The sequence below is a fragment of the Trichosurus vulpecula genome, chromosome 3 (genome assembly GCF_011100635.1).
Source record: "Trichosurus vulpecula isolate mTriVul1 chromosome 3, mTriVul1.pri, whole genome shotgun sequence".
NCBI lineage: Eukaryota > Metazoa > Chordata > Mammalia > Diprotodontia > Phalangeridae > Trichosurus > Trichosurus vulpecula.
Window position 1 is genome coordinate 408982969 of NC_050575.1, and position 60948 is coordinate 409043916.

Sequence of the window (60948 nt, forward strand, 5' to 3'; positions counted from 1 at the left end):
TAAAAAAGAGGCACCCCAGTTCAAAGTACAAAGGAGTTGATTAATTGTAGCACAATGAGTAATTGAGGTAAGTGTCCTCCTGAACAAAGGAGGTGAAAAAGTTCACCCTTCTCCACCTGGGGAAAGGAAAGAGGGGGAAGGGCAGCAGCTACAGCAAGGGCCCCACTGACAACAGCCCTGGACCCTGGGAACTGCTGAAGAAGCCTGGTGTGTTGGTAAGCAAAATGGGCCCTTAGCACTTAGTTCAACAAGTGCCCTTGAAGAGTTTGGCTTTTGTTTGCTTTGAGTAATTCAGTGTATTTCATTGAGTCTTACTAAGTGCTAAGCCCCAGGTTCTAACCCCTATTAGGTGTTAACCTAACCTATGTGGATATGAACCTCCCAGGGTCCTAAGGGGAGGGGCTAACTCAAGAACCAATCATAGCAGCCTAAGTTCTGGTCATTCAGATGATGTTTGATGACATCTGAAGCCCTATAAGAGAGGACAGAGCCATTTGCGCAGGGCTCTCACTTGTGATGGTGCTGATGCAGAGACTCTGAGTAGCTGTAGCTAAGGAGCCCTCCAGCTTGTAAACCTGGATGCTGAGACTTTGTTGAACTCTGGTAACTATGTATTGGGATTTGAATCAGACAAGGTTCTGTTGATGTTTGTACTTTGTTTGTATTTTGCTCTGAAGTTCAGGGTGCTGGCTTTTTTCCCTGAACTAACTGAATGATATTTGTGTGCTGAATTAAAGTAAGCTTGTCAACCCCTTCATGCAGCTTTCCTTAGTTAAACAAATCAGAAGAACCTGTGCTGTTGGCAGCTTTCTGGGTGCTGGCTGTGAGTGGATCTTATACCCCCATAGAAGCTGCTAGCCGGATTGTAGAAACAGATTTGAATCAGACAAGGTCTGTCTGTTGATGTTTGTAATTTGTTTGTAATTTGCTCTGAAGTTCAGTGTGCTGGCTTTTCCCCCTGAACTAAGTGAATGATATTTGTATGCTGAATTAAAGTAAGCTTGTCAACCCCTTCAGGTAGCTTTCCTTAGTTAAGCAGATCAAAAGAACCTGTGCTTTGGCAGTGTGTTGGCAGCTTTCTGGGTGCTGGTTGTGGGTGGATCTTACACTCCCACAGAAGCTGCCAGCTGGATTGTTGAAACACCTGGAAGCATCATCCACATTCAACAAATACTGCTCACTGCCTCCCCTCTCCCAACAGCTGTGGGGAGGGAGGAAAATGGGATGGGTCAAGGCAGTGTAAAGTAAGAATCCAGCCAGCCTCCACATTTGGTAAGCCCACTCTTTTAAAGTTATACTTTTAATGTTAATAATGAGATGCTGATTCTCTGTGTAATTTGGAAAAGCATTCAGTAAAACTGAAGTCACCTGATTAGTAATGGGTTTGCTTCAAATTGGTAAACTTTTGTTTCAATTATGTTAAGGAACTTTACATAACTTGGATGCTATTAGAGTATGAAATGAGAGACACTAGAAAGGACAGTGGAAAAATTCTACCCCTGCTCACCCTGTCTTACAATGTTTAACTGCCATTTAGAAAACTGGCTATTTTCACCTTATAGTTTCACCTATAGTTAAGATGTTGTAGCTACAACAATTCGACTTATGAAAATTGTAACATTGTTAACTGAGATATTTGGGTTATTTTTAATACTAAAACCTAAAACTGGTAATTGATTTCTGTGTATATGTGTGTATGGAAAGGAGGGGATGAAGCCTTATCTGGATTGGTTCTGCCAATTAAGAGCAGTCCTCAGGGCTAGTCAATAACGCACAGCCCACAGCAGTTCTAAGGGTAGATGGGGTGGAGAGGAAACCCTTCTGAGGGTTTCTTGTCAATGCCCCTGATTTTATAAACTGCTGAAAGTGGTTATATGGATTACGGAGATCCAATGAACTTGGCTTGCTGAGAATTTGTATTGTCCATGCTAGGCTGTGGTCTACTCAGAGCCTGGTGCAATAGACACTTCCTGTCAGTCTTCCAGGTTGTCTTGGGTGGAAATCTGCTTCACTCTGTCATTTTGTGCCTTCTGATGCTGTAGAATTTGTTTAATTTTTTACAAGTATTTCAAGGGGTTTAGAGGGACAGTTCTATCAGATCCCTGCTTCTATTCCAACATCTTGGCTCCAAACCCACCTTTCTTTGTTTTCCCCCTTTCTGACATCATTTTAAAATTCCCCAGTACTTGGACCCTGCACATTGAATCTGCTGGTCAGATTTGTGTCTTCCAGAGTATGGGCCATTCACCGATGATTGATAGCAAACAGTGGGCACCAGCCCATGTCCCCCCATTTTCCCCTGGATGCAGCCTGTGCTCAGTTCCAGTCAACCTCCTCTCTGGGACTCCCTCGAGGCAGGGACAGCTGTATGTATGGCCCTTGCCAGCAGGAAGTAGTTTCAGAAGCTGAAACTTTGCCCCTTACCCCAAAAGATATTGGGTCCCATTTATTTGAGGGTGGAGTAATGTGGTGCTGCTGGACCCCTAAAAGACCATGTCTTTGAAAGCAACCCATCCCTGAATTTTCACATACATTTCAGCAGCCCAGATCACTGGCATCTTGTGTAGCCCTTCTTTAGGATTGTGACGTAAACTGACACTTTCCAATCCAGCGGCCACTTTTGAGGTTTCCAAATTGGCTTTTGTATTGAGTGCACTTAGTTTTTTTCTTTTGCGGAAAAAAATTCACATTTTATTTTTTCCAATTTCATGCAAGAACAATATTAAACCATTTTGAAAAAAAATTTGAGTTCCAAATTCTTTCCTTCCCTTTTCCCTTTAATCTGGGATTGTGATGTGAAACTGTGTATGTGCAATACAAGATGTCAGTGAGCTGAGAGCTCTCTAAGGTGCTGCTGTTCCCTTGCTGAGGAGTGGCCTTCACCACACTGTTTTCCAGATTCAACCACTGTCACTTTTCCTGTGGCCTCCTAAGTTGTCTTGGGTTGGAAAAGTGTTTCATCCTGACTTTTTGGTGGTTTTTCCTCTCCAGAATTGGATGCAAAGCATCATTTAAAGTTGTTTGGAGCATCTGGGAGAGTTCAGGTGAGTTTCTGCTCTTACTTGGGCTATCATGGCTCCACCTCCCTTCTTAAATCCATAAATGTAGTCTTTACTTAATGACACTATAAATTTCTGCAGACTGGAAAAAAATTGTTGCCTTCTTATATGTCTTTTGTCTGCCTACCGAACTTGACCAGAGTTAGGAAAAGAGGAAGAGACCGTCTTTTTGATGGCTTTGCAAGTTGTACAAAAAAGTGTTCATTTTCACCCTATTTGCTTTGTCTGATCTGGCTACAGTATATTTAGATTTACCAAGACAAAAACCATCTCCTGTAGAGGAGTCCCAGGAGGTCCCTTTGACTGTCCAGAGCCATGGATTGTGTGTGACCATCAACCCAGGAGCCTCTTATGTGGTTGGTTGCTCCTTTTCATTCCCCTCTCAGGCTAGGTGGAGCAGGAGTAAGCATGGGAGACAGAAATGGCAGGGCCTCTTACAACATATGAGCAGCTGTTTTTTCACATGGTGGTTCTGCCCTGCATGAAGTCTATCAGGGGAATACCTTTCTCATCACCATGAATTATTGGGTCACAAAAATAAATGAATGTGAAGTTTCTTGATTGCCATATGCAGTAACCTGAACATAGGCTAATACACACATACAGGTGGCCTACAGGAGAACAAAAAATTTCCCCAAATTATCCCAGTTTTTATAGCCTTGATCAAACAGCTCCAATTTCTTCACTTCACCAATCATTTTCCCCCAGTGAACACAATATTGATGCAATTTCATTTCCTAATTCTGAAGACATTCTGTATTTGAGGAGATCCAGATGTCTTCCTTCACAGTTTATGAGCCTATTTCCTGCTTTTTTGGTTTTGCAACCTGGTGGGATAGCATTGTGTGGGATGGATTTTATGAATCCAAGAATTAAAAACAGAGGCATCTCAAGGTGAAAGTAGAAAGGAAAATTTATTACGATCCCGCAGGAAAGGGCCACCCGGATATCAAAAGGACTGGGGGTCCTCTCAGTGTCAGAGCGCACTGGACGCAGAAAATTGGGGTGTTTATATAGGTCCCTAACCGCAATTCCCCCTCCCAACCTCCTTCCTCTCAGCTTGCAGCCGTAAGCTTTGAGGGTACAATCTGGACGCAATAAATCTATCCTAGGGACAATGGCAAGGAACAAACAAAATGGTTATTTTTGACAAGCAGGTGATGAACGTAAACTTCCCACCATTCTTATGTCATTCTACTATCAACCTCAAGGTAGTAAATCTGTCTTAATGACAATGACAATGACGATTGAACAAACAGTTCGGTTATCGGTAACAGGCAGGAATTAGTTGTTAGTTACCTCATTTTCACATCTGTGGCTACGACGGATGTCCCCAGTACCCTTACACCTTGTCTCCCATCATTCATAACTAACTGGTCTTGCACGTCTACATTGCACCTGGCTTTCCGGCTTTTCATCCATTTTTTTGCTGAGCTGAGGGTCCCTTATCCTGGGGTCAATGCACAGGGGGTAACCGTCCTGTGTCCTATCCTTACTTTCAGAGGATTTTATGGTTGCTGACTTATTCATCTCAACCCTTCTTTCTTTCAGGCCTCTCGCCATTAGGTAAATACACAGGATGTGAGCATCCTGTGTCCTGTTCTTAACCTCAGGGCCCTATGGTCACTAGCTAAGCTTGTGGAGGGGAAAACATCTAAGTAGAGAAATGGCTTTACAGAAAGGAAAATATCTAAGTAGAGAAATGGGACTCACTATCCTACTTATTTCTATTTATCTAATTTGTTCCTTTTTATGAGAGGTCTTCACTCGTCCCACACAGCATGATTTATTTCTCCTTATTTCACCATTCTGTTATAATCAAGACACAAAATTCAACCTTCACCAGTGACTTCCATATGCCAGAGAAAGGAACATCTCTGTGGAGCACATTCATAAATTTTCTTCCTAGCATGTATTGAGAAAGGAACTTATAATTTTCATATTAATCAATATGATACATGTAATGAATATACTAATAATTTAATTTTTTGAAGAAGTGGCTGTCTGGCTTTGGAGTCAGAGCTCACAATGCAGCTTGAACTGATTAATCAAAAGTCTGACAAGGGTCACAATCCCTGGACCTTAAGTGAAGCGAACCTGTACCCCTTAGAGAAATCTGGTTATCTCCTTTGGGGAGGTGGTCATGAGAACCAAATGAGTGACTCCAGAACTGCTGTGTTGTGGGACTTGTGGCTTTCTCATGGGAAATCACTAAAAGAATGTTTGCAATCCACCTTCCCCTCTCTTTCCCCAGTTGTAACTTAAATATAAAACCTATGCTTTTAGTTCAGCTAAGGGAACATTCCTGACACTGATTAATTAAACAACTTGATTACTGGCACTCCTGTCTCGAGGCCTGCATTGTGTGACTCCAAGCATTCTCAGGTTAGAGACTGGATCAGTAAAATTCCTGTTAACAGAAGCCTCTGAAGGGAGGATAACACATGATTTCTGGCTGAAGGTCTCCTTCACACTGAGTCCATGAATGACTTGTATGCAGAATTTTCTGATCTCTATACTCCATTTACATACCTCTTCTCAATCATGTCATATTTTCCATGAATGCTCTACTGTGAAGAGGGCTGACTTTTGCCTGAAGGCTTTAACACAGGGATTGTATTTTCTCCAGTGTGGATTCTCTGATGTTCAGCAAGCCTTGAGCTGACTGTGAAGGCCTTTTCACACTGATTACATTCGAAAGGTAGACCATCAATGTGGTACCCATAGCAGCTGGTATGAATATGCAGGCACATTTCCCAGTTTGAATCACAAAATATGTCAGACTGTCTTCTTCAAAGATGAAAGCAAAATATTTATTCAGATACCAGAAAGCCAAATCCACCATAGTAACAAAGACATTTTTACATATTACCAATGCAGTGAGCACCCCCATCCCTAAACCTTCCCTTCAATAGGCCTCCCCACAAACAAACTCCCTTAGGCAAAACTCTCTTCCCTTTCACTCCTACTAGCTGCTTTCTCTGTCTGTTGTCTCTCCCAACTCTACCTCACCCACTCTGCCTATTCCACATGTTCAGCAAGCTCCTCTACCATAGGCTTGTGGAAAATATTATACTATTTTGTATCATTTCTAATTTCAACCAGACTCAGAGCCTGAATTAATGAGTAACTGGATGGAGATCCAGGACCTGGGCTTCTTGTTCTCTCTAAAAGTTTGCTCAGGTAATAAATACCCTTACCTCTGTCAACAAGGCCAGATTAGACTGACCTAAGGACATTACCCCAACCCCAAGAGAGATTACCTTGCTTAATATTCTACAGGTATATACTATGTTATGGAATGTAATGAGACACAGAGACGCTGGGCTGTAGTTTCAACTGACTTTTGTCAACATCCTTTACAACTCTATTCAATTAAGGGAAATCCTCTTCTTGTATCATGGTTAAACATACATGGGGGTCATAAAAAATGAGGTAATACAGGCTTGCTAGATCTGCTAAAATAACATATATAAGTTTTCTCATTCCTTTGTTCAGACAGCCAGAGCTTGTGCTCTGACTCCTTGTATGTACAAGTAAGCTAGCTTCGCTATGCTTTAAGGGAAAATAATAAACAACATGGATTTTTCTATCACCTAGCTTTGTTGTTTCCTTCAACCAAATTTTCAGGTTTAACAGGCTCCATTTGAGTCAGACTCAAAGCAGGTCAAATAGGCCAATTAATGGATGGGAAAGATCTTCCTGTTCCATTAACAGTACAAAAGGTTTCTCCCCATTGTGGATTCTCTGATGTACTCTAAGATAGGCCCTCACTGTGTGATGAGGTGCTGGAGACTCCTGCTAAGGAGACTCCTGCCCCACAGCCCCTGAGAAAACCTCAGTTTGCATAAGAAAGAATGGACTCAGACCTTTTGGCATTTAGCAAACGTCCCTGGGGCTCCTCCAAGGAATGTCAATAGATAAGATAAGGATAACCTGTCAGAATCTTTGATCTGTCAGGACCTTTGTTCCTGTTTCCCCTCCCCCACCACCACCCTGTGACCTGGCCCCAGATAAACTTCAAGAGAATTAACCACTGCACCCTGTTTTTCCTGTATAAATACAACTTTTTCAGCTCTACTCAGGGCCGTTCTGATTTGGGTTGAACCCTGGAATGGACGCCGGCTAATAAATTCTCCATTTAAAACTTATACTCTGTGCCGTGTCTAGCTTGCTTCTTGGTATGACAACTGTAAAAGTCTTTCCATACTGATTACATTCAAAAGGCTTCTCTCCAGTGTGGATCCTCTGATGTTTAACTAGAATGCAGCTAACTCTAAAAGTGTTTCCACACTGATTACATTCATAAGGTTTTTCTCCTGTGTGGATTCTCTGATGATTAAGAAGATTAGAGCTGCCAATGAAAGTCTTTCCACATTGGTTACATTTTCTTCTTGACCTGATAATTCTGGAATTTGGCTACAGTATTCCACAGTGTTTTCAATTTGGAATGTCTTTCTGGAGGTGACAGGTATATTCTTTCAATTTTACTCTCTGGTTCTAGGACCTTGAGGCAGTTTTCCTTGATGATTTCTTGAAAGATACTTTCCATGCTCTTTTTTCATTGTGGCTTTCTAGTAGATCAATAATTCTTAAATTACAGTATTTCCCCATGTATAAGATGCACCCTTTTTTGAAAAATTTGGGGTCTAAAAACTGGGTGCATCTTACACAGTGGTTGTAGTTTTTTTACTTGCATTTCTGTTTTTTCGCGATTGTTTTTGTGCTCATTGTAGATTTTTTTACTTGCATTTCCCACTTTTTTGTGTTTGTTTTTGTGCTTATCGTTGTAGATTTTTTTACTTGAATTTTTGCGTTGTCTTTGTGCTCACTGTTTTGCATTTGTTACCAGTACATTAGGTTATGTTTTGCCATGTTCTACCCAGAAACGGCTAAGAAAAGATTTTCGTACAATGCTGAAATTAAATGGAAATCATGCTGCTGAATGTAAGTTTGGTCCTCCTCCAACTGAGAAAACAATCTGACACTGGCTACAGGAAGAAGAAATCCTACTGAAAACACTACTGCAGAAGGCCATGAGAGGCAAGTCAGCAAAATGGCCTGATTTAGAGAGCAAATTGAAGATATGGATTGAAGAGCAAAGGGCAATTGGAATTCCTGTGTCCACAAAGATGGTTCAGCATGAGGCAAGAAGAATTGTTGATGAAAAAGAAGTAACTCATTTCAAAGGAGGACACAATTGGTGCTTCAGTTTCATGAAACAGAGTGGACTAAACATGCTTACATGCACCAGACGTGCCAGAAAGATGTCTGAAAGCTATGAGCTGATGAGTAAAACTTGAGTTCAATAACTTTATGTAATACATCTTTTTTTTTTCAAATTTTGGGCTCCAAATTAAAGGGTGTCTTATACATGAGGAAATATGGTATCTCTCCTGAATCTATTTTCTTTTTTTTTTTCTTTTCTCTTTTTTTTCCCCTTGCATCTCATTATGACTCCAGTACTTAGCAAAGGGCCTGGCATGCAGAGGCACTTAAAAAGTGTGTGCTGACTCGAAGGTCTATATTGGAAGGTCCATATTGGAAAGCCTAGCTTCTTTTCCACTTTTGTTAAGTGCTGTTGAAGGCTCACAGCCGGTCCTGTGGGAAAAGAGGGCTACCTCCATTCCCAATCAAGGCCAAACAGGCTGGGTCAGGTCTCCACACTCTCAGCAACACCCAAGCATGAGACCGTGTGCAGGGGATCCATGAGGGCATACACACCACTAAACCTTTTACATAATTGGCAATAAGCCTCCTTGCAGGTACCAAGCTAGCATTGGCTAAAACTCCTATAAAAGCCTTGCTGCCTCCCTGAATAAACTAGACTTCTCCACCTCTGTCTCCCTGTCTCTTCATCGTTCCTGATTGGGGTCCCTGCTGGCCAGAGACCCCTCCCCAAGGAGCTGAGCACACATTTTTTTTAATTTTTATTTAATATTTTTAGTTTTCAGCATTAATTTTCACAAGAGTTTGAATTACATATTTTCTCCCCATTTCTACCCTCCCCCCACTCCAAGATGGCATATATTCTGGTTGTTCCATTCCCAGTCAGTCCTCCCTTCTGTCACCCAACTCCCCCCATCACCTTTTCCCTTTCTTGTAGCGCAAGATAGATGTTTATACCCCATTGCCTGTATATTTTATTTCCTAGTTGCATACAAAAACTTTTTTTAACATCTTCTTTTAAAACTTTGAGTTCCAAATTCTCTCCCCTTTTTCCTCCCCATGCACCCTCCCTAAGAAGGCAAGCAAGTCAACCTAGGCCACATGTGTATCATTATGCAAAACCCTTCCACAATACTCATGTTGTGAAAGACTAACTATATTTTGCTCCTTCCTATCCTATCCTCCTTTATCCAATTTTCTTCCTTGACCCTGTCCCTTTTCAAAAGTGTTTGCTTTTGATTACCTCCTCCCCCCTATCTGCCCTCCCTTATATCATCCCCCCCCTTTTTTATTTCCTTCCTCCTTCTTTCCTGTGGGGTAAGATATCCAACTAGGTGTGCATGTTATTCCCTCCTCAGATCAAATCTGATGAGAGCAAGATTCACTCATTTCCCCTCACCTGTGCCCTCTTCCCTTCCAACAGAACTGGTATTTCTTGCCACTTTTATGCAAGATAATTTATGTCATTCTATCTATCCTTTTCTCCCTCAATATATTCCTCTCTTATCCCTTAATTTTATTATTTTTTAAGATATCATCCCTTCATAGTCAACTCACCCTGTGCCCTCTGTCTCTCTATATATGTATATTCCCTTCGGCTACCCTAATATTGAGGTCTCATGAATTATACACATCATCTTTCCATGTAGGAATGTAAACCCAACAGCTCAACTTTAGTAAGTCCCTTGTGATTTCTCTTTCTTGTTCACCTTTTCATTCTTCTCTTGATTCTTGTGTTTGAAAGTCAAATTTTCTATTCAGCTCTGGTCTTTTCACTGAGAATTCCAAGCAATAATTTCTTATAAGATGGTAGATTTATGCCTAGAAGGGAGCTGAAAGGCCATGGAGTAGAAATCCCTCACTTTACAGATGGGAAAACTGAGACTCCATGGTTCAGGGACTGGCCCAGGAAGCCACTGCTGATAAAAAGTCTGAAAAAAGAATTCCAAGACAGGCCTTCCTGCACCAAATCTATCACTTGCTTCACCACAACACAGAGCAGCCTCTCATAATCACAGCTCTCATATACCTGCTTTCACCTCTCTCACCTGGATAGTGGCTCCTTAGGCCTTCTTGCTCCAGCATCCATGGTTCTTCCCTTTGCTCAAAGTAAGAGATCACATCTTCTCTGGGAACTGGAAGCTCTGGGCATGGAGAATCAGTTTAGGGATAAGGGTGGAGAAAAAATTGTAATTTGTTATAAAACCTGTTATGAGAAACAGCCAAATCATCTGCCCTGCATCCTGTTATGTTCCATCCTGGCAGAAACTCCTAAATCCAAGACTGAGTAAAAGGCTAACTGTGACAGTTTTTGCATTGAACTTGAATTAGCATAATGACCAACCAAGACTGCAAAGGGCCAATGATGATGAAACATGCTACCTACCAGCCAGAGATGAAGGATTCCGGTGCAGAATGAGAATATTTTGCAGGACACAGCACTGCGGATTTTTTTTCTGATCGACAATACATTGTGTGTAATGGATTTACTTTATTTTTGTGTGTGTGTTATCAATGTATGGGAGGGAGCAGGTGGGAGGATGAGGTGGATTGTGGCTGATAGACCTAGGAGTATTCATGTGTGTGTGTGTGTGTGTGTGTGCATATGTGTGTTATACACACATTGGAAATCTGATCAATGCAATGATCCATCGATTCCTGAGGACTCATGATGACATATTGACTACCTCTTGATAGAGAGGTGATACTCAGAGTGCAGACTGATACAATTTTCTTTAGCTATAACCATCAAGAAATTTTGTTTAGCTTGACTACCTACATTCTTGTAATAGGGGCTAGTTTTTCTTGCTTTCTCCATGGGGAAGCGGCATAGCAGAAAGTGAAAGGAGAGAAGGCAAATTTCTGATGTAAAAAAATTTTTGAATTTAAAAAATGAAGTAAAAAACATTTCGGCCCATTTATTCTTAACTACATAAGTAAAAAAAGATGGGGATAATGATGCCTACCTCCCAGGGCTGGTTGTGAGGGTCTGGTTGAGATATTGGTAAGGTGTTTAATGTGGTGCCTGACACTTAATATATAATAAATGCTGGTGTTCTTCTTTCAGCCAGTCTTGAAATTAGACTGACCACTTACCTGATGCCTCTCAAAGGTAGCATCCTCCCCATTTGGGAAAGTGTCATTATCTCCTAGAGTTCTGTCCATCCTCTGTCACATAGTTAGGCCCAGTTGGATTATTTGTTTTCCCCAAAAGGTAAGAAACTGTCCCAAGGATGTGACTTACATAGTGGGCAAAGGCTCCACATGCCTCCCTTCAAGCAGTATTCTAAGGGTCCCTGGAAAAATTAGTGTGGCTGCCTGGCAACCTAAAGGCATAAAAGTCTATTCCTGTGAAATCAGGGTCCTTCAGCTATGATAGATTTCCCCAAATGGCACACTGCTACACCTTGCTCTGCTGACCAGATGGGCTCCCACATGGAGTTGAGGGAAGCCTTGTGTACTCAACCTAAAGTACTCTCACATGCTTATTGAATGTCCTTTTTATTCTATACCTAAATGAAGCTCCTTTTATTGTTGAATGACCTAGGAGCATCTGATTTTTCCTTAACATTTAAACTGAGTATTGGCTTAAGTCAGTTCCACTCATTATTCCCTTTCCAGGTCAATCTAGGACCTGCTCCAGTCTATGGGAAGCTCAGATTTTCCAAGAAGCTGTCTGAGGTATCTTGACATACTAACTTGACTCCCTTTATCAATCCTTCCTTTTCTCCTTGATGTTCTCATGGTCTCTGCCAGTGCCTGGCACACTGCACAGAGCAGACCAAATTATCTCACCAGGAAGCCAATCTGTTCAGTAATATGGTATGTGGTGAAGCTAGTCCTGGTGCCCAGGACCAACAGAGGCAAGGGTAAAAATGGCAGGAGCCTGTTTTAAACAGTAGAGAAACAATCCATCATTCAATCACTGTGCCAGAGTAGGTCTTAGAAACACAGGAGCAGCAGGATGGCCCCAGAGCAGTCTGTACAAGAAATCTTGGGCTTGTATATCTAGGGCCTTTCTAAATGCTTATTGACTGGACCTGAGAAATGGTAAAGGGAAAGCCTTCAGAGGGACCTGGGAAGCCTTGTGTGAGCTGAAGCAGGAGGACATGAGCAGCACCAGGAGCACAATTTCTGCTCTGACAACTGCACAGCAAAGGACAAGAGCTGGGGGAGCCTTCAGGGCTGTGTTCCAGGTCTGCCCAGACAAGACTCAGGGTGAAGAGTTTTTCTTGGCCTTCACTCACTACAAGGGAGAGCTTGGCCACCAGAAAGAGAGAGGAGGGGGAGGAGCTGTATGTAGGGGGAGAGGGTGCTGGTATTGTTATGCCCTACCCCACCTTTCAGTTTCTCCATCTTGCCCCAGCTCACCCCACCGTTTGTACTCCCATCTCCACAGACCTCACTCTTTGTGTCCCCATCTCCACGGAAATCTAATTGTATTCTTTCCCTTTAAATACTCTTTCTCTCCCTTTGCTCAGGGCTGTTCGATTTGAGTAATTGCTCCGAACAGTGGCCTGCTTCAATAAATCCACATCTAAATTTATATCCGGGTCTCGCTAGCTTTTTTTCGGCACAACGGTAGGAATTTAAAGAGTAAAGACATGATCCCTGGGTAATAGAGACTAAGGAACGAAGGGGTATAAGAACAAGGCGATAGTCACAATGTAGATGATAATTGTCAAAATGCCTACGAGGTTCTGTATCACATAATATACAAGACTCTCCACACAGAAGGTAGAAGAAGTAAGCCATTTGTTCAGACACCAAACAACCAGATCCCGAAACCAACACACCACCACAGCAGCAAAGAATTCAATTCACAATACTACAGCAGAGAACTGCTCCATCTCAAAACCATCCATCTCCCTGCTGGGGCCTTCCCAAAAATTCACTCAGCCACCACAACACATCTGCTCTTTCCCTCAACTCCAACTGTCCTAACTGCTCTCTCAGCATTTCCTGTGACACAACTTCCTTTTCCTTTCAGGAAGCTCCTCCCACCACATGGGACTTAGGCTTCCTGTGAAGTAAGCAGGTCACATGGCCTATTAATATGTGGGAAAGACCTTCAAATCTAAATTGCTATTACAAGGAGTCACCCTTGTCAGTCAGCTGTAATGAAGGGGAGGTTAAAACCAAATGGGGAGTGGTAGGTGAAGTGGCAGATAGAGAACAAGTCATGAATTCAGCAAGACCTGAGTTCAAATCCAGCCTCAGACACTTGAGATTTACCAGCTGTGTGACCCTGGGTAAGTGGCTTAACTCTGATGACCTCACAAAGAGGACCTGAGAGTACAGCACGGAGTGGGGAGTGGGGGGAATGGGGAAGGGCAGTGCTGAAGACACAAAGCCGCCAATGAATCAGCCTAAAGTGAAGAAGATAGGAGCAGGGCGGTGTTGTTACTACTCTATTCAATTTCATGCCTATTTTTGTAAAGAAATGATCCATAAGGCAGGTGCCACCAGCTTCATGGACCATTCTCTATGTCTATGGAAATGACTGGATTGCTGATGTTGGTCAAGCCTGTGGATGGACTGCACTTACTTGGGCTGGGGCACCACTGCTTCCAGGGGCCATTCCCTCTGAATCTGGGCTCCCTATGTAGGTAGCAAAGGAACCAAATTCCTCCATATTATCCCTGGAAATATCTACCTCACAGATGGAGAAGACACAGCCAAAGCTCTTCCTCACAGGTGTCCCAACTAATCAAGGAATGTCCTAATTTTAAGCCTTTCTGATAACCAGGAGATAGCCTGGAGCCACCTGGGAGGTCCTTCCCTTCTTTACCTCTGCACAGAAAAGTCCATCTGCCCCACCTGTAACCTTATTCCCAAGCTGGCTACCTTGGTGCTCATACCCTGGGTGATTGCTATTTGTTCAATCTTATAATAAAACTTCTAATTTCCCTCTTGCTTTCGTGTCTGAATTTGACCCAGTACCTGCTTGGGCCAGGCCTTAGTCCTCTGGAGACTGAGCTGGGGTGGGCGCATACCAGACTGGGAAAGCTCTTTCCCCTCTCCTCCTGGGCACCAGGCTGCCCAACTGGGATTTACGGAGGGGGAAGTCCCACAGGAGTATCAAGACCTAGTCTGTTCCCTCAGGAAAAGAATCCAACCTATAAAGGGTGAGAAGCAGCAGGGAAGGTCAAAGTTGGAAATGAGGAGGGTCTGAACAGGAAGACTGCTTCCTTCCCTCTCTTACTTCTCTTCTGTCTACTCCCATTCCCATGTCCTACAGAGCCCCAAGAGCAAAAGGGCACCTTGAGATCCCAGATGGGATGAGACCAGTCAGAGCCTCAATGACCCTAGTTGGAGCTCTATAGGGTGGGCTCTGGAATGGAGCTTCCAGGGAATGATCAGGGAGGTCTGAGACTGTGAGAGAAAGTCCAGGCTGGAATTCAGCCACCTGCATGCGACCTGAGGGCTCTGAGAGGTGGGGGCAAGTTAGCAGGAGATCTGGGGAAGGGGAGGAGTGTAGGGTGTAGGAGGCAAGATATTCTAATAGCTCATGGGAGGGATGTCAGGGTCCCTAGAGTGACAGGTGGGTTCCAGGTGGCCAGAGTCTGGGAAAGCTAGAAGACTGTGTTCTGAGGTGTAACTGGGAGCTAGGGAGGACTCGTTGGACCCCTGATAAAGCTTAGGCTCAGAGTCCCTAAAGGGAAAGTGGAGACAGGGGACCACATGCCTGGAATATGAGAGGGAAACAGCCCAACAGCTGTGGGTACAGATGGTTGGTTGGTTGCTGTCCTTTGTTCTGGAAGAGGACCAAAATGACATCACTATGCTTGAAACAAGATTCAATGTGTCAAACTGTAGCTGATCAGGCCAATATAAGCTTGGAATGCTCTACTGCAAGTCTGGCACAAATAGTCTGTGTGAACATTTGGGATGGATTCTATAAATCTGTACATCCTGTGTTTCCTTTGAGCTGTTTCAATTCTGATTTGTTCATAGAGCACAGCACCTTCTCTGATGTGGACCGCCATGCTCAGTGGTCCTGTCCAGTGTCTCCCATGTCACACAATCAATTCCAAAGGTCTTGAGAGACACTTTGAGAGTATCCTTGTATTGCTTCTTCTGACCACCATGTGAACACTTGCCCTGTGTGAGTTCTCCATAAAATAGTCTTTTTGGCAAGTTTATGTTTTGCATTTGAACAACGTGGCCAGCCCACAGGAGTTGCGCTCTCCGGAGCATAGTTTGAATGCTTGGCAGTTTAGTTTGAGTAAGGACCTCAGTGTCTGGTACCTTAACCTGCCAGGTGATCTTCCAAATCTTCCTAAGAGAATTCAAATGGAAGTAATTCAGTTTCCTGGCATGGCGCTAGTAAAGTGCCCAGGTTTCACAGGCATACAAAAATGAGGTCAGCACCACATCTCTGTAGACCTTCAGTTTGGTAGTCAGTCTAATACCTCCTCTCCCATACATTGCTTTGTAGCCTCCCAAACACTGAGCTAGCTCTGACAATGCATGTGTCAACCTCACTATCAATATGTACATCCCTGAAAAGTACAGTACTAAGGTAAGTGAACTTATCCACAACTTTCAAAACTTCTCCATTTGCTGTAACTGATGGTTCCATGTAAAATGGTGATGGTGGCTGATGGAGCACCTGTGTTTTTTTGGTGTTAATTGTTAAGCCAAAAATAGCACAAGCAGCAGAGAATTGATCCATCCTTTGTTGCATCTCAGCTCCAGAGGCTGCAATGAGTGCACAATCCTCTGCAAAAGAAAAATCATGTACCAACACTCCCTCCACTTTGGTCTTGGCTTGTAGCCATTTCAAGTTGAGGAATTTACCATCAGTGTGGTATCTGACCTTGATGCCTTCATCCTCATTGAAAGCATTTGACTGGCACCTCTGGTGTGATGGCTGCCAGGCCCTTTTCAGGACTGCTTTCCACCTGTTACACCCAACTCTCACCTGTGGCTCCAAGAAGGTGTGGCATGTGTAGCAGCCACACCCCAGTAAACCCTTTCAGCAGAGGGCTGAACCAGGTTGAGGGTAATCAAGGAGTCTCAAACTCATTGGTGAGTGGGGGCGGGGTGTCTACCCCAAGCATGTGAAGACTTCCCCTGGTGCAACTGGAAGATGAGAACAATTTGTGCCAAAGGCCAGCAGGTGCTGTGGAGTGCTTAGAGCTTGGTTAGACATCAAAGATGCCAAGGTCATCCATTGCATCTTGAGCCATCACCAGTTGTCTTGATTCTGTCCTGCCGCCGGACTGTGATGACTCTGGAGGAGAGAGTGAGGCAGACCACTTCATGCAACTCTGCCTCACTTAAATCCAATTTACACACAAACCAAAAGATGTCACCTACACCATTTTACCATTATATCTATCTCAAAGTCCTGTGGTGAGGGGCAAGTGATGAAGCATCAGGTGTGGATACACTGGGAACTGTAGTCACAACCCTGAACACAGGCAGCTCTGGCCATAGGGTCGTTTCTCGCTGGAAGCAGCAGTGTGATTTGGCAGCCCCTTAGGTGTATGAGCAGTCTTAAAGATTGCACTGTTCACTTCCTGGTGTGAGGAATGGGCTAGAAAAGGTGCCCTAAAAATTGTCTGCTTGCCCAACTCTGGCCTGATTACCTTGGCGGGTGGGGAAGCCAACTCTGAAATTGGAACACAAAGAAATGCAAGTCTAGAAAAGAGCTTTTGTTCCTGCATCAAGGTTGGGTTCTCAGGGCAGGCAGAACTCCTGGATCCTTACAGGGTCCTGGATGTGAAGGCAAGTCCCGGGGGCAGGAAGACAGAACACTTGGGTCCTAATAGGAAGACTGAATGCAGCACTTCTGGGTCCCTATGGGAAAAGTCTGAAGTTTGGGAATGTATGACCCAATGGGAAATCTGGGGACAGGAACCCTGGACATTGGGAAATGATTGGGAGTCTGGAAAAGAGTTGGGGCAGGCAGCTCATCCAGTGGCCAGGGCAGATATGCAGGTGTGCTCCTGGCAGACCTTCAGAACACTCACCTGAGTTCAGAGAAGAGGATGAGACCCAATGGCACCTGCAGCCAAATTCCAGAGTTTCCAGGTCAAAGAGAAGTACTGCAACAGCCAGAAAGAATTCAAGTATTGTGGAACTACAATCAGGTTAACAAAATATCTAGCAGCTTCTACATTAAGGGATTAGCAGACTTGGAATAAGTCCTGAGCCAAAAGCAAGTTGGTTTCCTTAGCCCATTTTCTTTTTTGATCATGGCTTTCAGGTAGTCCAGTAATTTTAAAATTCTCTCTCTGGATCTATTTTCCAGGTGTTTTTTTTCCAATGAGATATTTCACATTGTCTTCTATTTTTTTTCATTCTTTTGGTTTTGTTTTGTAATTTCTTAATTTCTCATAGAGTCATTAGCTTCCATTTGCTCCAATCCAATTTTTAAGGAATTATTTTCTTCAGTGAGCTTTTGGACCTCCTTTTCCACTTGGCCACTTCTGCTTTTTAAGGTATTCTTCGCCTCATTGGCCTTTTGGACCTCTTTTGCCATTTGGATTAGTCTATTTTTAAGGTGTTATTTTCCTCAGTACTTTTTTGGGTCTCCTTCAGCAAGCTATTGACTTGTTTTTCATGATTTTCTTTTTTCTTATTTTTATTTTTTTCTTATTTTTTTTTCATGATTTTCTTGCATCACTCTCATTTCTCTTCCCAATTTTTCCTCTCCTCTTACTTGATTTTCAAAATCCTTTTTGAGCTCTTCCATGATCTATGACTAATTCATCTTTTTCTTGAAAGCTTTGGATGTAGGAGCTTTGACTTTATTGTCTTCTTCAGGCTGTATGTTTTGATCTTCTTTGTCACCAAAGTAAGATTCTATATATAGTCTTTGCCAGCAAAGAGAGCCTTGCTAATCCCTCTGTGATCTGCCACTCAAACCCTCCACCATCTGTTGGCCAAGAGCTCTAATGCTCTGCTGCTGCCATTGCCACCTCCACTGCCCCCAGTCTGGGGCTGGACCACTCTTCTCTCAACCAGGTCTGACAAACTTTATAAGTCATCTTTGGCATTTATGGGTTGGGAAGTCCAAAAACTGCCACAGCTGCCAATGATTCAGTCCCCTGAGGTCTTTTCCAGCCCCATCTGTGCAGACAGGGCCTACAATGGACTTCACTCCTCTTCTAGGCTGGTGCAATACACCTTTCCTGTCAATCTTCCAGGTTGTCTTGGGCTGGAAATTTTTTTCACTCTGACATTTTGTGGGCTGTGCCACTAGAAATTTTTTTTTGTCATTTTTGCAGGTATTTTAGGGGTTTGGGGGAGAGCTCAAGCAAGTCCTTACTTTTACTCCACCATCTTTGCTCTGCCCCTAATTCTCTCCATTCTAATGACATCCTCCTGATCACTCCCTATTTGTCCCATATAAAGTGTGTTTGGCCAAAATAACCCCATTAAAAAGTCAAGACTTGGGAAGAAAAGTCTTGATCCCCAGGACTAAACATCTCCTGCCCCAGGATGTTCAGAGCCAATCAGTAAGTAAATAGATGTTTTTAGCCCATTGGATAGGCTTTAGGTGGGGCCAACAAAGGGAGGTCTGATTAGAGACAGGCCCACACCCTTTCACTAATTAAATGTGAGGCCCCAGGTTAGTTACCAAAGTAGTTTGCTAGTTTGAGAGAGGTGTGAAGCTCTCAGAGCCCTAAAGGGTGTTGCTAAGACCAGAGCCAATGGTATGTGACTGAGTTTTAGTCAATCAGATGATGTCTAAAGAAAGAACAGAGCCTGGAAACAGCAGCAACTAATGACTAGGAGCAGACAATGAGGACTGAAAGGAGAACTGGACACAACAGAGCAGCAGCAGGATTCAGAAGCTGAGGGCCAGCTTCCAGAGTGTGCAGAGCAGAGAGTGCTGAACACAAGAGGGAGTTTCAGAACTTGGAGTCAGCAGAGCTGCAGGAGTGCTGAGCACAGACTTAGGATTCATGAGTGATCTTCCCATAGGAGGGCCCTAGCATTGAGGGGAAGCAGGTATGCTTTGGCTTGCTGCTATAATATTTTGTTATAATGTCTTTGTTACTATAGTGAGGTGGGCTTATAAGTTTCGGAATCTTATTGCCACAGTATCAAATTGGGGGTATTGGTCCTTGAGTCTAATCCTTTGGAGTCTAAATAAATGTTATACTTCCTCTGCCTTCTACCTAGAGAATTCATTATACTTTGCGATGCCAAACCATTCAGGCATGCCCATGGTCCTCTTCAGAGGTCATGAATTTTGCCTTACTCATATAACTCCTTAGGCACTATATAGCATTTTTGCAACCTCATTGCTAATTAGAATAATCTCTTCATCTATCTCCCAAAGACGGTTAAGTATCTACTACGTGCAAAATCCTTTACTAGAGAGCCTTATAGGTATCATTTTGCTGTTCTTAAAATATCTAACATTTATATAGTGTTTTATCAATTTCATTTTTAGCATAAAAATAAACTCTGGGAGGTAGGTGCTATCATCTCCATTTGAAGGTTTATTCCTATTTTATTTTTTAAAGCTGTTTATTCTAGAAATATAGCAAAGACCAAAGTATACAAGCATCCCCAAAAGAGTCTGGCACACTGGACAAGTACATTTTAGAGTACAGGGCAATGAGGTCCCAAGATTAGACCTCACGTGGCAAATGGGTCATTCAAAGCTGCTGGATGAATGGAAATTCTCTTCTCTTTTCCTGGAGTCTCCAGGAAGTTCCCCTAGGATGTAGCTGGGCTTCAGGGGTTAGTTTTGTGTGGTTCTGAAATTGCCTTTTCTCGATGTGCCTAGTTATTGGCTCCCAATTCGAAAGTCAAAACCAAATGATCTCCCCTAAAGCCTTGAAAGAGATGGGGGTGGGGGGTGGGGAAGGGCACTGTTCCATGGATAACAAATAGGTTTTTTCCATTAGAAAAACATCTCTTTTCTTTTCCTCTCAACCCCCACCCTCAATGAAAATGAAATGACAGACCAAACCCCTGCTTTCAATATGTATAAACATTTATAGCTCAATTTCACACTGGTCACGTCCAAAAGTTTCATTCTGTACTGAGTCCTTTACTTATATTAGAAAGGGAAGCAGGTGGCATGTTTGATTAGTCCTCTGGAATAGTGACAGATCATTACATACATCATAAATCCAAGTCTTTCTAGGTAATCTTTGCAAGATTGTTTCCATATAAACATTTATCCTAGTTCTATTCCCTTTCCTATGCATCAGTTCATACACATCTTCCCAGAGTACTCTAAAACCACCCTTTTATCACTTCTTACAGCCCAACAGTACTCCATCACATTTCCATATCATCACTGACTGTAATGTTTAACTTATAGCCAGTCTCTTTGCCCTCCTGGAGGAGTATCTGGGCTGAGTTTCTGTTCTCCTGGATCCTCCTGTTGTTTCGGCCATATTGAATGCTGCCTTACTCCAGGATCTCAATGACAGTTCAGGCTAGGGATATGCAAGCTTTCAGTGTTCCTTAAGTGGTCTGATATGTGGCAAAGTTGATGGAGGCTTCCCTTGCCCACAATGGGATCCTAGTACTGCAGGCTCCTGATCTGGTTTTCACCCTTGTTGGCAATAGCAAATCTAGTGAACTTGGCCAGTACCTGCCAATTGGCAAACTCTGCAGGTCCCATGTTAGACCTTTATTCCTGCCCTGGCAATTATTCTGCATACTTCAAACTGGGTTAGTAGCTGGGACTGAGCTCCTGCTCCTATCCTGGGATCTGAGCCACACCAACAATGGATTCTGAACCTGCTTCTCTATAGGTATTCGACCTAGAAAATTGCTCCTGACCCTCAAAGGCTGCCAGGAGACACCCAGGTGCTCACCTATCCAATCTAGGATTTGGTACTGGGCCACCAAGATATCAGTGGGAATCTGGTCAAAGCCACAAGCTAGGTTCCACCCTCTGCTTCTCACACTCTTTTTCTCCCACATCCCATCTGTTGTCCAGGCCTGCTGATTACACCTTTGCAATATCTCTCAAAGAGGATAAATTTCCCCCCAACCTAATACTGCCCCCACCATGTTCAAAATCCTAATCACTTCACAGCTGACCTTACAGTCAGCTGTAATGAATGGGAACTTAAAACCTAATGGGGTGGGGTGGGGGAAAGGTAGGTAGAGCAGTAGATAGAGCAATGACCCTGGATTCAGGAATACATGAGTTCAAATCCAGCCTCAGACAGTAGAGTTACTAGCTGTGTGACCCTGGGGCAAGTCACTTAACCCTGATGGTCTTTACAAATACAAATAGAAAAATGGAGAGAGTAGCATTGGGGTGGGGGGAAGAGTGTTCAAGAAGCCAGTGCCAATGAATCAGCTTAAAACACAGAAGGTGGGAGCAGGGCAATGTTGTTACTACTATATTCAACTTCATGACTATTTTTGTAAAGAAACAATCCATGAGGCAGCTGTTACCAGCTTCATAGACCATCCTCTATGTCTATGGAAATGACCTGGATTACTGATGCTGGTCAAGTCTGTGGATGTACTGCATTCACCTGGGCTGGGACATGGCTGCTATTACAGCCAGCAAAGTGGGATTTTTTGCTGCTTTTTTTCTTTTGCAGTTCTCCTTAGCATTAAGCCAATCAAGTGCTTTTGATTGAGTCTTGCCTTTGATTGAATTAACAGTATTTCATTGGAAACAGTATATATTGCTTGCAGGAGAGGTGTAGGTAGAAAGACAAGCAGAGCCGAGAGAAGGGAGCATTAGCGGGCTAGGGGAACTTGCTTGTGGGCAGGCCTAACAGACTGTTTATGATGTTGGCACCCCATCTGTTGATCTGTGTTGATTTCCCAGACAGAAACCCTGTCTGTTGATCTGTGTTGCCACTTACACTGATCTTTGAGCCTAACAATATAAAATCTGACACTGCTTCATTTCTTCTCCTTTCTGCCAGGAGGTAATGGAACAAGTTGCCATGATCTTAGTTTGTTTGCTTGTTTTTTTTTTTAATGTTAAACTTCAAGCTAGCTTTAATCCTCTCCACTTTTGCACTCATAAAGAAGCTCCTTAAAACTTCTTCATTTTTAGCCATCAGAGTGCAATCATCTGCATACCTGACATCAAACCAATCAGGGTCAACTAAATGGCCCAGCATCACACAGCTAGGAAGTGTCTGAGGTCAGATTTGCATTCTCTCCAGTGTGGATTCTCTGATGTTTAACAAGACTGGAGCTGATTCTGAAAGCATTTCCACAGTTATTACATTCATATAATCACAATGTTTTTCTATAGTGTGGATTCTCTCATGTATCTAAAAGCCTTGCCACATTGATTACATTCATACATGGATTCTCTTATGTCTAGCAATACTAGAGCTGTCTCTAAAAGATTTGCCACATTGATTACATTCATAAGGCTTCTCTCCAGTGTGGGTTTTCTGATGTTCAGTAAGATGGCCCCTCTTTGTAAATGCCTTTCCACATTGATTACATTCATAAGGTTTCTCTCCAGTGTGGATTCTCTGATGATCAGCAAGAGCAGAACTGTATCTAAAAGCCTTTCCACATTGATTACATTCATAAGGTTTCTCTCCAGTGTGGATTCTCTGATGTTCTGTAAGAATGCCCCTCTGCATAAAAGCCTTTCCACACTGATTACATTCATAAGGTTTCTTTCCAGTGTGGATTCTCTGATGTCTAGCAAGAGTGGAGTTGTCTATAAAAGCCTTTCCACATTGATTACATTCATAAGGTTTCTCTCCAGTGTGTCTTTTCTGATGTTTAGCAAGACTGCCCCTCTGCATAAAAGCTTTTCCACACTGATTGCATTTAAAAGGTTTCTCTCCAGTGTGGATTCTCTGATGTTCAGCAAGAGTGGAGCTGTCTCTAAAAGCCTTTCCACACTGATTACATTCATAGCGTTTCGCTCCAGGGTGACTTTTCTGATGTCTAGCAAGAGTGGAACTGTCTCTAAAAGCCTTTCCACACAGATTACATTCAAACGGTTTTTCTCCAGTGTGGATTCTCTGATGTACTCCAAGACTAGTCCTGTGGGTAAATGCTTTCCCACACTGATTACATTCATAAGGTTTCTCACCAGTGTGGACTCTTTTATGTAAAGCAAGATTAGCCCTCAGTAGGAAAGCCTTTCCACACTCATTACATTCATAAGGTTTCTCACCAGTGTGAATTCTCTGATGTCCAGTAAGATTGCCCTTGCGTGTAAAAGCCTTTCCACACTGATTACATTTATAAGGTTTTTCTCCAGTGTGGATTCTCTGATGTTTAGCAAGAGCAGAGCTGTATCTAAAAACCTTTGCACATTGATTACATTCATAAGATTTTTGTCTAGTGTGGACTCTCTGATGTTTAGCAAGAGCAGAACTGTATCTAAAAACCTTTGCACACTGATTACATTTATAAGGTTTCTCTCCAGTGTGGATTCTCTGGTGTTTAGCAAGAGCAGAGCTATATCTATAAGCCTTTCCACATTCATTACATTCATAAGGTTTCTCTCCAGTGTGGATTCTCTGATGTCTAGCAAGACTAGAGCTGTATCTAAAAGCCTTTCCACATTGATTACATTCATAAGGTTTCTCTCCAGTGTGGATCCTCTGATGTCCAGCAAGAGTGGAGCTGTCTCTAAAAGCCTTTCCACATCGATTGCATTCAAAAGCTCTCTCTCCAGTGTGGCTTTTCTGATGTTCAGTAAGACGGCCCCTCTTTGCAAAAGCCTTTCCACATTGATTACATTCATAAGGTTTCTCTCCATTGTGGTTTCTTTTATGTAAAGTGAGACTGTACCTCTTTCTGAAATATTTTCCACACTGATTACATTCATAAGGTTTCTCCCCAGTGTGGATTCTCTGATGTTCAGCAAGTTGATGGCTCTGGATAACAGCCTTTCCACACTGATTACATTCATAAACTTTCTCTCTAGAGAAGTCACAGGGAACATCAACCATGAATCTTTTCTCCTGAGTTTCTTCCACAGAAAGGCTTAACACTGTAGGAGATTCCTTCACTTCCAGTCTGATCTTTCCTTCTGAAAGAAACAAGCAGTAAAACATATACACACAGACACATATATAATTATATCCCCTTCCCTCCATTGGCAGAATATAAACCTCATTACATTCTCTTTCCCCAGCCAAAGATAAAGGTCTTCAAAATTCAAAAATCTTTAAATGGGCAGAACCAATTATTTCAAAATACAATTAGTTCATATCCCAAGGATGATTTAATTTACAGAGTTTCACACAGAACTACATTGCATTCTCACAACAAACCTGTGACAGGCAGAGCATAATTGTCACACTCACAAATTGGCTCATGAGCTCAGAATGGCTGAGTGATTGACCCAAATCCCTGAAGCTGAGAGAACTCAATCCCCTGACTGAGCATGCTCTGTCCACAGTACTAGACAAATTATTTCCACTTTGTCTTTCCTTTTCACTTTGACTTTCATCATCTGCACTTTCAAACCTTTCTTCAAAGATATAATGCCATTTGGTACACACATACTAAATATCACAATTATTTCATGATCTCTCATATCTTTAAGGTCAATGTAATTTCCCTAGTAACAGCTTTCAATCTTATTTTTTCTGTTGCAATATTTGAGGTCAAAGGAAGCATACCAGAACTGGTTTTTTGTTTTTTTTTTTTTTGTATTTACTATAGCAGAAAAGATTTTGTTCTGGCCTTTAAATTTTTTTCTTTTTGCTGAGGCATTTGCTGAAAAAAGCTAAGCCATGCACAGCTCTTCATTGAACCATATTGCTATTACACTGTATAACATTCGGGTTCTGTTCACTTCACTATGCATCAGATCATATAAGTATTTCCAGGTTTTTCTGATATCATCCTGCTTGCCATTTCTTAAAGGACAATAATATTCCACTACAATCATATCCCACACCTTCTTTAGCCATTCCCCAACTGAAGTGCATCATTTCAATTTCTAATTCTTTGCCCCCACAAAAAGAGCTGTTAGAAATATTTTTGTACACATAGGTCCTTGTCCCTTGTTTTGGATGTCTCTGAGGTATAGACCTAGGGGTGGCAGTGCTGGATCAAAGGGTATTCACAGAACACTAGGTATTTAATGAATCTTTACTGATTGTCTGACTAGGCCCAGGGCTGACAGCAGGCCCCAGCTTCTACCTCAATCCCTGGTCTCTCTCGTAGTTGTCAAATGCATGTTCTGGCTTCCGTCATGGTTCTCTCTCTTTTTTGCACCCACTCACCTATTACTGGTTATCTTTATTAGGTTCTAACCCTGGTGGAACTGACCAGCCCCAATACTGATGCATCTCAGACCATGGGACACTACTTAAAGTCTCTAACTCCCAGCTGCCTAAACAGAGGTGGTAGTCACCTCCATGAACCTGGTCAATGATTCTCCAAGAATGGGACTGAGATTGAGCCACAGAGATCAGGAAAGGGACTTGGGCTGATGATTTATGCAAAGCTTAGCCTCATATTACTTCTAAGTAAGGCAGCAGCCTTCACTCCTACTCATGTGCTGCTGGATGAGGAGAAAATCATAAAACCAGGCTGCCTAGGCCCACTACAAATTTAGGCTACATAATCTCAGCTGGGCCCTCATTGTGGCAAGGCTATACTTTGATATCTCCCAAATTGTCCCCCCATGCCACTCATCAGAGCAGCTTTTCCAAATCTTTTCATTCATCCTCAACCCTCCCTTGTGGCTTGTTTTCTGCCTCCCCATCCCCCAACCATCCATATTTTCTTAAGAACTTGGACTTTTATTTCATAGGAATAAATGGACATTTATCAAGAGCTATTTCATTCTTCTCATCTCACATAAATCAGATACCTTCTTTTCATTTCTCCTCACCATATCTGAAAAGGTAATCCTTTTGCTTGCTAAAGTAAATCCCGTTACGTGTGCAAATAATCCCATTCCATCCCTCATCCACCTTGGTATATTCTTCCTCTAGTATCTCCATATTTTCACTAACTTTCACTCTCTCCCATACAAAGGACTCCTTTCCTGGTGACACAAATAAAATAATTTCTCTGAAAACACCCTAAATAATTAATGCATCACCTTGAGATATTGTCCAATATCTTTCCCCCATTTCCGGGCAAAATAGCTAGAGATGGCCATTCACAACTGGTGTCTCCTCCAACTCCTTTCCTTGCTTTCTTTGAAAGCTTCTGCAATCTGGCTCTCAACTTAATTGTTCAACTGAAATCTTCTTTCTCTAAAATTACCAACAATCTTCAAACTGCTAAATTCAATTGTCATTTCTTGATGCTCATTCTTCTTGGCTTTTCTGCAAACTTTGGTACTGTCAGTCACCCATTTTTCTCGGTACTCTCCTCTTGAACTTTAATGACATTACTCTCTCCTGATCCTTCTTTAACATATGTAATTGCCCCCAAACCTCCCATCTGCCTACATTTCTTTTTTTTTTTCAACTTCTATTTGGTTGGCTTACTTTTTTTTTTTTATTTAAATGCATTTATTTTTAGTTTGCAACATTCAATTCTACAAGATTTGGGATTCCAAATTGTCTCCCCCACCCTCTTCTCCAACCTCCCTCCACCAAGACAGCATGTGTAATATGATATAGGTTCTACATATACCTTGACATTAAACATTTTCACAACAGTCAAGTTGTAAAGAATAATTATAAACAACAGAATGAACCATGAGGAAGAAGAAACAAAACAACAACAAAAAAGAGAGAAAATATTTCGCTTCAATCTGCATTCAGACTCCATAATTCTTTCTCTGGACATGGATAGCTTTTTCCATCATGAGTCTTTTACAGTTGTCTTACAACCTAGCTTCCCAAGCTAAAAGACTGCTGTATCCCTATTTCTGGCTCTCCTGTTTCAGGATTTTTCCTGGGGCAATATTCTCTGGGTTTTTTCAAGGTGAACAAGGGGGAGTGAGAGCACCTGCAGTTTACTCATGGCTCCCAGAAGTTCAATTAGGCAGCTTTCACACATTTAGTATCTGTGCTGACAGCCCCAGGAGTAGCAGCTGCTGCTGCTGCTGCTACAGGCCCTGTGCTTCTCTCACACAGCTCTGACAGAGTCCTGAGCTGAGAGGTTTGGTAATCATCATTGCCTCTGATGATTCAAACCATGGTACCTGTTCCCACTTCCCTATTCAATGGGGAGCAAAGTCCAGTGATCCCACCTGTGTGACATCTCTCCCATAGACCCCTTTCATTCCCAACACTGTCACCTTCATAGTTCAGGCCCCAATCACCTCACACCTGAAATATTTTAGAGCCTCCCCCAATCAAGTCAATCTTCCACCCAGTTATCAAGTTCATCTTCCTCAAGCTCTCACCTGACTAGGTCACCACCCACTCAGCAACCTCCTCTGGCTCCCCAGCAATAGGATTCAATATAAAATCCTCCCTAGGCTTGCTAAAGCACCTCACCAGCTTCCCCTCTCCTACTTTTCCAGTCATTTTCACCCTATTTTCCCTGATATTTGCTATAATCCAGTGGTATGGGACTCCTTTCTGTTCTGTGGACAGGACACTGCACCTCCTGACTCCCTGGATATTTCTCAATATCCCTTTTGCTTAGAATACTCATCCTGGCTTCCCTGAAGCCCCAGCTAGAGCCCACCTGCCACAATGAGCCTTTCCCAATCTTCCTTCACTTTTGTGTCTTCCCTCTCTTGCCAGCTCCAATTTATCCTGACCATAGTGGGCTTCTGCATAGTGGTTGGGATTCTGTCTAATGCACCAGACTGAAATGCAGAAAAGTCAGGGACTTCTTTTGCTTATCCCAAGGGCCTGGCATGTAGCAGGCACTTAACAAATGTTTGGTGACCTGACGGTCTAAGAAAGAGTTCACACTGGAGAGTCTAACCCTTTTTGGCACTTTCAGGAGATTCCATGTCCCCAAATTCCAAATAGCTACTTTCTTGTAGGATCATATATTTGTCCCTGGAAGGAAGCTGAAAGGCCATGGAGTCCAACCCCCTCATTTGACAAATGGGGAAACTGAGGCTCCATAGTTCACGGACTAGCCCAGGAAGCCACAGCAAAAAAAATCTGAAAAAGAATTCCAAGACAGGCCTTCCTGCCCCCAAATCTAGTACTGTCTTCACCACAATACATAGCAGCCTATCATAATCACAGCTCTTATATACCTGCTGTCACCTCACTCACCTGGACAGAGGCTCCTCAAGCCTTCTCGCTCCAGCATCCATGGTACTTCCCTTTGATCAAAATAAGAGATCACATCTTCTCTGGGAACTGGAAGCCCTGGCAATAGGGAATCAGTTAGGGATGAGCATGGAGAAAAACTGGTAATTTAGTTCTCTTTAGGAAAACGGGTGCAGATACAGAGCTGCTCCCTTTTTAGAATCACTTCTTTCTGGTTACACACAGGAGTCTGTACTGACCAATTAGTGCTTCTGACACAAATAACCCAAAATGGGATGTGTTGTACAACCTATTCTGAGAAACTGCCAAACCCTCTGCCCCACCCCTCCCATCCTGTTACACACTCCATTCTGGCAGAAACCCCTAGACCTAAAAATGAGTAAAAGGGTAATTATGCTAGATCAGCCTCGAGCCCAAGCAATAGGAACCTTGATGCATCATCCTTTGCCTGCCCCCCTACCTGGCTCCTCACTCCCGGGAACCTATATAAACCTTGTTCATTTATATAAAGCTGTTCATTCAGGGGTGTTTGCCCCCTTGGCTAAGAGTCTCCTGCTGGCAAACTCAACCCACTTAGTCCAAATTCTATTTCTCAGTCATTCTCAGTTATTCCTGGCATCCACAGGGGCATGTAAGCAAGAACTCAAGGTTGGTTCCCAGGAATCTAGAGTTTCCATAGTATTTCTTTTAGGGAGTTCTGGGGACAGGTCAGGGAGAAAATCCAGGAACCAGTACTGTATCAGAGAATTCAATCTTATGCACCTTCTTCATGGCAGGTTGGACTCATTGCATAGTTTCAATCGTATAGAAATAAGAGGCAGCTGATATTGCAGTGGAGAGAGCCCTGGGCCTGGAATATGGAAAACATGAGTTTAAATCCTGCCTCAGACAGTTAGTAGCTGGGTACCCCTGGACCAGTAACTTAACTTCTGTTTGCTTCAGTTTGCCAAGTGCAAAATGGGCATGTCACCTAACTTTGAAGGTTATTGTGAAGATAAAGTGACATAATATTATAAACAAAACACTTGGCCCAGTCCCTGGCAAATAGCATGTGAATATGGTTGGTTGTTCCATTCCCTTCCTTCCCCAGTATCTGTGTCAGAATTTTGGGGCAACCTGAAGGAAGATTAAAGAAACAGACACTACATTGACCACAAGTGAGAGATTTAAGTTACCAATGTATGCTTGTTAAAAAGAAGAATATTCCAAAAATTAGGCCCATCTCAAAGAGGAAGTGTTGCAAGGAAAAGGTGCCTGAACAGTTTTCAGAGGTTTGGCACCAAAATTCAGGTCCAGGTAGAGGTTAGACCAAATAACCCCTGGGATTAGTTCCATTTCTGAGATTCTTCAACACTGATTGGAGCTTTGACCTGAAGATGCCTCAACTGGTAAGAGACTGCATTAGAAGCAAGAAAGGAAACCCTCAGCTTCCTACCACACAATGCAAAGACTTTTTGTAGGAAAACCAGGTAGCATGAGGAGTCTGTCTCTTGGACAAAGGAGACATACACTTTTCTCTAATAATTGATAGATGCTCTAAAGTCTGCATACCAGGGAATAAAGATATTCCCTTTGATTGCAGACTCAGAGTGAGCAGGGAAGCGTCCTTACCCAGAGAGAGCAGGTTCCATGCATTCTCCACCATGACCTCCTTGTACAAGTCCTTCTGAGGATGGTCCAAAAGGTCCCACTCCTCCTGGGTAAAGTCCACGGCCACATCCTTAAATGTCACTGTCTCCTAAAATGATCAAAAGTTATAGAATGTAGAGTTGAAAGACATTTCAGGGTTAAATAGTCCAATCCCCATTAATTTATAGGAGGAAACTAAAGCCCAGAAAAGGGAGTTGCCCAAGGATCATGCCCTTTATGTGTCAGTCACCTTTTGAAACCAGTCAGGAAGATCTTGATGGAACTTTGAGACAAGCATTATATATCATCAGTTGGAATAAAGCTGAGAAATGTCTTATTATGGAAGATGTCTTCATGTGGAATCTGGGAGAAAGTGTATATTCTATGTGTGAGGTATGTTCATCAGTAGAGGAAAAAGAGGGGGGAGAAGTGAAATTGCTTCCTCATCAAACTGGTGTAATATATTCTAAAGAAAATGAGAAGATGGCAGAAAACTGCATTCTGGGGAAAAAAGGAACATTAAATAGGACCACTGAAAAGAGAACAAAGTTACACAAAAGGTCTACTTTGTTTCCTGGATGGCTGAAATAAAGTCTTATCTGGAAGAAAATATGAAGAGGATTCTAAAAAGATATTCATCAGAATTTGGACTGCATTGAGTGGCATGAGACGGTTCCCAGCAAGTGAGGCAGCCTGTTATTACATTGAGGGCTTGAGGTCACTCTGGGTACGAGGCTCTTATAGACAAAACAGCTTATGCCTTTGCTTTCTTTTGCCCATGGCACATATTCCATGATTACATAATTAATTACTTTGTAATAAGAGTAATTATGATGGAGAAAAGCAAGCTAGGTGGCACAGTGGAAAGAGCACTGGGCTTGGAATCAGGAAGACTCATCTTTATGAGTTCAAATATGGCCTCAGAAGTGTATTAACTGTGTGACCCTGGGCCAGCTACTTCACCTTGTTTGTCTCAGCATCCTCATCTGTAAAATGAACCAGAGAAGGAAATGAAAAACTACTCCAGCATCTTTGCCAAGAAAAGCCCTAATGGGATTTACTAAGTGTTGAGTGTGAATGAAATGACTGGATGATAACAATGATGAACAAGGAAGGTTCCTTTATTGCTTTAAAAAAAAAAACAGTAGTATTTCATTAATTGGGTTTTCTTGAAGCTAATTCATTAGGAAAGCTTAGGCAGTTTCCTTATTACAAATAAATGACCCAAACAGTCCCCTGGAATTCTAGAAACTTGGGTGAACAAGAGTCAAAAGAATCAGTTAAGGGGCCAACTGATGGGTTCTATACATACACACAGACACAGACATACACGAATGGGAGAGGTTGGCCAGATCTGAGAATGTTCTGATATGTGGAGGGGTCATCTATATTTCCAGCCTGCTACATTCACATCATCTATTTGGCCAGTAAGTTTGGAATCTGATGCTCTTCCATTTCAATCAGAAACATGGGGTCCCCTCAGGCATTCTGATGTTTGGGAATAATTCTCCAGGCTGTGCCAATTCATTTTTCATCATTGTGATTCCTTCTTTAAAACATCTGATTTAGGGTCTATTTGTAATCTATGTTTCACCTTTCAGTTCTTTATTCTATTGATTTACTTCAGAGCAATTGAGGAATTTGTTGCTCTTGTACATTTTTTGAGATTCCCAAGAATTTCCAAATCTTTTCTTTCCTCTAGGGTCCCCTCAGTCACTCATTTTTCACTTAAGAGTCAGACATGGAGAGGATTCTGGGAAGATGGCAGTAGATCAGAAAGTTTCAAGCGCTCAAGAATTTTCTCCACCCAAGACACAATAGTGCCTCAGAGTGAACATAGAAAAATGAAAATAAATGATAGTACTGGCAGAACATTGGTCATCCAGGGACAATCAGAGAAGATCTGAAGAAAAATTCCAGGATGAGTTTTAGTCCCTGTGAAGAGAAAACACCTCCAGGCTAGGTCCTTGGTCAGCTTAATGAACATGCAGCAAGCCCTGGGGTCAGCTGGGTTGGGAGGCTGCCCCAGCCCCAGGAATTTTTACTCCTAGGACAGTGAAGGTAGTTGGGTGTCTCAGCCTGGGAAGACCAAGGGAACCTTTGCTGACAAGGAAGTCCAAACTCAGCTGTACTGAAGAGACCCTTACAGGAGTCCGAAGGTATCAGGACACATCTTGTGAATGCACAAGCAGTGGGGCTGTGGGTACTTATAGGAGGCTGAAGGTTTGGGTTTGAGGTCAGAGGGGAGAACTGAAGGAGGATCTGATGCCAGAGGCATCACAGCCCTACCCCAGGACTAGAGGTGATTACAAAAATTAAACTATTATCAAAAAATGCACAGCCAGAGGAGAAAGAATCCAACCATAGAGTATTACTATGTGAGTAGAGAAGACCAGGGTTGTTCTTCAGAGAAGGAAGCTGAAACCAATAATGTTAAATAGTCACCTACCAAAAAGGATTTATGGAAGAATTTAAACAAGTCTGTAAAAATCAAATGAGAAAGGCTGAAGGAAAAACTAAAAAGAAAAATAAGAACAATGCAAGGAAAACAAGACTATGAAAAGAAAAGTCAGCCAATTAGAAAAAGAGATAAAAAATCTTTGTTTCATTACTTCATTTTTAGTTTTCAACATTCACTTCTGTAAGTTTTAAATTTTCTCTACCTTCCTCCCCTCTGCCCTCTGGATATGGATGGCATTTTGCATTATGTGTCTTTTGGAGTTGTTTAGGTGCTTGCATTACTGAGAAGAGTTAAGTCTATCAAAGTCAGTCATCACACAACATGGCTGTTACTGTGTACAATGTTCTCCTGGTTCTGTGCACTTCACTTAGCATCAGTTCATATTATGTCTTTCCAGGTTTTTCTGAAGTCTTCCCGCTCATCATTTCTTATAGCACAATAGTATTCCATTACATTCATATAACACAATTTGTTCAGCCATTCCCCAACTGTTGGGCACACCCTCACTTTCCAGTTCTTGGCCACCACAAAAAAAGCTGCTACGAATATTTTTTGTACATGTAGGTCCTCTCCCCATTTTATGGGAGGTGCAGAATCTTAAGGAAGAAAAGGACTCCTTGAAGACCCGAATTGGGCAAGGGGAAGCCAGTGAAGTTATAGTTTATTCTTATTTTATTTTTTAAAGCTGTTTACTCTACAAGTAGGAAAGGAACAAAGTACACAAGCATCCCCCAAAAGAGTCTGGTGTACTGGACCACAGGTACATTCAGAGTCCAGGGGGAAGAGGGCCCATGCTTAGACCTCACATGGCCAATGGGTAATATGAAGCTTCTACATGAATGGAAATTCTCTTTTCCTTTCCCAGATTCCCCAGGACATTCCCCTAGCATATAGCTCTTTGTTGGGTTTTAGGGGTTAGACTTTTGTGTGGGTCTGAAGTTGCCATTTCTTGATGTGTCCAGCTCTTCTCTCAATTCTAAAAGACAAAAGAAAATGATCCTCTTTAAATCCTTGAGGAAGATGGGGAGGAAAAAAGTTCTATCTCATGGATAATAAATAAGGCTTTTTTCTATTAGAAAAAATTCCTCCTAATTTTGCTGTCAATCCCAACCTCACTGAAAATGAACTGAAAAACCCAACCCCTGTTCCACATTGGCCACATCCAAAACTTTCATTTTGGACTGACAGCTTCACTTAAATCAAAAGGAGAGGCAGCTGGCATATTTGATTAGTCCTCTAGAATAGTGGCAGATCACTACACACATCAGGATTCCCAGGTCTTTCAAGGTAATCCTTACAACACTGTCTCCATGTAAACTGTGTTCCTCCTGCTGTTCCCTTTGGTATGCATCAGTTCCTACACATCTTCCCAGACTACTCTAAAAACGCCCCTTCATCACTTCTTAGGGCCCAACATCCTAGAGGAGTATTTGGGCTGAGCTTCTGTTCTCCTGGGATGTTCTGCTCTCTTGGCCATATAGAATGCTGCCTCACTCCAGAATCTCAAGGACAGCTCAGGCTGGGGACCTGCAAGCTTTCAGTGGTCCTTCAGTGGTCCCATCTGTGGCAAACTTGATGGAGGCTTCCCTTGCTCCCAACGGGATCCTAGTACTGCAGTCTTCTGATCTGGTTTTCAGCCTTCTTGGCAACAGTAAATCTAGTGAACTGGGCCACTATCAGCAAACTGGCCAGCTCTGCAGGTCCCATGTTAGACTGCGATTCCTGCCCTGGTGATTCTTGTGCATGCTTCTGGCAGGCCTACAAGCTGGGAATGAGCCCCTGCTCCCATCCTGAGATCTGAGCCACGTCAACAATGGATTCTGAACCTGCTTCTCTATAGGTATTCCACCTAGAATCTCCAATTGCTCCTGACCCCCAAAGGATGCCTCAAATCCCAGGTCCTCACCTATACAATCCAGGACTTGTTAATAGGCAACCAAGATGTCAGTCGCCACCTGGTGCAGATCACTTCGGTCCACAAGCCAGGTTCTACCCTCTGTTCCTCACTCTCTCTCTCTCCCACATCCCATTTGTTGTCCAGCTCTGCTGATGCCACCTTTGCAACATCTCCCATGAATGATCACTTCTCCCCCACCTAGTCCAAGCCTTCATTGCTTCACACCTAGGGTATTGCTACAGCCTGCTGGTGGGCCTACCTGCCTCAAGCTTCTCCCCACACCTATCTGTCCTCTATTCAGTCACTAAAGTGATTTTTCCTAAAGGGAGGCTCTGATCATGTCACCACCCTGCCCATCTACTCAATAACCATCAGTACAAAATACAAATGCAAAAGTCATACACAGCCCTTTAGGACTTAGTCCCTACCTGTATGTACTCTTCTATCCAGTGACCCTGGCCTCCTGGCTGTTCCCTAAACCAGACCCTCCATCTGTCAGCTCCACACTTTTCAGTGGCCAGCCTCATTTCATTGGACAGCCCCACTGTCACACTCTTCCTCATCATCTCTGCCTCCTGCCTTCCCTAATGTTGCTTATGCTGCTCAGTCATGTAAATCTCTTCATGATTTGGGGGTTTCCTTGGCAAACATGCTAGAGTGGTTGGCCACTGCCTTCTCCAGCTCATTTTACGGAGGAGGAAACAGAAGCAAACAGAGTCAAGTGACTTGCCCAGGGTCACACAGCTTGTAAGAATCTGAGGCTTAATTTGAACTCGTGTTTACTGATTCCAGGCCTGGCAATCTACCCACTGAACCACCTATCTGCCCTACTGGCTGCACTGGCTGTCTTATGTCCCAACTTCAGTCTCACCTCTGGAAGCCTTTCCCCTCTTAATTCTAATGCTTTCTCTCTCTTAATTAGTTCCTATTCTGCACAATTCCTCAATAGGCTGTGAGGGCCTTCAGTAACTGTATTGTCTCTTGCGTTTCTGTGTGTCCCAAGGACTTAATGCATGTCTGTTGATCTATTATCTTAGTGCCAGATTTCTTCCAGGAGCTTTCATCTTCCTCCTCTACCAAGAACACTGGTCCAGGAGTCAGGAGGACTGACCTTGGGGATGACCCAAGCTCACATGAAGCCTCACACGCTCATAGCTATATGATGCTGGGCAAATCCCTCAACATCTTGATCAGTTTCCTCAATTTATGTAAACTGAGGATAATGTCAGTGGGCATGGCAGAGTCAAGATGGCAAAGTGAGGAAGCAATGCCCTGAAAACCTCTGCACAACCAGCTAAGAGATCTGGACAATGTACCAGACCAAATCCTGATGGGGAAAACCAGAACAACCTGGGAGTCCTGCTATGGATCAGACCACTCTGGGAACACTGAGAGCTCATTGGCCTCTATGTTGCCCCTAGAATAAGACAACCCTCAGGACCAGAGTAAGCACCCAGAAGAGGAGTCCAGACATTCCCTCCAAGGTGCTGCAGAGGAAGTAAGCTAAAAAATGAGCCAAAAAAAAGACGAACCTCCCCATAATAAACAGTTATAGTAGCAAAAAAAATAAAAAAAAACAAAACACTGGAGACACAAATACAGAAGAGTGATTCATATCTACAAGCACTGCCTCCAAAAAACAAAGCTTGGGCACAAACTCAACCAGAATTTCTAGAAGTTAAACATGTTTCTAAATGGAATGAGAGTGCTCAAGAGGAGAAGAAATGGCAAAGAAATGAGGGGTGTGGAAAAAAGAATCAATGAGCTAACAGCATGGCAGAAGACATAAAAAACCATGGCCAAGCAACAGACTCTCTAAAATTTTGAATACAACAAACAGAAGACACAAGGCAATAACAGATATTAAAACAAATTCAAAAGGTTAAAAAAAAAACAGAAGAAAATGTTAGTTATCTCATAGTAAAAAACAAATCACAAAGGAAGAAGAAGGTAAAATTTAAATAACATTGGGGACTATCTGAATGCCATTCAAAAAAAAAAAAGCCTCAATAGGAGAGCTCAAGAAATCTTAAAACCACCCAGATGTCTTACAACCAGAAGAGAAAGTCAAAATAAACCACAGATCACTTCCTGAAAGAAATCTCTGAATAGAAACTCCTAGGAAAGCCATTACCAAAAACACAGAGCTAACAAGTAAACGGGGAAAAATACAGCAAGCAGTCAGAAAAATAAAATAAAACAAAACAATTCCAATACCAAGGAGCCACAGGATCACACAATTTGGCAATAACCATCATTTAAAGAGCACAGAGCTCAGAAAAGGATATGTTAGAAGGTAAAGGACATGGTCTTATAACCAAGAGTCATTTACCCAACAAAACTGACTACAATGATATGGGGAAAAATGACCCTTAAGGAAAGGACTTCCAAGCATTCTTGTTGAAAAAAACATAACTGCAGAGACCTTCTGGAGTTCAAATACAACTGAAGAGAAACATAAGTAAAGAAGGATGAACTAGCCTAGGGGAATAAAAAAATAAGGGATAAATTACTTTTATTCAAATATGGAGAGGTGATATGTATCTTCTCTGATCTCTCTCAGAGCTTATAGAAGGATTCAAATTAGATAAGACCAGGGAGGGTTTCTGTTGTCTTGATCTTCAGGAAATGATGGAAAGAGAGGAACAGGAATACACTAAGGTGGGTGGATGGAAAGGAAGGTTAGGAAATATTATTTCACATAATGGTGGGGCATAAGTAGACATCTACAAAGGACGCAGCAGTGGGTGGGAACATCTGATGCCTAAACCTTAGTCCTCTAGTCAAAGGAAGGAAGAAAACAAATAGCACAGAGTTCTGTACAGAAAAACATTTTACTTATTAGTGAAAGGAGAGAAAGGGGAAGGAGAATCAGAAGGAGGGTAGATTATGGGAGGAATTATATAAATTTTATAATTCTTTTTGAGGTGGGAAACAGAGAATCTAAAAGACTATTCATAAATGTGGTATAGATGAATCAGTTTAACAAATGTAATGGGATACTACTGCATTGACCTTGAATTAGCACAGTGACTAACCAGGACTCCAGAGGGCCAATGACAAAGAAACATGCTGCTTACCACCAAAAGGGAAGAATTCAGGGAGAGAATGAGAAATATTTTTTGGGCACAGGCACTGTGGATTTTGTTTTTTCCAGATTGACTACACATGGTGTGTAATGGGTTTTGTCTTTCTTGTGTTCTCAATGTGGGGGAGGTGGCAGGGGGGAGGATGATAAGGTGGACCTTGACTGATAAAAATGCATGTATTCATGTGTCTATAAACACACTGGAAGTCTGATCAATACAATGATCCATCAATACCTGGGGAATCATGATGACGCGTTGCTTACCTCTTGATAGAGACTTCTTACTAAAAGTACCAGCTGATAGAATTTTCTTTAGCTATAACCATTGAGAAATTCTGTTTAGCACAACTACACAGTCTTATGATAGAAGCTAGTTTTTCTTGCTTTCTCAATGGGGGGAGAAGGGGCATGTGGCAGAAAAGGAAGGGAGAGAGGGCTAATTTCTGATGTAAAAAACTGTGAATTGAAAAAGGAAGTAAAAAAATGTTTTGCCCAAAATATTTCTAACTAACAAGTAAAAATGAAATGGGGATAATGATGCCTAACTTCCAGGGCTGGTTGTGAGGGCCAAGTGAGATACGGCTAAGGTGCTTAACTCAGTGCCTGGCACATGAAAGTCAATGCATGTGAAATCAGGGTCCTTCAGATATGACAGATTTCCCCAAATAGAACACTACCACACTTTGCACTGCTGATCAGACAGGCTCCCACATGGAGGCGAGGCAAGCTTTGTCTACTCAAGCTAAAATACAGTGGAATCCATATTGAACGTCGTTTTTATGGTATACTTAAATAAAGCTCCTTTTGCTTGTTGAATGACCTAGGGATATCTGATTTTTGCTTGACATCTAAGCTGAGTATTGACTTGAGTCAGTTCCATGCATTATTCCCTTCCCTGGTCAATCTAGGAGCTGCTCTAGCCTATGAGAAACTCAGATTTTCCAAGAAGCTGTCTGAGGTACCTTGACACACTAACTTGACTCTATCAACCCTTCCTTTTTGCCTTATTGCTCTCATGGTCTCTGCCAGTGCCTGGCACACTGCACAGGGAGACCAAATTACCTCACCAGGAAGCTAGTCCTGGTGCCCAGGACCAACAGAGGCAAGGGTGAGAATACCAGTAGCCTCTTATAAACAGTAGAGAAGCTGTCCATCATTCAAGCACTGTGCCAGGTAGGCCTTAGAAACACAGGAGCACCAGGATGGCCCCAGAGCAGTCTCTACAAGAAATCTTGGGCTTGTATATCTAGGTCCTTTCAAAATGCTCATTGACTATACCTGAGAACTGGTAAATGGGAGAGCTTCAGAGGGACCTGGGAAGGCTTGTGTGAGCTGAGTCAGGAGGACATGAGCAACACCAGAACAATTTCTGCTCTGATGGTCGCACAACAAAGGACAAGAGCTGGGGGAGCCTCCAGGGCTCTGCTCCAGGTCTGCCCAGACAAGACTCAGGGTGAAAGATTTTCCTGGACCTTCAGTCGCTACAAGGGAGAGCTTGCCCACAAGACATAGAGAGGGAGAGGATCTGTGTGTAGGTGGAGGGGGTGCTGGTAGGAATTAAAAGAGCAAAGATATGATCCCTGGGTAACAGGGACAAAGGAATGAAGGGGCCACCCTTGGTGGGTGGCAAAGTAGATAGTATACTGGCCATGGAGTCAGCAGGACCTGAATTCAAATCCAGCCTCAGACACCTGAGACTTTACTAGCTGTGTGACCCTGGCTAAGTCCCTTCACCCTGATTGCCTCACAAAAAGAAACAAACAGGGAAGGGCAACATGGGCTGAGGAGGGGCAGTGTTCAAGACACCAGGGTTGTAAAGAATGGAATTAAAACACAGAATATGACAGCAGGGCAGTGTTGTTACTACTCTATTCAATTTCATGCCTATTTTTGTTAAGAAATGATCCACAAGGCAGATGTCACCAGCTTCACAGACCATCCTCCTCCATGTTTATGTATGGACTGCACTCACCTGGGCTGGGGCTCCACTGCTTGCAGGGGCCATTCCCTCTGAATCCAAGCTCCCTGTGTAGGGAGCAAAGGAACCAAAGTGACTCCATTTTGTAAAGTTTCTCCATCTTATCCCTGGACATTACTGACCTCAAGTGCCTGCTTCCCCCACCCTTTATGTTCCCACAGATGAAGCCACAGCCAAAGCTCTATCTCACAAATGTCCCAATTAATCGTGGAGTGTCCAAATTCTAAGTCTTTCTGATAACTAGGAGACAACCTGGAGCCACCTGGAAAGTCCTTCCCTTCTTTACCTCTGCACAGAAAAACACATGTGCCCCATCTGCAATCTTAATCCTAGGGTCCCTAGTGAAGGATGGGTTCCAGGTGGATAGTCTGGGAACACTAGAACACTGTGTTCTGAGGTCTAACTGGGAGCCAGGGAGGACTCCTGGGAACCCCTGGTAAAGTTTAGGCTCAGAATCCCAAAAGGGAAAGTGGAGACAGGGAGCCACCTGCCTGGGATATGAGAGGAAAGCAGCCCAACAGCTGTGGGTCCAGACAAGGGACCAGGACAGAGCTTGGCTTCCTACATCCAAGGTGGGATCCTCAGGTCAGGCAGAATTCCTGAATCCTGGAAGCAAAGCCAGGAGCTGGGGGCAAGGAGACAGGACACCTGGGTCTGATCAGGTGCTTGGGTGCCTCTGCTGGGACCCCAATTCCAAAATCCCATCTGTCCCTAGCCTCTACACAGTGTCCCTGGCATTTTCTCTGCCCCCCAAGGGCAGCAAGCCCTAGCAAACACTTCTGTCTCTTCCTGACACAGTGGCCTGCTGTACCTGCAGGATTCATTAGTCTGACAAGGCTGTACACTGGCCCATAGAGCTATTTCCTACTCACTGACCTGTCATGGGTCTCCTGAACCATTCCTTCTGTGTCTCCTAGACTTAGACACTGGACACTCCCTACATTTACCTTGTCTAAGTGGACATTGATAGGGGCAGCCTGGGCAGTCCTCAGTCAGCTCTGACCCTTAGTGACTCAGTGGCGGTTCTGGCCTAAAACCACCCTCCCAAGTAGCCCCCTTGTAACCCGCCCTTGGGCTATTTATCAGCGAATTCTGGGTCAAAAGACTGGAGCTGACAATAAAAGTCCCTGTTCCTTTAGGAATTGACCACTCCCGAAACTGCCCAGTCACCTATTAGCACACATGGCCCCTTTTACTTTAGAACATCGGAATAAACACTGAATGTCCCCCTTAGGACCGCAGGCTCCCTAACAACACTGGCCCGCGTAAAGCGCACACAATACATTTTGGCCTCAGTCCTGCTTGAGTCCATATCATTCCCGACGACCCAGCCCGGGACCTCTAGCCTGAGAGCTCCTGGACCTCCTGATCCCGTGCTTTCTGGTGCACCACGTGGGGCACAGCGGGCGGTCTCCGACCTTCTACGGTCCAGGGAAGACTGCCCTCTGCTTCACTGGAGCCGGGTGTCTCCCCTCCAGCCCTTCGGAAAGCTCGCGGGGACGTCGGGAGACGCCTGCAGCCTTCCCTTGGGACAGGGGCCGCCTCGTTGGGGAGAATGGGCCGGCTACTGTCTCCGTGGCCCGGGACGCTGGAGCATGGGGCGGACTACAGTGGCTCCAAGGCCCCAGCAGGGGCCAGGCTCCCTGCGCGGCCCGAGATCCGACTCGGGGGTGTCTCAAACAGCCCTACCCAGCTCGGGTTTCGCGACCCCGAGAAGCCGCGCCTCGTGTCCTTGGGCCCCAGACCCGTCTGGAGGAGCAGGCGCAAAGGCCCGTCGTGAACTCCGGGATCACTCCGCGTCTCCGCTCCGACCACCTTCCCGCGGGGAGGGGGGCCGGGCAGAGGGGTCCTGGACCTGCTCTGAGAGCTCTGCCCCAGGACCCCGAACTGCGGGACGGCGCAGGCTGCTCTTAGTGCGACTCCCTCCGGCACAGGGGACACGAGACTAGCCTGACCTGCTGGGGGATCCCCTTCTTGTAGGCCCGTGAGTTTCGGCTCCAGCAGCCCGCATGTCTCCCGCTCCTCAGTCCGCTCGTACTCCCTCCTTGGGAAAGCGTGAACCTTACCTGGAAGCTAGCTACAGGATGTCCCTCCCCCTTACCCACAGGCACGGCCTGCTTATTGGTCCCCTAAACTTCCATTTCCGGGGCGTTCTCCGCAAGCGGAACTTCCGGATTTTATTTCCCTGGAGACCCAGCACTTGGGGCTTCGCTGCTCGTTGGTCTACTAGACCTCCGCAGCCTAATCCTTCCCATTCAAGGGGCCAAACTTCCTGTCTACCCCCACCCCAGGCTCCTGATTTGTCTGTTCCCCTCAAACTGTTTCCTGTACGGAAGCAGCAGATTCCACAGGAGGAACCATTTGGTGCATGTTCTTTTTTTAATAACTGATCTCACCCAGGTTAAGGAGAAATTCGGCTTATTGACATATAATGTTGCTGATCCATGGGGCATTCACACTCAGGACCTTTTACCAACAGGCCCCATCTCAACCCCTTAAGGGACACTCCTTCCTTTGGGGGATGGGCGGTCTGGTGGTGAGGAATCTGGGGAAGAGGTGAAGCAGAAATGCCAGCACTTGTGAGGACTCAAGAACTGCTATTCTAACCCCTTGATGTCTTACATCTTGTGAGGTTTTTGGTGTGTGCTCGCCTGTATTTTTAGCACCACCCTCTGATCCGTTTCAGTAAACGGAGTATCTGTCCCTTGAAATGAGTGAAGTGTGGATGCTGGGACAATGTCCTCTGGTGCCTTCAGAAGGAAGCAGAACGCCTCATGCCTTGGTATAGACGTTGACACCATGAGTTCATTCTTTCAAACCTGACAAACCATTCACCACTTGGCAAACGAGACAGCTTGTGGTCTAGGAAATCCAGGAGTCTGGATTCCCTAGTATGTGTGTTCCTGGACAATGGCATAGCCTTAGACTACCTTCTTGACTCCAGTGGAGGTGTCTGTGCCCTGGTGCATGTACATTAACAACTCTCAACAGGTGGAACTCCACACCAAAGTATACTAGAAAAAGCTAATTGGATGCAAGACATTCACAAAAACCTTAGCGCACCAGGATCCTCCCCTTCATGGGCATGCTGGCTACTTTCTGTGCTAACTTCTATTCTGGTCCTACTCCTGATCATATTCCTTTTATTTCTTTTTGACCCTTTTCTGCCTAATCTCCTTGCCAGATTTGTCTCTTCTAGGTTTAGTGTCCTCCAACTGCATATGACTACTCAGGCTGGGTACTAACCTCTGTCTAAGACCATCACCCATCACCCCTGGACCTTTCTTCAATAAAGTTCTGAACACTGGCTACCGACCCAACCCCTTGAATGGGGGAACCCTATAAGGCAGGGACAGTTTGATGTCCTCTCTCAGCATGAAGCAGTTTCAGAAGCCTAGACCTTTGTCCCTTAAACCAAATGATACTGGGTCGCAGCTGTTTAAGGGGGAAATGATGGGGTGCTTGGGTGCCTGTGCTTGGACCCCAATTCCAATTCAAAAATCATATCATCAAATAAAGTATCCAAGTCGTCCTATAACCTTCCCCTCTGCTAGGGCCTTCTCTTAAACACTCATGAATTGTAACTGTCTGCTTACCTGTGTCTTCTCCTCCCACAATTCTGAGAATTTGCAGTTCTGAAAGCCTTGAAGTTCTCTACCTCTCCTTCTGAGTCTCTCTCTTTTAGCCCTTCTATTTCTGTCTCTCTGCCTCTGCAGTCATCTCTCTCAGCCCTTCCAGTTCTCTCTGAGCTTAATGGATACCCTTCTTAGAGCCTGAGGGCTTCACACCTAATCAGCAAAAATCAGGGGTGGGCCTGAGGCCTCATACCTAGTTAGCACAAAAGTGTGGGCCTGGGGCCACACCTTAACACTTAACACCTAGTGTGTGCCTGGAGCTTACCAACAAATTACCAGATGAGTTCGGGCCTGGGGTTTAACATCTATTTAGCAAAAGGGTATGGGCTTGCCTACAAACAAGCCTCCCCTATTCGAGCTTCTCTTAACTAGCTCCACCTGAGGCCTATCAAATGGGTGGAGAAGATCTTTACACACATTAACACTACTCCAGGATCCAAAAAGAGCCTGGATATGATCTTTCAAAAAATTATCAAGGAAAACTGCCCTGATATCGAGAACTAGAAGGCCAAATAGAAATGAAAAGAATCCACAAATCACCACCTAAAAGAGATCCCAAAATGAAAACTCTCAGGAACATCATAGTCAAATTCCAGAGCAGCAAGTCTAAGGAGAAAATACTGTAAACAGTCAGGAAAAAAAAAATTCAAATATCATAGAGCCACAGTAAGGTTTGCATGGGATTTAGCAGCTTCTCCATTAAAGAACTGGAAGAGTTGGGATCCTAGAAGGGATGAGAGCAGTGAGAGCTTCAATGACTGGGGTCAGAGCTCTATAGTGCAGGCTCCAGAATGAAGCCACCAGGGAAGGACCAGAGAAGTCTGAGACTGAGAGAGAAAACCCAGTCTGGGATTCAGCCCCCTGCATGGGACCTGAGGGCTCTGAGAGGACTGGGGGCAGGGAAGCAGGACACCCGGGTTCTGGGAGGTCAGGGTCCCTAGAATGAGAGACGGGTTCCAGGTAGACAGTCTGGCAATGCTAGAAGACTGAGTTCTGAGGCCTAACAGGGAGCCAGGGAGGACTCCTGGGACCCCTGGTAAAGCTTTCAGAGATATAAAACTTCCCCCAAAACCTCGTTCACTGAATCCCATAAGTTTTGATATGTTGTCTCATTATCGTCATTCTTTTGGATGAAGTTATTGATTGTATGTATAATTTGTTGTTGGGATGGGTCAAGGCAGTGTAAAGAAGCCAGGCAGCCTCCACCCTTGGTAAGCCCACTCTTTTAAAGTTATACTTTTAATGTTAATAACAAGATGCTGATTCTCTCTGTAATTTGGAAATACATTCAAAAAAACTGAAGTCACCTGACTGGTAATGGGTTTGCTTCAAATTGGTAAACTTTTGTTTCAATTATGTTAAGGAACTTTATATAACTTGGATGTTATTAGAGTATGGAATGAGAGACACTAAGAACACAGTGGAAAAATTCTTCCCCTGCTAACCCTATCTTATGATGTTTTGTAACTGCCATTTAGAAAACTGGTTATTTTCACCTCAGCCTATAGTTAAGAAGTTGTAGCTAAAACAATTTGACTTATGAAAATTGTAAGATTGTTAACTAAGATATTTGGGTTATTTTTAATGCTGAAACCTAAAACTGGTAATTGATTTCTGTGTATATGTGTGTATGGAAAGGAGGTGATGAAGCCTTATCTGAATTGGTTCTGCCCATTAAGAGCAGTCCTCAGGGCTAGTCAAAAGGAACAGCCCACAGCAGTTCTAAGGGTAAATGGGGTGGTAAGAAAACCCTTCTCAGGTTTCTTGTCAGTGCTCCTGATTTTATAAACTGCTGAAAGTGGTTATATGGATTACGGAGATCCAATGAACTTGGCTTGCTAAGAATTTGCAAGTATATAGAAATGATGTCTAAGGATGGGCTTTTACACCAGAACAAACTTTAAATTTGAGATGTAAGTCCTGGTAAATTTTCCCCTGTATTAGGAGGGCAGAGTTTATAATTTCAAAGAGGATCATATACATGTCTGAAAGGTTCAGAACCGCTGGATATAAGAAACTCTCAAGATAAGAGGCAGAAGAATCAAAGCACATATTTAGGCTCCACGGTAACCAACCTATGAACCAGCATCCCCATTTTGATATGTTGATCAAAAGCTTCCAGAACCCAATAAGTACACCTCACAAGAGTAACCAGGAGGCCACAGAGAAGCATGATGGTGTACAGCAAAATCATGTACATGCTTCCCCTCTATGGTAAAAAGATTACCCACTGGCCTCAAGTCCTTGTTCAGCTTCCTCCCATAGGTCAGCTCTGCTACTGGCAGCTCCTGCTTCAACTTTGGCTGTGGCTGTAGCTATAGTAGCCTCTGGCTCCAACGGAAGCTGTTTTTAACCCTCCGGCTTCTGCGGGAGGGCGGGGAGGAAGGTACGCTGGGGGAAAGCACAGGTTCTTTCAATCTGCTTAAGCAAGGTGAAGGGGTTGACTGGGAAAGCACAGGTTCTTTCCATCAGCTTAAGCAAGGGAAGCAAGGTGAAGGGGCCGACAAGCTTACTCCAATCCAACATACAAACAGCATTCAGTTCAGTGGAAAAAGCCAAACTAGTCAAGGGCACTTGTTGACTAAGTGCTAAGGAGCCCATTTTTGGTTACCAACACATCCCCTAAGCTGTAATTAGTGAAACTTGTTGTTTGATGTAAAACCTCATAGGACCATAACTGATTTTGAATTGTCTAATGAATGATAATAATCCATCAATAAATCAATGCCACTAACTACTCAGAGAGAATGTGATATAGGTGGAGGTCTGCATCTAGAAGAACCGAAAGACCAGTTTCAGCCTTATTCTAAGATGGGATCCTCCTGGCTCAGTTTCGCCATTGTGTTCCTTTGAAAAAGAATGTTACCCACCTGGCTATGAGGTGCAATTGGTACTGCATAGTTGGAAAACTGTGAATTATCTGAATTCAAAAAGAGCAAAGAATGTTTTATAATGTCATATTTGATATAATCACATTGCTGCTTTATCCTTTTCTACCAAATTTCTATAATTTGAACAAATGGATAAAGATAGATGCACAATGCATGAGTGTGAGATCTTGCTGGTTTTACCTGTATATGAAATCAAACAACAAATTTACTCCAACAACTGGGTAAACTAATACTCAGGCAGTGGCTGCTACTGTTGGTGCTACTGGGGTTGGGGCTGGGTCCAGGGCTAGGGTGGGACAACCCTCCCCTCTCCCCTTTCACCCAGGTGAGAGACCTTCCCCAATGACTTTCAAAGATGTCTTTGGCATTTGTGCAATGAAAAGTCTAGAAACTGCCACAGCTGCAAGTGATTCAGTGCCCTGAGGCCTTCTCGAGTCCCATCTGTAATGGCATCATCCATGCTGGGCTATGCTCCACTCACAGCCTGGTGCAACAGACACTTCCTGTCAGTCTTCCAGGTTGTCTTGGGCTGGAAATTTGCTTCACTCTGCCACTTTATGGCTTCTGATGCTGTAGAATTTGTTTAATTTCTTACAGGTGTGTCAAGGGGTTTAGAGGGAGAGCTCTATCAGGCCCCAGCTTCTATTCTATCATCTTGGCTCCACCCCCCTCCTTTCTTTGTTTTCCCCGATTCTGACATCATTTTAAAATTCCCCAGTACTTGGACTCTGCACATTGAATCTGCTGGTCAGATTTGTGTTTTCCAGAGTATGGGCCATTCTGCTATGGTTGATAGCAAAGAATGGGCACCAGCCCATATCCCCCCATTTTCCCCTGGATGCAGCCTGTGCTCAGTTCCAGTCAACCTCCTCTCTGGGACCCCCTCAAGGCAGGTACAGCTGTAAGTATGGCCCTTGCCAGCAGGAAGCAGTTTCAGAAGCTGAGACTTTGTCCCTTACCCCAAAAGATATTGGGTCCCATTTGTCTGAAGGTGGAGTAATATGGTGCTGATAGACCCCTAAAAGACCACGTCTTTGAAAGCAACCCATCCCTGAATTTTCCCATACATTTCAGCAGCCCAGATCACTGGCATCTGGCACACCCTTCTTTGGGATTATGACTTAAACTGATGTTTTCCAATCCAGTGGACACTTTTGAGGTTTAGAATTTGCTTGCATATTAAGTGCAGCATTTTATTTTTTCTTTTGTGAAAAAATTCAACTTTCATTTTTTCCAATTACATGCAAGAACAATATTTAAACCATTTTGAAAAAAAATTGAGTTCCAAATTCTTTCCTTCCCTCTTCCCTTTACTCTGGGATTGTGATGTGAAACCGTGTATGTGCAATACAAGATGTTTCTATGCCCAGTGCCAGCAAAGGGTTCCTTATGATCTCTTTCTGACCAGTTATCTTACCCCTTTACTGTCAGTAAGCTGAGAGCTCTCTAAGGTGCTAGTGTCACCTTCCTGAGGAGTGGCCTTCACCACACTGTGTCCAGGTCCAATCACTGTCACTTTTCCTGTGGCCTCCTAAGTTGTCTTGGGTTGGAAAAGTGTTTCATCCTGACTTTTTGTTAGTTCTTCTTCTCCAGAATAGAATTCAAAGCATCATTTAAAGTTGTTTTGAGCATCTGGGAGAGTTTAGGTGTGTTTCTGGCCTTACTTGGGCTATCATGGCTCCACCTCCCTTCTTAAATTCATAAATGTAGTCTTTACTTAATGACACTATAAATTTCTGCAGACTGGAAAAAAAAATTGTTGCCTTCTTGTATGTCTTTTGTCTGCCTACCGAACTTGACCAGAGTTAGGAAAAGAGAGAAAGACTGTCTTTTTGATGGCTTTGCAAGTTGTGCAGAAAAGTGTTCATTTTCACCCTATTTGCTTTGTCTGATCTGGCTACAGTATATTTAGATTTACCAAGACAAAAACCATCTCCTGTAGAGGAGTCCCAGGAGGTCCCTTTGACTGTCCAGAGCCATGGATTGTGTGTGACCATTAACCCAGGAGCCACTTATGTGGTTGATTGCTCCTTTCCATTCCCCTCTCAGGCTGGGTAGAGCAGGAGAAAGCATGGGAGACTGGTTAGATAGAAATGGCAGGGCCTCTTACAACATATGAGCAGCTGTTTTTTCACATAATGGTTCTGTTCTGCCTGAAGTCTATCAGGGGAATCCCTTCCTCATCACCATGAATTATTGGGTCACAAAAATCAATGAATGACAAGTTTCTTCATTGCCATATGCAGTAACCTGAACATAGGCTAATACATACATACAGGTAGCCTACAGAAAAACAAAAAATTTCCCCAAATTATCCCAGTTTTTATAGCCTTGATCAAACACCTCTGATTTCTTCAGTTCACCAAATATTTTCGCCCAGTGGACATAATATTGATGCAAGTTCATTTCCTAATTCTGAAGACATTCTGTATTTGAGAAGATCCAGATGTCTTCCTTCACAGTTTATGAGCCTATTTCCTCCTTTTTGGGTTTTGCAACCTGGTGGGATAGCATGATTTATTTTCCCTTATTTCACCATTCTGTTATAATCAGACACAAAATTCAACCTTCACCAGTGACCTCCATATGCCAGAGAAAGGAACATCTCTGTGGAGCACATTCATAAGGTTTCTTCCTAGTATGTACTGAGAAAGGAACTTACAATTTTCATATTAATCAATATGATACATGTAATGAATATACTAATAATTTAATTTTTTCAAGAGGTGGCTATCTGGCTTCAGAGTCAGAGCTCACAATGCAGCTTGAATCGATTAATCAAAAGTCTGACAAGGGTCACAATCCCTGGACCTTAAGTGAAGCGAATCAAAGATTGTAGAACCTGTGCCCCTTACAGAAATCTGATTATCTCCTTTAGGGGAGGTGGTCACAACCACCGAAGTAACTCCAGAACTGTTGTGTTGTGGGACTTGTGGCTTTCTCATGGGAAACCACTAAAAGAATGTTTGTAATCCACCTTTCCCTCTTTCCCCAGTTGTAACTTAAATATAAAACCTATGCTTTTAGTTCAGCTAAGGGAACATTCCTCACTCTGACAATGACTAATTAAACAACTTGATTATTGGCACTCCAATTTCTAGGCCTGCTTGGTGTGGCTCCAAGGTTTCTCAGGTTAGAGACTGGCTCAGTAAAAATCCTGTTAACAGAATCCTCTGAAGGGAGAATAAGAGATGATTTCTGGCTGAAGGCCTTCTTCACACTGGGTCCATGAATGGCTTGTATGCAGAATTTTCTGATCTCTATAAAGCTCTATACTCCATTTACATGCCTCTCCTCAATCATGTCAGTGATCCGATTTACATCTTACATAGTGCTCTGATGAGAAAAGAGGCTGACTTTTGCCTGAAGGCTTTACCACAGGGATTGTATTTTCTCCAGTGTGGATCCTCTGATATTCAACTAGACAGGAGATGACTCTAACAGCCTTTCCATATTAATTACATTCATAAGGGTTTTCTCCAGTGTGCCTTGTCTGATGTACTCTAAGGCTGGCACTCGTAAAAGTTTTACCACACTGATTACATTCAAAAGGTTTCTCCCCAGTTTGGATTCTCTGATGTTCAGCAAGCCTTGAGCAGACTGTGAAGACCTCTCCACACGGATTACATTCAAAAAGTGGATCATTAATGCGATACACTTAGCAGCTGGTATGAATATGCAGGCACATTTCCCAGTGTGAATCACAAAATATACCAGACTGTCTTCTTCAAAGATGAAAGCAAGATATTTATTCAGATACCAGAAAGCCAAATCCACCATAGTAACAAAGAAATTTTTACACACTACCAATGCAGGGAGCACCACCATCCCCAAGCCTTCTCAGGCCTCCCCACAAACAAGCTCTTTTAGGCAAAATGCCCTTCTCTTTCACTCCTACTAGCTGCTCTTTCTGTCTGCTGTCTCTCCCAACTCTGCCTCACCCACTCTTCCTGTTCCACATGTTCAGCAAGCTCCTCTACCATAGGCTCCACGTGACTCAGGCTCAAAGCAGGTCACATAGGCCTATTAATGAAGGGGAAAGATCTTCCTATTCCATTAACAGTACAAAAGGTTTCTCCCCATTGTGGATTCTCTGATGTACTCTAAGATAGGCCCTCAGTGTAAAAGCCTTTCCACACTGATTACATTCATAAGGTTTCTCTCCAGTGTGGATTTTCTGATGATTAATAAGGGTAGAGCTGTCTTTAAAAGCCTTTCCACACTGATTACATTCAAAAGACTTCTCTCCAGTGTGGATTCTCCAGTGTACTCTAAGGTTGGCCCTGTGTGCAACAGCTTTACCACACTGATTACATTCACAAGTTTTTTCTCCAGTGTGGATTCTCTCATGTTTAACTAGACTGGAGGTAACTCTAAAAGCCTTTCTGATGGGGTGCTTGTGCTTGCACCCTAATTGTAACAGCCTCTGCTTGGGTGCCTGTGCCAGAACTCCAACTCCAAAACACATCTAGTTTTCAAAACATATTCTGTCCCAGGCTGCTTCTCTCTTGCTAAAGGTTAGCATGCTCCAACTTATCTCTGCTGCTTCCTTAGCACGCTGAGTTGTAACCATATTTACTATTCATTGACCTTTCTAACATGTATCCCAGACATAGTATTTTGTCTAACAAGATGCTAGATAAGAAACTATTCCCCTTTAGCCCCGATTGATGTTTCACAGTAAAAACTGTGCTGTGGGCTATTTCCTAGAGAACTCTGGGTAATATGTCTGCGCAGTAGATACTAAACATGCATGTTCCTTTAAGAACTAACCACTCCTTAACCATGCCTTAAGCACTCCCTAATCCCACCCCAAAACACCTGACAGATTTCACCCCTAAATCTTGTACTTAAACTTGCCCTGTAGCCCTGTACGGTTGCAGGTTGTCCACCCCCATCTCCCAAGGACAGCAGAATTCCTTGAAGCAAGAATGTAATAGTGATTACCAGGAAAATAGGATTTCAGAACTTAAACCATTACAGGTCAGTTGAATTCTCAATGAAATTCAGAGAGAGAAGCATGATTTAAGCAGACACAGGAAAAGATCAATTGTCAATAGGATCAATAAGAAAATGATGTGGGGGTGGAGCCAAATTGGTGGAGTGAAAACAGGGACTCACTTGAGCTCTCCCCCAGATCCCTCCAAACACCTGTAAAAATGACTCTAAACAAATTATGGGGCTACAGAACCCACAAAATGACAGTGAAACAAGTCTCCAGCCAAGGACTGCCTGGATGTTCACTGGGAAGGGTCTACCGCACTGTGCTGGGAGCAGAGCACAGTCCAGCCTGGGCCACTTCAGGATAGGCCAGGCTGGAGCAAACTAGGCAAGTTGGCTTCAGGGTCCTTATTTGCTGGCAGCTGTGGCAGTTTACAGACTTCTGAACCCACAAATGCCTAAGACAATGGAGTAGGTTCGACCTGGGTGAGAGAAGTATGAGGTTTGGCCCTAGCTCCAGGGTGTTGGAGGTGGCTGCAGTGGCAGCAGCAGGAAGCTCTGATGGCTGCTTCCTGAGCTCCAGGCCCACAGACAGTGGGGGGAATCAAGTGTTGGATCAGGAGTACAGGGATCTCTTTGCTGGTGCTGAGGCAGGGTTCTCTTGCTTTGTCCTGCTTCGATCTGGGTCACAGTCCTGGTTGGCAGTCCTTAGGAAAGGAGGAGCACTGGTGAGGCAGAGCTTGCAGTGGTTGTGGAGAGGGAGGCCTCCTGGTAGTTACACAGCAGAAAGGAGTGCTTGCAAAATTTTTTTCTTGCAGTTTTCTGCTTTCCTTCTAATTTTGGCTGTATTGGTTTTGTTTGTTCAAAACCTTTTAAATTGAATATAATTAAAATTATCCACTTTATATTTTTTAATGGTCTTTATCTCATTTAATCATAAATTTTTTCTTTATCCATAGATCTAGGAGGTGAACTCTTCCTTGCTTTCCTGTTTATGGTATCACCTTTTATGCCTAAATCATGCACCCATTTTGACCTTATTTTGGTATATACAGTATGAGGTGTTAGTCTATACCTAGTTTCCATAGTTTTCCCAGAAGTTTTGGTCAAATAGTGAAGTCTTGTCCCAAAAGCATAGGCTTTTGGCTTTACCAAACAATAGATTAGGTGGACATTTACTTCTGTGTATTAGGTGACTAATCTATTTCACTGATCCACCACTCTATTTCTTCGCCAGTACCAGATTGTTGTGATTACCACTTTACAATATAGTTTGGCATTTGCTATAGCTAGGCTGTCTTTCTCTGCATTTTTTTTTCATTGATTCCTTTGATATTCTTGACCTTTTGTTCTTCCAGATGAATTTCATTTTTCTCACTCCATAAAATTTTTTGAAAGTTTGATTGGTATGATACTGGATAATTAATTTAGGTGGAGTTGTTATTATATTGGCTCATCCTACCCATGAACATTTAACATTTTTTTCTAGTTGTTTAGATCTGACTTTACTTGTATAAAAAGTGCTTTGTAATTGCATTCATATAATTCTTGGGTTTGCCTTGGCAGGGAGACTCCCAAAATGGAGAAACTATAACTTTTTCAAGTTTTTGAAAGTTCCTCAGAAATGTTTTAATTCTCTTTAGACTTTTTTCTTTTGGCTGATCAGGTCACAGGAAAAAGTCAGTTTGGATTTACCAAGACTCTGAGGGAACTAAGGGGATTAGGACAGTAAATGGTTAATTGTGGGAATTGAGTGAAGCCCACTGAGTCCATTGTGGGACTCAATTCTGAAGCTAGCTTAGTTTCTATTCAATTATGAGTCTAGTCCAGCTTCTGTCCTGCAAGAAAACTTCATTTAATTGTAGGAATTGGGGGAAAAAATTTATTGCACTGTTAGCACTAGCCCTGTGAAACTGAACCACCTCTCTCTGCTGCTTAGAGACCCTTAACCAAGTGTCTAAGTTATGCTGATCATTCTGATCCAAAGATTGATAGAAGGAGTTTTCTCACAATTATAAATCTCAAGCAACCCATATGTCTTATCTGAAAATTGCCCCCAGACTGATCAATCAGTTATTGTTTCCATGTTCCTTTGATTGCTTTCAGACACTTTGGGGCAGTTAGGTGGTGCAGTGAGTAGAGCAAAAGCCCTGGAGTCAGGAGGACTTGAGTTCAAACCCAGCCTCAGACACTTGACACATTTCTAACTGTGTGACATTGGGCAAGTCACTTAACCCCAATTGCCCTGCCTTCCCCCCTCGACAAAAAAACATTACTTTTTTGGAAGAGCCATTATTTCTTTTTTAAAATTTATCTTTAAATGCCTCTGCTCACTAAAATAAAAATAGATTCCTTGTAATAAACACAACTTTTAGTAATGCCTGGCATTTCCCATGTCTGAAAATATGTGTCTCACACTGGAACTTGAGTCCATCGTCCTATTACAAGAAGTGGGCAGCAGCCTTCGCTATTGGTTCCTCTGAAGCCCTTTCCATTGGGTGGTTAAGAAACCCCTTGGAGCTTTGAGACTATAGTCAAGGAATTTGAACTAAAATCTTAATGGCACCTTAAGCAGTAAATAATGGCCCAATTTTGTTACAAAGATATTTTCCTTCTGGAACCACAAGCTTGTGAATGTTCAAACTATAAATGGTTTCTTTCTGCAGTGATTCCAAAATGTCATGACAAGGCTTATAATGCTTTTGGTGTTCATGCAATGATAACATCATACTCTGTCTGCTTCTGATTGAGTGCAACATATTCTTTCAGTTTCTCCCCTTCACATCAAATTATTTCCAAACTTCCAGGAAGGTTGGTTATTCAAGTGCAAATGGTCACAGGCTCTCAGACCCTCACTGTCTGGCTGTCACTGCATCAAAGTAATTCCCTCATTTCTGGGTTACCTTGTAATAGCATCTCAACAATGCTGTAATCACCAGATCAAAATGTTAAAGGTTTGCATTATTGCAGCAGAGATGGCAGGCTCTTTGAAAATGATAGTCTCTAGGCATGCACAGTAGAGTCATTTATGACACCATCATGGATCACCAATCAGTGTTTTAATAAACTTTGTTACTTGGACTGAAAGAAGGCTTGAGTTGAATTCTTTTGAGGCAGACTCATACTTTTTGCCTTTGCATCCCTACACCACAATACAAGTATTTCCAGAAATATGTGAAATGAGAGGAGGAGAGAAGGCATCCTTGCTTTACATGTACATTTATCAGTAAAAGTTCTAATGTATCCCCATTTCATATGATACTTGGTTTTGGTTTCAGATAGATCTTTTTCAGATATTAAGATATGTCTTACTGTATTTGTGTCTTGGTAAATCTAAACATACTGTAGCCAGATCAGACAAAGCAAATAGGATGAAAATGAACACTTTTCTGCACAACTTGCAAAGCCTTCAAAAAGACAGTCTCTCCCTCTTTTCCTAACTCTGGTCAAGTTGGGTAGGCAGACAAAAGACATACAAGAGGGCAACAATTTTTTTCCAGTCTGCAGAAATTTATAGTGTTGTTAAGTAAAGACTAAATTTATGACTTTAAGAAGGGAGGTGGAGCCATGATAACGAAAGTAAAGCCAGAAACTCGCCTGAACTCTCCCGGATGCTCAAAACAACTTTAAATGATGCTCTGAATCCAATTCTGGAGATGAAAAACCACCAAAAAGTCAGGATTAAACACTTTTCCAACCCAAGACAACTTAGGAGGCCACAGGAAGAGTGACAGTGGTTGAACCTGAAAACAGTGTGGTGAAGGCCACTCCTCAGCAAGGCAACAGCAGCACCTTAGAGAGCTCTCAGCTCACTGACAGTAAGGGGGTAGGATAACTGGTCAGAAGGAGATTATAAGGAACACTTTGCTGGCATTTGGCACAGAAACATCTTGTATTGCACAGAGAGGTTGACTGGAACTTAACATAGACTGCATCCAGGGGAAAATGGGGGGACTTGTGCTGGTGCCCATTCTTTGCTATCAACCATAGCAGAATGGCCCATACTCTGGAAGACACAAATCTGACCAGCAGATTCAATGTGCAGGGTCCAAGTACTGGGGAATTTAAAAATGATGTCAGAATGGGGGATGACAAAGAAAGGTGGGGGGTGGAGCCAAGATGGTGGAATAGAAGCAGGAGCCTGATAGACCTCTCCCTCTAAACCCCTTGAAATACTTGTAAAAAAATTAAACAAATTCTACAGCATCAGAAGCCACAAAATGACAGAGTGAAGCAGATTTCCAGACCAAGACAACCTGGAAGACTGAAAGGAAGTGTCTATTGCACCAGACTCTTGAGAGAAGCACAGGAGGAAAGAGAAGTTGAAGATGGTGGCAAGGAAAACTGTCTGCATGAGAAGTTTACAAAGGTGAGAGTTGTGATCTGCCTGCATCAGGATTCCAGGAGAAGCCAGCTGTAGCTAGACGACCAGGAATCCAGGGGCTTGGAATTGAGCCCTGGGGCAAGATGGAAACTTTGCAGCAAGGATCTAAGTGTGCCTTTTGGCTGCCTTCCCCTGGAGCTGTTTGAGACCCAGGAGGGAAGGGTAGATTTGTTTATGATGGGGTGGAGGAAGTGCCTTGGACCCCCAGGAACCCCACCCTTTTTGCTTTATTGCCCAGCCAACCCTCAGGACTTGGAAGATAGGACTGGAACAGCATGGAGAGCACAGACCCACAACAGAACTTTATTTGGACGTTTTGAGTTTTGACTTTGGGTGTCAAGAGGAGGCCTGCAGTGACAGTGTGAGGAGAAGGACATTATTGGGACTTTTTTGTTTGCTTTGGGACTTTACTAACTAAAGCATGCCTGTGCCTGAGGGTATTGGGAGGAAACCTGCAATGTCAGTGTGGGGAGAAGGACCCACCTTCAAGAAGTACTTTACTTGAACACTCTGATTGATTGAAGAGATTAACTTGCTTCACCTAGGGGTGGATGGTGTATTGTAAACAAGTATTTTGGGAATGACACTGAATGATGTGTTTTGTTTGAATGATATGTTTTAGTTCCCTGATTGATTGGATCACAATGTATAATGCCTCTATTTGTTCCAGGACCCAATTCTATTTGGATTATGTAAAGCCAAGTATCCTGGAACAAGGGGTGGAGTGTATTGATAATTAAGACGGGCTTTTAACACTTATTCAATCAAGTGCCCTTGAAGAGTTTGGCCTTTGTTCCTTGATTAAATTAGGAGTCCTTGATGACCTCCTTGCCTCAAGGGAAAGCATAGTTTACAAGAGTTTGAGTGATATGTTTGTTACATCAGAGGCTTTTAGAACATGTGGGTTTAAGTTGCATTTTTGTGACGCTTTTAGGTCACATGGGAGAGTCGCATTTGTGACTCACCTTTGACCTGAACAAGATATATAATCCCAGAGGTTGGTGTTCTCCCTTAGGGCTCTGAGCCACAGGAGGAGTGGCACATGACTCTGGGCCAGCCATTGTTATGAGCTCTCTGGCTCCTGAGCTCAGATGTTGGTTTCTTGGTAACTATGAATTGTATTTGGTCTGTTTATAATGTATGTTTGTAATTTGTTTGTATTTGCTCTGAAGCTCAGGGTGCTGGCTTTTTCCCCTGAACTAAGTGAATGATATTCGTATGTTGGATTGAAATAAGATTGTTAACCACTTAATATTGCTTTCCTTCGTAGAGCAGATCAAAAGTATCTGTGCTGTCAGCATTCTTGTTGTTGGGCTTGTGTTGGTCTTTCACCCCCACAGCAGCTGCTAGCCAGAATTGCTGCAACATCCACTGAGTCTTTAAACCAAAATCAGATATAAAAGGCCATGACTTAACTAGTTACAGGATAAAATCAATTACTTGTAAATAGGATCAATAAGAAAATGATAAAGGATTGATTTTAATCTTCTCAGGCAAAATGATTTCATTGTTGACAAAGCAAACATTCTGACCAAGGTGAAATAGTTCAAGGTGGTGAAGCTGATTCCCAACATTCACTACACGTAAAGATCCCTCCTATCTTACAAGACCTGGAAGGTAATAGAGGGTCACTCAGCTACGTGAGAAGTGACAAGACAAGGACTTTGGAATAGAGCTATAGAAGGCATTGCCTAAAGACTAGGAAATAAGATTAAATATCATCATCCCCACTTTTTTTTAAGTCACAGGAAAAACCACTTCTCCTTTAAACAGAATATTCTCAGCATAACTTAGTTGCTTTATTGATTTTACTTTATCATCCAAGGCTAGGAAGTATTGCCTAGTCTGATTAAAGCTGAACATGGCCTCATCAACCCAGACTTAACCAGAGCTAGGGGTGGTATCTGGAAGTGAAGGAAAGAGCCTCAGAGTCTGGGCTGGGGTTTGCAGTCTTCTGAACTTCTAAAGAGGTGACACAACTTGGAATGGAGGCATGATGGGGAAGGGACTTTTAGATAGGTATTAAGATTAAAAGGCTGGGGAGAAAATAAGGGAGGGAGTTTTAGAGAGGTGGGTATTATAAGGGGAAAAGGGGCAAGGGGAGAAGATAAGATTATAGGAATAGGGTAAAAAGAGAAGCTGATTAGGAAAATAGGCAAAATAAGATGGGGGAAATTCACAAATAGTAATCATAACTTGGAATGGGAATGGGATGAACTTACCCATAAAACAGAAATGGATAGCAGAATGGATTAAAAATTAGAATCCATCAATATGCTATTTACAAGAAACACATTTAAGAATGAGAGACACACATAGAGTTAAAATGGAGGTTTGGGGTAGAATTAACTGTGCTTCAACTGATGTAAAAAAAAAAACAAGGATAGCAATTACGATCTCAGACAAAGTTATGACTAAAATAGATTGAATTAAAACAGATAAACAATGTAATTTCATTTGGATAAAAGGCACCATGGACAATGAAGGAATATCAATACTGAATCTTTATGCACCAAATGCTATAGCATCTAAATGTTTTAAAAAATCAATTTCAGGTGAAGAAGGATAGCAATACTACAATAGTAGCGGATGTTGATTTTGTTCTCTCAAAAATAGATCAATCTAACCAAAAAAGAAATAAGAACAAAATTTAAGGAAGTGAATAGAATTTTAGATAAGCTAGATATGATAGATATCTAGTGAGAATTGAACAAATATAGAAAGGCATCCACCTTTTTTTCTCAGTGGTTCATAGTACATTTGCAAAGATTGACCACACATTAGGCCATAAAGGTTTTATAGTGAAAAGCAGAAATATTGAAAGTATACATTTCAGATCATAATGCAATGAAAATGGTATTTAATAAGGGACTAAGCAAACACAGATTAAAAACTAATTGAAATGAGATAACATAATCTTAAAGAATGAGTGGGTTAGGGGGGGGCAGAGCCAAGATGGTGGCTGGAAAGCAGAGACTTGCATGAGTTCCGTGCCATGTCCCTCCTAAAACGTATAAAAAAAGTGTCAAGAAAAAGCAGTTCTGTAGGAAGGGAAGAGGGGGCAGGTGAGGAGGAATGAGTGAATCTTGCTCTCATCAGATTTGACCTGAGGAGGGAATACTATACACACTCAACTGGGTATCTTACCCCACAGGAAAGAAGGAGGAAGAAGATAAAAAAGGGGGGACGATAGAAGGGAGGGCAGACAGGGGGAGGAGGTAATCAAAAACAAATACTTTCGAAAAGGGACAGGGTCAAGGGAGAAAATTCAATAAAGGGGGATAGGTTAGGAAGGAGCAAAATATCGTTAGTCTTTCACAACATGAGTATTGTGGAGGGTTTTACACAATGATACACATGTGGCCTATGTTGAATTGCTTGACTTCTTAGGGAGGGTGGGTGGGAAGGGAAGAGGGGAGAGAATTTGGAACTCAAAGTTTTAAAAACAGATGTTCAAAAACAAACAAAAAAAGTTTTTTCATGCAACTAGGAAATAAGATACACAGGCAATGGGGGGTAGAAATTTATCTTGCCCTACAAGAGAACAAGGGAAAGGGGGATGGGAGGGGAGTGGGGTGACAGAAGAGAGGGCTGACTGGGGAACGGGGCAACCAGAACATATGCCATCTTGGAGTGGGGGGAGGGTAGAAATGGGGAGAAAATTCATAATTCCAACTCTTGTGAAAATCAATGCTGAAAACTAAATATATTAAATTAATTAAATTAAAAATGTGAAAAAAAAGAAGCTTGGCTCACAAGAGAGGGATGGTAAAATAAAAAAAAGAATGAGTAAGTTAAAGAACAAATAACAGAAATAATCAAAAATTTCATTAAAGAGAATGACAATAATGAGATATCATATCAGAAATTATGGGATACAGAAAAAGCAGTGACTGGAGGAAAATTTTCACCTATAAATGTTTGCATCAATAAAATAGAGAAAGAGCAGACAATCAATTGGGAATGCAATGAAAAAAACTAGAAAAAGAACAAATTTAAAATCCCCAATTAAACACTAAATGTAAAATCCTAAAAATTAAAGGTGAGATTAATGAACCTGAGAGTTAAAAAAAAAAAAACATTGAATTAATAAAGAAAATTAGCATTGGCTCTATGAAAAAAAATGAACAATTGGTTAATTTGATAAAGAATGAGAGAAGAAAACCAAATGAGTAGTATAAAAAGTGAAAAGGGTAAATATGCCACTAACAAAGATGAAATTAAAACAAGTAGAAGGAGTTATTTTTCCCAATTATATGCCAATAAATTCAACAATGTAAGGTAAATGGAAGAATATTTCCCAAAATATAAATTGCCTAGATGAGCAGAAAAGGAAATAGAATATTTAAATAGGCATATTTTAGAAAAAGAAATTGAGCAGGCCATAAATGAGCATCAGGAGCAGAAGGATTTGCAAGTTGTATTAGCAAGGCAATAATCACAATATAAACAACAATTGTCAATGTGCCTACGTTGTTCTGTATTGAACAATGTAAGAACTCTCTGAATAGAAGGTAGAAGTAAACCACTTATTCAGACACCAAAGGACCAGATCCCCAAACCAATGAATCTGATCCATCCAAGCAGCAAGTAAATTCCAGAACCAGTAAGTCCACTTTATAACAGTAAAGAATCTAAAATATAATATCACAGAAGGGAGCCAAGCCATCCCATAACCTTCGCCCCTTCCCCTTCCCTCTACCCCGCTGGGGCCTTGCCACCAACAATCACTCACAGAACAGCCAGCACACATCTGCTCTCTCCCTCAGCTCTAACTGCTCTGAGAATTTCCTGCTCCACCCTTCCAGTTCCTCTCCTTCAGCAAGCTCCTCCCACTGCATGTGACTTACGCTTCCTGTGACATAAGCGTATCACATGGGCATATTAATGAGTGGGAAAGATTTTCAAATTTAAATTACCATTACATGAGGCCCCAAGATCTTTCTTATTTTTATAAATTTTTGTTTTTAGTTTACAACACTCAGTTCCACAAGTTTTTGAGTTCCAAATTTCCTCCCCCTCCTTCTCTTCCTTCCTCCCACCCAAGATGGCATGTAATCTGATATAGGTTCTACATATACTTTCACATTAAACTTATTCCCCAATAGTCAAGCTGTAAAGAAGAATTATTACCAATGGAATGAATAGTGAGGAAGAAGAAATAAAACCAAAAAAGAAGGAAATAAAGAGCAAATAGTTTGCCTCAATCTGCATTCAGACTCCATAATTCTCTCTCTGGATGTGGATAGCTTTTTCCATCATGAGACTTTTGGAGGTGTCTTTGAACCTTGTATTGCTGAGAAGAGCCAAGTCTATCACAGTTAGTCCTTACAGATACCATGTGTCTATAATAGTGTATAATGTTCTCTTGATTCCACTCCCCTCACTCAATATCAGATCACATTAAGTCTTTTGAGGTTAATATGAAATCCATCTGCTCCTCATTTCTTATAGCAAAATAGAATTCTATTACGTTCATGTACCACAACTTGTTTAGCCATTCCCCAATTGATGGGCATTCCTTGATTTCCAATTCTTTTTAAAGAGGCCTAATCACTGAATGGGCTTTACCTCACTCTAAGTGAGTACATGAAAAAGACTTAGCCTAAAAGGGCCAGGGTCTCCCATTGCATCCTGGGTCATCTCCAATTATCCTGGTGAATATCTGGTCACTGGACCCAGATGGCTCTGGAGGAGAAAGTGAGACTGGTAACCTTGCACAGCCC

The 60948-nt window shown here is 42.8% G+C and overlaps 1 protein-coding gene across 1 annotated transcript; it reads right to left on the reverse strand.

Moving 5' to 3' along the window:
- Positions 1 to 20175: 20175 nt before the first annotated feature.
- LOC118841072 (zinc finger protein 665-like) lies at positions 20176 to 41433 on the reverse strand. The gene is made up of 5 exons (XM_036748487.1): positions 41327 to 41433; positions 39366 to 39418; positions 29930 to 30056; positions 28322 to 28417; positions 20176 to 24195 (listed from the first exon to the last, which is right to left on the reverse strand). The coding sequence occupies exons 2-5, from the start codon at positions 39396 to 39398 to the stop codon at positions 22490 to 22492; spliced, it is 1962 nt and encodes a 653-aa protein (XP_036604382.1). The 5' UTR covers positions 39399 to 39418; positions 41327 to 41433; the 3' UTR covers positions 20176 to 22489.
- Between the last annotated feature and the right edge of the window lie 19515 nt (positions 41434 to 60948).

Excerpts from the sequence above, each read along its gene's own strand:
- LOC118841072 (XM_036748487.1), bottom strand. The coding sequence starts at position 39,398 with ATGGCCCCTGCAAGCAGTGGAGCCCCAGCCCAG. Across the intron at positions 30,057-39,365 it reads GCAGTGGAGCCCCAGCCCAG|GAGACAGTGACATTTAAGGA; the intron begins GTGAGTGCAGTC and ends TGATCATTTTAG. Across the intron at positions 24,196-28,321 it reads CTTGAGGAGCCTCTGTCCAG|AAGGAAAGATCAGACTGGAA; the intron begins GTGAGTGAGGTG and ends TGTTTCTTTCAG.